This window comes from Protopterus annectens, chromosome 14.part0 (assembly GCF_019279795.1).
Source record: "Protopterus annectens isolate FY-2018-M chromosome 14.part0, PAN1.0, whole genome shotgun sequence".
Taxonomy (NCBI): Eukaryota; Metazoa; Chordata; order Ceratodontiformes; family Protopteridae; genus Protopterus; species Protopterus annectens.
In genome coordinates, this window is record NC_056748.1 from 551,323,702 (window position 1) to 551,395,790 (window position 72,089).

Sequence of the window (72,089 nt, forward strand, 5' to 3'; positions counted from 1 at the left end):
TTACCTTCATTGTCTTTGGTGATGTATGTCCCCAAGTTGACCTTGTATGTCTTTATGAGATAATGTAGCTTTCTACTAGTGCTGATCACAGCTGTCTTCCCTTTTGGAGATGTAGCTCTGTCTTGCATTAGTATCCCTCATCTGTTATACAGTTTGTTTATGGCTGGGGTCCACCAGACAGGCCACTTTCCCTTTGTGGAGAGGGTCTTGTTTTTATTTGTGATTGCATGGTCCATGCTTTCTGACATCTAGCTAAGGGGAGGTCATTGTGGTTCTGCAGTTATCCTTCATCAGCATTAGAAATGACCACAACAGCCCCTGTGGTGGACCTCAGCAGACACATCCAGCAACTGTAAAGTCCACAACAGTACCTCACCAGGAGTATGAAAGAGCTGGAACACATGTAATGTGTCGCCTGATTAAACAGAGTGCAGCTCCACACACTGCCATGCTGTCCACCCAGGCATAAGCTGTGCCTGATGTAGAAAGCCATGTCCAAGCTGGAATCAATGCACATGCTGCACCTTGTACAATCTGAATGGCAGGGAGCTATGCACATGAGGGACCTGAACCCCAGCACTGACATACATAGGACAAGCTGTACTGCATTATCCATAACACAGAAGCCACCCCCACGCATGAGTAAACTACCAGTACAGGTTATCCATAGAGTCACTCGTTGATTCCCCTCAACAGGGATACTAATGAGTGGATGGGAGATGGTAGGTTTACCCTGGGTATCCATGTTATGTCACAGGTAGACAGAGGCACAGTATACTAAACAAGACATATGTCATGGCAAAATACACTTACAATGTGTTGACGGACAAACACACTCTCCGACTAGCATTAGAAATGGCCTAGGGCACATCGGTAGTGTTTGCCAATGTACACCCATGTTGCGGAATACACTACTGATGTTGGATGAGGCTGTTGTAAGTAGTTCACATATGAACATAATGCAACATTGTCAGATAGGTTCATAGGTACATAGGTTTAAACTAGGCTATCTTCCTTAAGGCAGGTATAAGCCTAGCCCAGAGTTTGTTGGCGTACACCACCCCTTATATGGAAACAGTACTGTGCCCATTATTTTGTCATGCCTCTCTCCAGCAGTGACACAATGATGATCCCCGGGGTAAACCTATGATCTCCCATCCACAGGTCAAGATACCACTTGAACAGAGCCAGCAAGGTGCTCTGCCTCACATGGACGGGATTGTATTCCACAGCATAGGGAGTCTCCGAGTGATAAATCCATCCCTCCAACATGTCCAACGTACATCCATGCTAAGGTGTACGTCACTTGCACTAATGGTTCAGGTGGATCTGCCAATTTTGAGGTGGAGCATGTCCATTAATACCTGTTTGGACATGGCCTTGCATGTCAGGCACATGTCACCTCTAAGCAGTTTGTGTGTGACTGAATAGAGCGGGAGTGTCTTCAATCTGGCAGCATATGACAGATGTTGGAGTTCCTTTATCCTTTTGGTGGGGGACATTTAGGGTCTCTCCAATTGCTGCAGATGTCGGGTGAGATACATCCAGAATAGGGCATTGTACTCGATCACCGGTCTGATAAGTGAAGAGTACAGAGGAACAATGACCCACTAGATCTGGATGTGAATCCCTCCCTGATCAGGTGGGCAATGTAGAAGGTCTTTCTAGCCACTTTGGCAACGTGAGTGTCAGAAGAACGGCGACTGTCAACCTGTGTCCCCAGGTCCATGATAACCTCCTCTGTGCTTAGAGGATTGCCACCTATATGGTAGCTTGGGGTTACCTTGCTTTTCCTGAAGGGTATGTCTACACATGTTGTGCAATTTGACTTCAGACCATGGCTCTGGCACCAGCTATCAATTGCCGTGAGTCCCTTCTGAAGGATATCCGTGTCTGATGCACTGTCCACTATGGCGCCCAGTGTGCAGTCATTAGCAAACTTTGTCAGCCAAAGTCCTCCCATGTTGGCCTGTACGTCTGAGAAATACATGACAAACAATAGGGGGCCGAGGACTGAGCCCTGTGTGACACCACTTGTGACCAGCCTGGAGTCTAACATAGTGCCAGCAACTCTAACCCTGTGTGTCCCGTCCTTAAGCCAGTTTGCAACCCATCTTGTGACATATGGGTTTACATTTCAGTTGGTAGGGTTTTCTACAATACCTGAGTGGGGTATTGTGTTGAAAGTGTTTTCAAGGCCAAGGTAGGCTGTATGGACTGCCTTTCCCTCAACAATGGCCTAAGTGACCGTTTTGAAGATGTCAACCAAGTACAAAAGGCATGATCTGCCCTTGACCAAGCCAAACTGGGACGGGTACGATGTCTGCATGTCCCCTATATCTTTGTTTATGAGCTCAATTATGATCCTCTCCATAGCTTTGCAGACTAGACTTGTTAAGCTTATGGGGCAGTAATTACCAGGGTCCGTAGAGGCACCGCCTTTTTGCAGATGTGCACAACTGGACCCTAACCAGGCTGTTGTGCACACTATGGAAATGTAAAGCAGTGATAGGACTAAAGCCCAGGATACTGACCACCACAGTGAAAGTACTGAACCACTACACTATACAGTACTACAGTGTTAGGTCAGTATGAACGGATGTTGACAATTGTGTGCAAAGTATCCCATGCAAAACCTGCAGGCACAGTATACTCCCTGTTGTGTTCACACAAAAAGCATTTGGACAGTAACTACACAACATGGCACAGAACACACAACCATAAACTGGAGGTATTTGTTGAAGGTCACACTCATCCACAAATGTGATGGGCTGCAGAGTTCAACATATGGAAAGCCCACACTGGGCATGCTCACACACTTCGATAAATGAGACATCTTTCACACAACATGCCATGGGAAGGCTGAACTGGGCACGCTCACACACTTAGTCCAAATGGTACTCCTAGCAACAGTGAAAACACACCAGAGGATCATGTCAGCACCCTATAAGTACATCAGGAGAAAAGGAATCTCCCAGTAATGTGAATAGCGCGCTCTGCTAATGCGTCCATCTTTAGTGTCATAACATAGTTAGGTAGGGTTTTGAATCTGGCAAGTGTGTGTGAAGGGGGTAAGTGTGCGTGTATGAAAGGAACATCCCTTTTGGCAACTGGGAAAACACACCACAGGATGCTCATTCCACTTTCTAAATTCTGATGATGTCAGCACCCTATAAGTATATCAGGGGAAAGGAAACCTCCCAGTAATGTGAATAGCGCGCTCTGCTCATGTGTCTATCTCTAGTGTCATAACATAGTTAGGTAGGGGGTTGAATCCAGCAAGTGACAAGTGTGTGTGAAGGGGGGTAAGTGTGTATAACTGAAATATCCCTTTTGGCAACTGGGAAAACACACTCCAGGATGCACATACCCCTTTCTAAACAATATCACAATTATTTATGGCTTTTGATTACAGACATGCCACATGTGTTTTGCCCACACAGAATGCCCATGTGTGCAGGTTGTCCCTCACAATAATACATGACATTGATTAAACCAGTTATGGCAATGCACACATGATGTATGTGTGTGCCAAATACACATATGTACCTGTGACCTTCAATAGTTACCATGTGTGATGCCTGCCACATGTGAATACATGGTATTTGCACAGGGTAACATCATGACTGCGGTCTTCTGTGCAGTTGCTGCATGTGGGATGTGTATATACAGTGTGAGATGTAGATGCTATCAGCCTAGTAGTGAGGGATAAACACCTGGTCTGGGGCATATAGTCTACCTGCTGTTGATGAACAGGTGCTGCATGTTATCACCTGTTGTGGGAGTGGTAAGACATTATTCCATAGCAATGCAGTGACCACATGCTAAGAACCATTCAGCTAGGGTGTTGTAGCTACAGTAATTCATTAGCATTCAGTAATATGTCAGAATCCCTGGTGAGGGTCTGATGCCAACCAAGGTCAGGGTTCTACTAGCCTGTGTCACTTGCTCAGTGATCCCTTCCATGTTCCCTATCATGTATCCCAGTGAGGGACATCCCACATCAGCTGTGGTGGCATGGACAATGACTGAGTCATATGTGTCCATGCATCTGACTGACCTGTATACTTGTGTTATGTGGTGGACCACAGTGCCCCATGAGCATATCACTGTGACCTACTCCTTGTCCAGCCTGGTGAGCATGTCCTCACTGTACTGGATAATAAAAGTACCTAACACAACTGCAGCAGTAGTGTTGTATAGCTGTACAGACTGTGCTTGTTTGGCACATAGGATTTGTGTGCTATGTGTTATGCGTGCTGTGTGCAGGCCTAACGTATGCCTGTGTGCCAGCTGCAGAGATGTCTGCCAGTCATGCAGGATGCTATCCTTAGGCTCCACAAATGGCCCGGAGTGTTTCCATGCTTGTATTGCTGTCAGTGTAGGTCCACATCAGATCGGTATTGCTGTCACTGTAGTATTTCATGCCACCCGACAGGTTATGCCAGTACTGGGTTCAGAGTGCTTAGTCCACAGTTTGGCCATGTGTTTCCATCTCATACATGTGTTGTACATCCATGGGTAGGGGATAGGGTTGACTGTGTACATGTGGCAGCTGTGACATTACTACATGACACACATATTCCACAACTGTACCATAGAGGTGACTGACAACTGACCTTTGCACATGCTACCATAGTATTGAGATTGCATTGGTGATTAATAGCACATAGGGCCAATGGTGAACAAGATACATAGGTCCATAGGTTCATACAGGGATGTCTGCCCAGGGCATGTATCCACCTAGCCAGAATGTGTGTGGCTTTCAACATGCATTGTAAATCTGTCTTGCTATGCCCTTTTCCAAGGTTAGTATACTGTGCCTCTGTCTCACAGTGACACATAAGTGATACCCAGGGTAACCCTACAATGTCACATCCAGTCATTAATATCACTCGTGAAGATAGTCACTGAGTCACTCTGCCTAACCTCTATTGGGATAATATTCCAGAATGAAGGGAGCCTCTGAGTTATGAATGTGCCCCTCCAGCATGTCCTATGTATATCACTCCTGAGGTTCAGGTCTTTCCAGCGTGTATCCTGATGGGATCTGGACATTCTGAGGTGCAGCATGGCCATTAAGTGAGGGTTTGACATGGCTTTACATGTCAGGCACAGATTGCCTATGAAGAGGCAGTATGCCACTGAGTAGAGCTGCTGTTTCTTTAACCAGTCAATATGTGGCATCTGTTTGAGCCCTTTGATCCTCTTGTCGAGGTACATATGTGGTCTTTCCAGTTGCTGCAGGTGTCTGGTAAGGTGCATGCTGACAGGTTCATCATAGTCAATTATGGGCATGATGAGGGATGAGTAAAGGGGCACAATGTCCTCCCCTGATCTACATGTGGATTCCATCATGATGATGTGGCCCATATAAAATGTTTTCCTAACCACTTTGTCCATGTTGTTGTCAAATGGTAGAATGCTATCAACCTGTGTACCCCAAGGTCCATAATTCCTTCGTCTGCACTTAATGGATTAACACATATGTGGTACGTTGTGGTCACTTTGTGTTTGACAAAGGGGATGACTATATGCTTTTTGTCATTCACCTTGAGGCCATGGCTGTGGCACAAGTCGTGTGTTTGCAAGAGGCCCTTTTGGAGGATGCGTGTGTTAGCTGGAGAGTTGATAATGGCGTCTGGTTTGCAGTCATCTGTGACTTGCTCAGCCACAGTACTTCCATGTTGGCCTGTACCTATGATAAATATATAATGAACATGACAGCTCCCAGGGCTGAGCCTTGTGGGACACCAGTTGTACCTGGTTGGAGGCTGACATGGCTCCAGCAATTCTAACCATGTGTGTTCTGCCCTTGAGCCACTGTGCAATATCCATAGTGACATAGGGGTTAATATGTACACTGGTGAGCTTCCCTAGAATGCACAAGTGGGGTATTGTATCAAAGGCTTATGCAAGGTCCAGGTAGGCTGTCTAGACCTCCTTCCCCTTGACAGTGGCCTTGGTGACTGTTTCAAAGAAATCAAACAGGTTTGAGAGGCAGGATCTGCCATTAACAAAGCCAAACTGTGTATGGTGACATGTCTGTAGGTCCCCAATATCTATATATGTGAGGTTCATGATGATCCTTGCCATAGCTTTGCAGACCAAGCTAGTCAGACATATGGGGCGAATAGTGTCCAGGATCCATTAAGGCACCACCTGAATGTAGAGGGACCACTGTTGCTGTACGCCACTCTTTGGCCACATATCGTGTAGTAAGGCTGGGATTGAACAGTAGTGTTATGTCTGGGTGTAGCTCTTCTTGTGGTTCATGTAGGACACAGCCTGGGACACTGTCTGGTCCCATTGATGCAGTGTTTATTGCTTTGGGAAGAGCATCTCTTACCTGAGCATCTGTGATGTCAGGGGGGGCAGCACTCTGCTGCAAGACATATTTGCCCTTTTGGTGTGGTGGGGGGGAGAAGGCAGCAGTGAACCTGTCCACTAGGATGATGGCAATGTCTGTGTGTTTTGTATTTCGTGTGACATCTTGGATTACCTCTGATCATATCTGGGTAGTACCACCCAGGTTCCTAACATAACTACAGAAAGCTTTGTGATTATCCTCAGTGGCTTGTGGAATCTTCTCTCAAAGATGGCCTTAGACAATCGTATGGGTGCCTGTAGTTGTCTTCCAATACTCATCAGAGATGCCTTCACATTTTGGGAGTTTGTTGTATCATGTAGTGGCTTCATCCTTCTATTGTATAGTTTGTTTATGGCTGGTGTCCGGCACACAAGACGTCTGCCTTTGGAGGATTGGGTCATGCTTTCATATGTGGTGTCATGATCCATGCATTCCTGAATGTGTCCATAGAATGCCTTTATACAGGTATCTGCAGTCTGGTCCATATTTTTAACAGGCCTGGGGCCCTTGAAGGTTTCCACATCATTTATGAGGGGTGTGAACATGCTTGACATGAGCTGTTGACTGACGTCCCACCCTCCAGACTGAGCAAGGTGAAGGTCACATTTAGCTACCTGTCGGGTGATAGAATGTGCCACATAACACAGGCACACAGGTCACTCCACAGCAAGTACAACTATGAGGCAGTCATTGTCCATGCTGGTGCAAACAACCTGAGACGTACCTCCCTGGACCACATGGAAAGAGACACAGAGGAACTCTTACAGCACCCTCTCAAATGCAGGACTCCTACACAGCCTTCATGCTCACACAGGAGAGTATAGATTTCTCTGCAAACACCATCATACTGGGTGACGTCAGCTACCCAAACATAGACTGTGAACATTACACAAGCCACAATACCCAAGCTCTAGGGTTCCCATAGATCAGACATTCTTTAGCTATGGAACAGGTAATCAACCTTCCCACAAGAGGGGCAGATATACTAGCCCTGATCATCACAAACATGAGTACAAAATGCTCACCACTGGAAGTATATCCCTCATTGTTGCAATCGAACCATATACTAATCACACTGGAGTACTGGATCCCCCACATATGCAAACCTTGAACACATCGATGTGTGTGTGGGAAATGCCCCTATTAGCAACTGTGACAGTACAGTACAGGATGCAGATCCCCCTTTTGAAACACTGATGATGTCAGGACTCTATAACTATATTACCTGAATTAAAGTCCTCCGATAATTTGTATAGCGCGCTCTGCTAATGCGTCTTTCTCCAGTGTCATAACATAGTTAGGTAGGGGTTTGAATCCTGCAACGGGAATGTATGTGTGTTAGTATGAGTGGGGTTTATGTGTGTGCATTATGCTGGGAGGGATAAGTGCCTTTTGCCAACTGGGAGAACACACTACAGGGTGCACATCCCTCCTCCTACACACAGTTGATGTCAGCACCCTCTAAGTACAGCATTAAAAAGGATTTCTCCCACTAATGCAAATAGCACACTCTGCTAATGTGTCTGCTTCTACTGACATAACACAGTTAGGTATGGGTTTGCATCTTGCAAATGGAAAGTATGTGTTTTACTGTGGGTGTGGTTAGTGTGTGTGCACAATGATGGGGGTGGGATGTGGCTTTTGCCAAATGGGGCTATGCACTGCAGGGTGCACATTACCCTTAACAAGCAGTGATGTTGACAGCACCCTATACAAACAAAACTACAAAAAAGAAGGTGGTGGTACCAATAACACATGTAAGGTAACACTTCTTCAAGTAATGTCTACAAAACGATGTAGGATAAATGAACAATACTTTTACTCTATACAAACAACATGACAACAGACAACTGCCAGTACTCAGTATAGTGTTACATGCTACTGTAACATGCACATGTACCAGAATATACCTAGATAGTGTTTTGAAGCCTGGATGTGGCAAGTGTGTGGATGTGGGATGTGTCTGTGTGTGCATTTCCATATGGGGAACATGTTTGATGTGGCAATCAGGGTACCACAGTACCTGATGCACATTACACCTTTGAACTGATGAGCTTGCCTGCACCCATAGTGCCTGCATTAGGCAAGGGTCATAAGGCAAACCCACATCCATTTGTATCACAAAGGATGAGGAAGTAAGAGTGATGCTACTCAACACCAGAAGTCTAGACCTCAGGATACACGCACTCAAAACCCTACTTAGCATTATGGACATCGATATCTGTGCAGTAACATAAACCTGTTTTAGGTTTCCCAGGAGCACACCAGCACTACCAAGTTATAGCTGTTACCATTCTTGTCGGCCCCAACACTTGAACAAAGGAGGGGGAGTATCAATATTCAACGCAGATTCCCACACCCCCACATTGGTGGCAAAGTACCACATAGGTGTTAGGCCATTGAGTACAGAAGACGTAATTGGGGACCTGGGGAACAAACATGATAGCAGTCTGTCATTTGTCAACCACATGGCCAACGTGGATTGAAAGACATGTTATATAGCCCAGCTAATCATGAGGGATTCACATGTATGGCAGGGGAGGTCATTGTGCCTCTTTACTCATCCATCATCAGGCCTATAATTGCGTACAATGCACCTTTTGGGATGTACCTAACCAGACACCTACAGCAACTGGTACAGGACAACAGTACCCCATCAAGAGGATGAAATGGCTCAAACAGATATCATATGCTGCCCAGTTAAAGGAAATCCAGCTGGACTCAGTGGCATACTGCCTGTTCAGAGGCAATCTGTGCATGCCATATACAGCCATGTCCTACCCAGCAGTAATGAACATGCTGCACCTCAGGATACCAGAGTCCCATACAGCCACATGCTCAGGAGACCTGAACCTCAGCACTGACATAAATAGGACATGCTGGAGGGGCATATTCCTAACCAAGAGGCTCCCTTCACTCTGTAATGAACTCACACTACAGGTTAGGCAGAGTCCCTCATTGACTCTCTTCCATAGGAATCTGGATGAGTGGATGGAGATCATAGTTGTACCCCAGGTATCACTTCTATGTCACTGTTAGACAGAGGCACAGTATACTAACATCGGACAAGGGCATAGTAGCATAACTTGTGATTGGGTGGCGAAAGACAAACACATTCTACTAGGCTTATCAATGCCCTAGGGCAAATAGCCTAGTATGAACCTATTAACCTATGTGTACTGCTATAGTACTTCTGCCATATGTTGCATGTGTGTGTGTTGTGGGGGATGCACAGGTAATGGCCAGATATTTATGAACAGGTGACACGTCTGGAACACTCTGGGTGTTCATCCCTACATACTGGATGTGTGTTGCCATCCAACCCTGTGATGTGGACACACATTACTCAGCCTGGATATACATATCCCAACAACACCACAAGCACAGTACACTACCTTGCTATGTATGCATGTAATTACACAGTTATTCACTAGTTATGACTGTGATGCTATCCATGCAGCCCAATGGGCCAGTGGAAGCCACAACACACACTGCTGGCCCCTTTGCATATGCTTACCACAGACACCCCACATACTGCATGTACTGTGCACACACATATCTATACCAGAACATATGCACGCCACTTATTTATCCTGTCCAGTGGACTACAGATACAGGCACATTGTATAACAATAGCAGGAGGCTACTGCAGCACAGGGCAGATTCACATGAAGGCAAGGCATCTGTGGTCATCAGTGTTAAGATGCTTCACATTCACCAAATGCACAGATATTGGCAACATTGTTGCAGACAGTTTAGGTGCAGGTACCCCCCCCCATTCTCCTACACATGCGTTATTACTTATCACAGATGACTGCAACCTCCCTATCCTCTCACATGTCCAGGTGAGGGCCACCCTCAACATTGCAGAACACATAGCATCACTGTTACGAAATGGTATCCCTGGATGTGTGCTACGTTCACCCCTGGAGGACATAGCACCACATGACAGTCTGATATTAATCCCTGGCCATACTACAGGATATGTACCTGAACAGTGCCATACAAACACAGTGGTCCCACACCAATGAGGAGTAACCTCTACTGACCCTGGTAACTACTGCATCATATGCACAACTGGCCTTGTGTTCTAAGCTATGGAAGTTTTAAGTATGGGCAACATGTACAGCAATATTACATATGTATATATTTCAGGACTATGTACACACAACCTATCTCATGGACATACCTATAGATAGTGAACTATGATACTTTTGGAGGTGTCACAGTAAACACAGTATTAACCTGCTACTTTGCATTACCTGTGTTTGTGGCAGCTGTTGCTGTGTCAGTGGTGCTGCTTGCTGCTTGCTGTTTGCTGCTGCTGCTGCTGGTTTTGCTGCTGGCTGTCTGTATATTTCTTTATTTCTCTCTCTGTCTTTCTCTCTCTCTTTCTCATTAGGTTTGTGCAATGACTGTATTGCATGTGTGTAGTGTGGGTACTGCATGCATTTGTAGGTATCTGTATAGGTCCATGTGATGGCCTCTGCACCAATTGTAAGGCAGCATTGGCTAATTGCATACAGCCAGTTGTGTACTGATTGCATGTCTCACTGTGATTTCAGGACAGTGCTATAAAAGGGTATGTGAGATAGGCGTTGCCCTTTCAGATTGTAAAAGCGTGGACCATGCTGGTATGCTGTTGGAAAATGTTCTGTGAGTGTGAAGGTTAGTACATCTCCCATGCTTCATGCTGTGTTGTGAATTCAGGTTGCTGCATTTCTCCCACCTGTTCCCTGTAGTGAGTGTGTATGCATACTGACGCCTACGACTATATTTCATATGTATTGCTATATATACATATGTGTACATATACATACTTTCATATATGTACATTAGCTGACAATATTGGGTACAAGCTAACAATTTGCAGGACTGTTTCTGTTAACACTACACTAGTATGGGAATCCAGTAATTGGGACAGTGAAAGTCTGCCTGACATGCTTTGGGTAGTACACATACTATATTGCCTTTATCTTCATTCCTACTATTACATGTTCCACTTATTTAGCACTATATTCCTGTATGAGAGTCATGTCTTGCTGGTGGGTCATACAGACTAGTGTTACAATGGTCTTGTGGTAGGGCCTACTAGTATGCTTGTATTTTGCTTTCAGATTGAGTACGGGTCTATCAATCAAAGTCCTGGAGGCACCTTTCAGCAGTAAAGGGGTTAGTAGGTCTCACAGGAGTCAGGCTGTGTTGCAGATTCTGGCTGCTGCATTTATCTTCACTGTTTCCTGTAGTGAGTGTGTATGGATACTGACACCTACGACTATATTTCATATGTATTAGTATATATTTATATGTATGTATGTGTACATATACATACCTTTATATATGTACATTACCTTACATTATTATGTACTAGCTAACAATTAGCAGGGCTGTTTCTGTTAACACTGAACTAGTGTGGGAATCCAGTAATTCAGCCATTAAAACTCTACCTGAAATGCTTTGGGTAGTACACCTCCTATATTGCCTTTATATTGATCCCTACTATTACACGTTATATTTATTTTAGCACTACACTCTTGTATGGCAGTTATGGCTTAGTGGTAGGTCATACAGACTAATGTTACCAAGGTCCTGGGTTCGAGACTGGCAGTGGGAATTTATTTTTCTTTCCAGGTTTTCAAAATGAGTACAGGACCTGTCAATCAAAGTGCCATAAAGGCACTTTTAAGCACTTAAAACCAGGTCTGCGCTCGTTTGCGCGGAGCTCACGCATGCGCACTGGCGGTGAGCTCCGCGCACACCCCGCGCTATTTTCTTTGAAAGAAAAGAAAAAGGGGTGACAGGAAAGTGGTGAAAAAGAGGTCACAAAGAGGGTAAGACAGAAGGGAAACAAGCTTGGGATTTGCAGGAAGGATGTCGGTAAGGCCCATAGATGCCCATGTCTTTAGCAGCAACAGCTGTGTATTTCTATGTATTTTGGTGGGACATTTGAAACCTTCCACCCCTGAGAGAGGTGTCAGGACAACATTAATATTTGTTGTAAAGCCAATTGTAATTAACAGTTTCAATGTCCAGTGGACATGTGTGCGACATGGACAACTATGTATGGGGCGTAATTTTTTTGTGGGTACAGAGTGCCTTTTTTTTTTTTTCAGGTGAGAGTGGTATGTCAGGTGAAGGTAGTCGGTATAGCTGGGGAGGTAGGCTGGGTAGGTTAACAGACAAGACAGACAAGACCCATACAGGGGCGGTGTATGACACAAGTGGGGGGGTTACACAATTGACGGGGACGGAGGTTGGGATATCCAGGGCGCATGACCCCACAGATGGCAACAGTGGAACTGATATCCTCACCCATAGGCAGTTGCCACTGTTCCTTCACAGCCCAGGACAGGGCTGTGCTGGGGGCTATGCAGGCGGGACAACGGCCATGCCTGTAAGCTGTGCCACCCGAGCCTCAAGCTGGCGTAGGGGCCCAAGAACAGAGTCTTGGATCTCCCTTCGTACCACAGACCGGACACCTTGGAGGGTGAGTGGACGTACTCCTCCGGCCACGCTTGCAAAGGGGGGACGGGCCCCATCCCCTGCAGCGCTTCCACCCGAAGGTGGCACAGGGCCACTGGAGGAGTGTCCAGCCTGGGCACTAGTGCCAGGTGCAGTCGCCAGCTGAGGTGGGAGAGGTGGGTCCGCTGGGACCTGCCTTCCCAAGCGTTCTAGGTTTGTGGGTATGTTATGTTAGTTTGGGTTAGTGGCATATTATTCCATTCCAATTAGTTGTAACAGCATGCATTGGTATTCCCATTAAACAAACAGCCAGATATTAACACCATTGAACAACGGGCATATCAATATCACATGCATTATTTGAACGGAAATACACAATCAAACAACATGCAGGGTTGATTAATGGCAACAGGCCATCAGGTTTGCAGGTATGAACAGGGCACATGCACAAACAGACATGCATATATTTGTGAACAGGACAAATGTCCATGGTTAATGAAATGTTCACATACCAGTATTTCGTGAGTGTTTTAATTTGCAATTATAGGGTGGGGTGGAGAAAGAAAATGATGACACATTCATAAGTTATACATTGATATACATTTGTAATAGGTACACAATTAACTTGAGGCTGATGTTTCAAAATGATTTTTATTTGACTGTCATGCTAGACCTGTTACAGTTACATCACTATCCTAGTTATTTTGCATTTGATCAGATACATCATCCTGCTACACTTCGATGACAGGACAGGGGACAACTATGGCTGTTTAGTTTGTCAGACAATCATTCATTCTATCTGCAAATTGTTTACTGTCATCACCATATACAGATTTTGGCTTAAACATTCAAGATTCAGACACACTGAAATCAGTTTGGGATGTTAATTTGTAATTCACACATGCATTAATTCTGTGGAGACACACTCAGGCTTATATATTCGGGGGTTATTACTACTTTATTTATTGATACATGACCCTTTCTGTCACTCTCACACATCCTGCAATTTCACAGTTCAGGTTGGTACTTCTAGGCTTTGTTCACATATTAGACCTGTGGTGATTCAAACACTTTCCAGCAGCTTCACTTCTGTCATGATTCAGCATTTCAACACGGGATATATCTCACATGTGATTACCTCAGATTCTGAAGCTGTACTCTTGAGACTACTGCAGGTCATACTATATTTAATTAATGGTGGGACATCTGAATTACAGCACTATTTATTTCTATCAATTATATTTCCAGTTACACTTGCATACTGCTGAACTTGTTGCAGCCATACCTGCAGACTTTCACTTCTTGCTTGCACATTATATTTCTTTTGATCAATACAGTGCAGTGTTCTGATACGTGCTACACTATAATATTTATTTACAAGTACTATGTGGGGTTACTAACCTGCATGGTGGCGCAGCCGCACCAGCCTGTGGTCATGCGCCCTTCGGTTCGCAGAGCGGACACCTGCAGCTGTAATACAAAACAAGTAATATTGGAATATACATCTCCATGGTATCAGCTAGTTGAATTCCTTACATACATAAGTAAAATGTGACTTACTCAGTAGTGGGGCATTGGGTGTATCCCGGGCCTCCTGGATCCATTGGGTCAACTGGTCTTGCTTACGCCGCTTCAGGTCCGCATGGTGGTGACGGACCTGCTCACCAGTGCGTGGAATGCCAGTAGCACTGGTCAGATCATGAGCCAACTGGTCCCATGCCTCCACCCTGTATGCTCCCCATGAGACCTGGCCCTGCATGAGTTGGGCCTCATGATGGTGAACTAGGAGCCAGACCATGTATCTGGACTCCTCAACGCCCCACCGCTGTGCTTGAAAGCAATGTCCCTCCCCTACTCCACTCATTCTGCCTGCAGGTCTGTTCTACAATTGGTTCTGCTGTGTATTTCCACCTATGGGGCTTATATATGCCGATTTTCCCACACATTTCTATGATTGGCCATTTTGGAATTGTATCTACTTCACAGAAACTGCTTTATCATGCTCCATTCTGGATTATATCCTATATGTATGCTATTTCTGCATTTCTAAGTACTGCTGTCATGGCTTAGTGGTTTAGTACCGTGACTCTAGTGCATGGTATCCTGGGTTCGAATCTGACCACTGATTTTTAATTTTCAAGACTGTCTAGAAATGAATTGAGGACCTGTCAATCAAACATGCCAAAAGGACTTTTAAGCACTTAAAACCAGGTCTGCGCTCGTTTGCGGAGCTAACATCGCACTGGTAGTTAGCTTGTGGGGCGGCGCAAATGGTGTCTTCGGATAAACCTTAATTGGCTGGTGACACACATGTTAAGCTGAGCACAGCTAGTTGCACACAGTTTGAGCCTGTTAAACCAGTGCTTAGCTACGGGCAAGCAATTTGCAGCTTTTTAAACACTACTCAGCTACAAGCACTCTGTCTCACTGCAGCTTAGCTATCAGTACATTTCTAAATATTTATATTATTGTGTTACTTCAAAATATATGCTCCATTTCATTCCATTTTACATAAGGGTAGACTTTTACATTTGTACAATACTGTCAGGGGCCTTTTTTGTGCTTATTTACAAAAAAAAAAAAAGGTTGTTGTGTGGGCTCGAACCCTGCCTGCCTACTCTTAAGCCGGCAACTCTACCGCTAAGCTATTTCTTCTTGGCTTACTTTGCATATTTAGTTCTCATATCCTTCTCCACTGCCTGCTAACTGCAATTGCGCTAGTAGCACACTCGTGCACACGAGCGCACACAGTAGCACACATTTACAGGTTTTAAAAAAAATTAAACAGTTTTTATTTTCATTTTATAGCATCTGTTCACTTTGTACACTGATGGTCTGTGGGGGAATGTGTTGTGTAGTGTGTTTATTTACATTTCCATGGCCTCTCTCGTGGCTGTTTACTTTCAGCCATTCTACACTTCCAGGGGCGTGTCCGCATGCAGGGCTTAGCCTACGGACAAGCCCCCTACTCTCTTACACGGACCGTGTAAGAGTTACAGTGTGATTCAGCATGCCTCATGCACCTCATGCATATGCATGACATGCTGACATCACACCGTTTAACTGCAGCCTCCGTGTAAGAGTTATAACTCTTACACGGAGGCTTCCTGAATCTGGCCCAGTGTGTGAGAATTCTACAGTGGACTATAAGAGTGCAATGGACACAGCTGGAAGGGCACATGGATCAGAAGAATGGTTGTATTGAACATGGTGTTGTCAACTACTATGATGGTTACACCTGTCTAGTCTCACCATTGGATGCTTCTTTGTTCCCCTCCACCGTCATAGTCACCATGGACATATCTTCCTGAATGTGTGGGGGAATGCAGTATTTAGGACAGACAGTACAAGATACATGGACTCATCAGTAGGCAAACTCATAGCAAAATACTGAAAATGAGCGTAGTCCTCTTACAATTGCAGGCCTTTCAGGATCACCTTTTCTAAGGTGCTGTAGCTACTCACACAGACAATATGTTAGTTGTCTGGTATATCAACTAAGAGGATGGAATCAGCTTTTACCCTTCACACCCCCATGAAGAAATCATGAGAATCTGGAATTGAGTGATGCTGTCACAGCATTTTCTCATAGCAATGCACATCCCATGCTGAGCAACTTCTTGTTGGACAGGCTCAGCAGATATATTCTAATGCCGCATGTCAGTCCCTCAACTTGTTTGTAAGACAGATGATATTTCAGCTCTGGGGGGAAGCCCTGTTGCAATCTATATGCATCTCCATTGAATACCAAATGCACCAACTTCCATGCTTTTGTCCCTCCGCAGTGCTGGCTGTAGTCTTGTGCAGAGGTCATAGGTTGGACATATGGCACAACAGGAAGGTACCTAAGCTCTTGTAGACTGGCCAGATGCACGGTTTCCTTGGCAGAGTACACCTCATTAGTGAATAATGCTGTGACAGTGATCTATCTGAACATGTACTGTTACAGTAATTTCTTACACAACTGTGCTTTCCTTTTCCTGAGACCTTCTGGCAACTCCTTCAAGTTACCTTTGCTACTTTCCCCCCTTTTGTTCCCATTTTGCATGTTTCCCCTTTCACCTCCCACCCCTACAGTTTACATATTGTATGCCTTGTCTTGTATCCTAATCAGAAATCCCTCATTCCTAGGCAACGAAACTGGCCGTCCTTTTCTCTGTATGCTTCTTTTGCAGACTGCTGTCCATACCGTTGTGTATTCCCTTCCTGTCTATTTCTCAAAAATGTGTTTACTTCTTTAATTTGCCCCAGAGCTCATCTTTGATCCTCTGATCCAAAAGAGCTTAATCTATTACCCTACAAATTCCACACTGCCCTGTACGCCCTGTATGTCCTCGTACTCTTATCCTCTCCCAGTCTAAATCACACCGCATCATGATGACTGCTGGCTGGCTCTGCCTTTATGTGGTCATTCCTGACCCCCTTTACCTTAGCTAAGACCATATTCAAAATTCATCCTTTCTGACAGAATCCCACATCCGTTGGCTAAAATCCTTAGAATCCAAGATGTCAGTCAAATCCTACTCCCTCTCTAGCCTGAAATATGGACTCTCCCATTTTGCTCCTAGTAGATTCGGATCTCCATGATTAATAACCTCTTCATTCACCCCACCATTCTCTCATCCTTCTCTGATATGCTTTTGCAGTGATATAATGCTTGCATCCCTCTCTTCCACCTATTATCCAGTCATACGTACATACATACCTCTACAACCCCTTTTCTCATTTTTTGCACATGCGGTCGAGGTGTCACATCAACAGTGACAATTATGTATAAGTAATGTTCACACACCTGCATCCACATTTTCAGAGTGCTTCCCATAGGTTTTGATCCCAAGACCTCCTTTATATGATTAGTGCATAGTGCGCCTCCTCCTACACAACAAGCTCACATTTGATATAGATTGCTGCATTGCCTCCATTAATCCCTTCTCCATGATAAATGACTAGTCTGTAATAAGGCATACTCATGTTCCCACATGATCTTGTCAGTGATCAGTATTTCAGTGACAGTAGTTATGCCCACTCTCCTTTCCTACGTTCCTACTTATAATTTCACATCTTCTTACCTGGGATCATTTCATTGTACACTAATACCATATTGCCAGGCTGCAACTCTCTCTTATATGTTCATCTGCTATGTTCTTTGTCCATTTTCCTTATATCTGTTGCCTGAACATCAAACCCTTCTTCCATTTTTGTGAAATCCACTTCCTTCCATATTAGTTTAAAAGTGTGATCACCGAGGTCCACCTTTTCTGTCCTGCTGTGATCACAACTGTTCATTCCTGGCAAAAGTGCAGTCACATACCTGCATATAACTAGTCTTTCTCTGCCAGATTTCTCCACTCATTTTTGTACAGGTCTCAAGCCCTAGTCTTATGTCCACTGCAGCAGCCAGTCATATTCCACAGCCAGTACTTCTTCACTGTACTAGCTGCACGGTACAGGTGACATTTCTGAGAATGCTAACTGTAACTGGCTATCCTGTCATCACTCTGTCATCTCTTTGCTTCTACTTGCTTCCACCTTTAATGTCACCTGTGGCAAGACATTGGTGCATACATGCACCACAACACACATTTTATCTTTCCCCTTGAAGACTGTCTTGGTCACTTCCTCCTGTGGTTTACTATGTATAAACCTTGATATAGGTTTACAGGTTTCTTTGTAACCTGGTATCTCCTGTCAGCCTTGCCAAGACAATTTATCATATTGGTTACGAAATCTCCAGTCAGCAGAATTATTTTCTCTGCACCCACAGTGACTCTTGCATTCTTCACTTTTTGCCTTATGCTACCACTCAACCTGACACAATACTTTCGTTTTCACCATCCCAAGCCTTCCTCTCTGTTTGTGCTTGCTGTTTCTTTTTCTGTCATGGGGCTGATTCCTTTCCAACACCTCATGCACTCTTCCAAAGACATGTTGGAAGGACAGATTCATTATGAAGTAGTCCCCCTATCTATGGGACAAGTTGCCTTCATATGCTAAACAAAGTGACACCCTCACATCCTTCAAGAAGAAGCTGAATAATTGGAAATATTATCTGCAAATTCATCCCTGAGCTGATATGGAAATAGAAGGTACAGCTTGAAGGTGGGTATTGATAAGGCACAGATGGTATCTTCATTTACATAATGATCCTATAATACTTACACAACAGGCTGTGTTCTAAATGAATAACACTTAGGCACAGCTAAGCAAATTAACAAATTAGCAGTATTTGCACTTAAACAGTACATATATAGCATTAGGTTTTAGGAGTCAGTTTCCTGGTGTTATTGAGACTGGTAGAAGAGTAGATCAGGTAAAACCAAGTCAAATCCAAACAGTAGCTTTAGCAACTATGCACATCTCAGAAGAACACAGCTAACAGAGCTGATCCTTATTGCATATTGTCCTTGTTCTGTTCTTGCATGAACCCTAACCCCATTCACTACCAACATTTAGATGAAAAGCAATGCTCCTACATTTATTTACTAGTATTTTGTATAGAGCAGAATCAGAAAAGCTGCTGCAGTCTAAATAAATGACAAATATGATCTTCCCTTCGGGGAAGACCCTAGGAAGCATAAAAAATAAGATAAAAATAAAAACTGCTTTACTTCTCACTCCATTCATTATATTTTGAATCTAGTGAACTTACGCATTCAGGATACCCTATGATCACCCAGACTGTCTTGTCCAGATTTAGTAGTCTTCAAATTAGTCTCATTTCCTTGGTAGTGGCAGATTATTTTGGCCAAGTGGGCCAGTCATAACTGCAATCTGCACATCTTTAAAGTCCCGCACCCCCAGTGACAGCTGATGTAACAAAGAATGAAATGCAGCATCTGCCAAAGTAATAAAAACACATTTTGTAGATCATCTAATTTTAAAGACAAGTCTTATAGGTTCATAGCTGCATAGGTGCTTACTAGGCTAACAACCACAAGGGCTTTTTAAGCCTAGCCATACATCACAAATCTCTGACAAGTTCTGATACCCTTGATAAGTGTAAGGATGAGCCTGGGAGATAAACCATTTACAGGTTACCCGTTTGCATCAGAGACATAGGTGCCAAACCAGGGATGAATTTCTGGTTTCCCATCCAATTGTCCAAGTTGCACTTGAATTGGATTAGGGAGGAACTCTGCTTCACATGAATGGGGAGCCTGTTCCATAGATGTAGTAGTCTCTGGGATATATACATATCGTTCCAGCAGGTCCTATTTATATCACAGAAATGAACAACATATATACTGCTTATCACTACAGAGCTGTTTTACACCTTAGTGATATGAATGTTTACCGAACAGAGTACTGTGTTTTGCAACATTCAGATACGAGATATGAAACACTGAGAAAAGGTAAAATCATTTCTTACTCTATATATATATATATATATATATATATATATATATATATATATATATAAAATATATGTGCAGACACACACACACACACACACACACACACACACACACACACACACATATATATATATATATATATATATATATATATATATATATATATATATATAGACCATATATCTCCGTAAATAAGACCTAACCAGAGAATAAGGCTTAGCATGGTTTTCCAGGGTGGTCATGATATAAGCCCTACCCCAAAAATAAGCCCCAGTTAAGACTGCAAACAACACATGATGGACGTGTTGAATTATAAAATAATACTGTTATTGACACCTGTTGACTGAGGTTATTGTGCCCTGCTCACCATTTTTGGACCATTTGGACACCCAACTTCTTCTCTTTGCAGAAAGTTATAAGATTCTTTCCTCGGGAGTCCTCCACAGTTCTTACTGTAATCCTAATCCTCACTCACACTTGGCGTTGGAGATCCTTGAGCCATAAACACTGGCAAGTGTACTTTGATTGGTCAAAGTACAGACAATGCATGTAAAACTTGTGCACTTGAAAACGAATGGGTGCGGTTGTGTCTTCTTAACTGTCGCCATTTTTGTTGCCACTCCTGTCTCATAAGTCTTCAATTACCCCCCCCCCCCAAGACAAGATGAGTGCAAAAAGAAAGAGCTATTCTGTCGAGCACAAGAAAGGAATAATGGAGGACTCCTGGGGAAAGAATCTGATGGCTTTCTGCAAAGAGAAGAAGTTGGATCTCTGAATGGTCTGAAAATGGTGAGCAGAGTACGATAACCTCAGTCAACAGGTGGATGAGGGAAATACTAAGAAGTGCAAGTGTCGATCAGGTCGGCAACCATTATTTCCTGAGCTGGAAGAAATCATCTGTGAATGGATTGCTAACAGGAGAGCAAAGGCTTTGATTGTGCACAGGACTGATAGTCAAGCATTTGCCCTTGCAGTGGCACTACAGTTAGAAATATCCCCTGAAGAATTCAAAGCATCACAACATTGGCTGGATGGCTTCCTTCAGCGATATGAACTGTCACTAAGAAGATCAACAACACTGTTCAAGCTGGAAGATACTGAAGTTATTAAACGTGCACTTGCATTCAAGTTCTTTGTTGATGGCATTGACTTTTCTAAATACCAACTCTTCAACATGATTGCTATGGATGAAACTGCAGTGTTTATGGGCCGAGGATTTCAAACAGCAATTGATCAGATGGATGCCTCATCAATCTACAGTCCCTCCACTGGTTACAAAAGTGCACGTGTTACCTGCATATTGGCAATTCATCTAGATGGAAAGAAAACCCCACCTCTAATCATTAGTAAGGGCAAGAAAGATAAGACTGAACGTGTTGCAGGCATTTACATTCTTGTAACCGAAAAAGCCTGTGCACACAAGCAGTTATAAGAAAGTGGGTTGATGTAATGCTGCCACTTGTTTTGCGAGGTGATGAAAGAGGTCTGCTAGTCTGGGATTCAGCCAGCACTCACTGTGCTAAATACATGAAGAACTTCATTGCACAGAGAAGAATAGATCAAATAATGATTCCCGCAGGAATAACTGCCTGTCTCCACACTCTTGATATTGCAATAAACAAGTCATTCAAGGACCATTTAAACATGGAACTCAATGACCACATTGAAAATAGAATGGAGAGAAATCAGCATGGAAACTTTGTGAAGCCTAGCCTGCAAGAGGTCGTGACTTGGGTGAAAAATTCATGGGATAAAATCACTGACGGCTGTGTTGCCAATGCACTATGAGCAGGCTACGTGGACAAGCAGTGCTCCTTTAAGGAGAGCGCTATTGCTAGGCATGACAGATTAAGGCCAATGGTTCTACAGGAAATGGAGTCACAAGAAATTCAGGCCAGAATTCAGGGGTTGGAGACTTATGGCAATGCTCCAGAAGAAGATGACATGACTGTATTTGAATAACTTTTCCGTTATCGGGGAGAAATAATAGATTGCTTCTGCTTTCAGCTGCCAGTAGCTCTTGTCAGTTTTTTGACTTTATTGTATTAAGGTAACGTTTCATTATCAAGTGGTAATTACAAAGTAAGGCCACTGGTTCCCAGACTTCATTGTTATGACTTTCCATTATTCTTCTCTTATGGTTTGGGTAAGGAATAAAGAAAGCAGCACCACTCAAAAAGTGGCGGTTATTCACCTGTTTTATGCCCCTCCTCCAATACACATGTATTGAGATCTTACTGCACTTTCTGTTAAGCATGAACTATTGCACTGTGAAAGCCAAGGTGTAGATATTCTGAAGTTGAAATGTTTGTTGCACTGTTTATGTAGAATTCTCACACAACTGTTAACGCATTACCTAGAACTGTTGCCTAATAATGGAAAAGTACCAAATAAATGTCAATTTGTGTACATGAATAAATGTCGATTTGTGTACAGGAATAAATGTCGATTTGTGTACAGGAATAAATGTCGATTTTTGCACATGAATAAATGTAGATTGTTGTACGGGGGGGGGGTAAGTAAGTCATCCCCTGATAATAAGCCATAATGCGTAATTTGGCGGGGAAAAAGTATAAGATCAGGTCTTATTTTTGGATAAATACAATATATATATATATATATATATATATATATATATATATATATATATATATATATACAGTGGATATAAAAAGTGTTCCAGGTTTTTGTGATATAAAAAAATTAGACCACAATAAATCATTTCAAAAATTTTCCCAGCTTTAATGTGACTATAACCTATACAATTCAATTAAAAAACAAGCAAATCTGTTAGGAGAAAAATATAAAAAATAAAAAAAAGTACAATAAGCTGGTTGCATAAGTGTGCACACCCTTAAACTAATACTATGTTGAAGCACCTTTTGATTTAAATACAGCATTCACTCTTCTTGGGTAGGAGTCTATCAGCATGGCACATCTTGACTTGGCAATATTTGTCCACTCTTCCTTAAAAAAAAAACTCCAAATCTGTCAGATTGCGAGGACATCTCTTATGCACAGCCCTCTTCAGGTCACCCCATAGTTTTCTATTGGATTTAGGTCTGGGCTCTGGCTGGGCCATTCCAAAACTTTAATTTTCCTGGTGAAGCCATTCTTTTGTTGATTTGGATGTATGCTTGTGGTCATCATCATGTTGAAAGGTGAAATTCCTCTTCATCTTCAGCTTTCTAGCAGATGCCTGAAGGTTTTGTGGCAAAAGTGATTAGTATTTGGAACTGTTTATAATTCCCGCCACGTTGACTAAAGCCCCAGTTCTAGCTGAAGAAAAGCAACCCCAAAGCATGATACTGCCACCCCCATGCTTCATTGTGGGGATGGTGTTCTTTTGGTAAGGCAAAGTGTTGTTTTTGAGCAAAACATACCTTTTGGAATTGTGGCCAAAAAGTTCAACCTTGTTCTCATTAGACCATAACACATTTTCCCATATGCTTTTGGGAGACTTGATGTATTGTTTTGCAAATTTAAGCCGGGCCTGGATGTTTTCATGTGTAAGAAAAGGATTCTGTCTTGCAACCCTACCCCATAATCCAACATATGGAGAATACTAAAGATTGTTGTCACATGTGATACACAACCAGTACTTGCCAAAAATTCCTGCAGCTCCTTTAGTGTTGCTGTAGATCTCTTGGCATCCTCCCTGACCAGTTTTCATCTTGTCTTTTCATCAATTACTGTTGTCCCATATTTTCACTACTTTTTGATGACTGTCTTCACTGTGTTCCATGGTATATCCAATGCTGTGGAAATTGTTTTTTACCCTTCTCCTGACTGATACCTTTCAACAATGAGATTCCTTTGATGCTTTGTATGCTCTCTGCGAACCATGGCTTTTGCTGTAGCAGGCAACTGATTAAATATAAGGAAAATCCTACTAGGACAACTGAACATTGCTTGTGGTTAATCAGAATCTCTTTAATTGATGGCTGGTGTGTACCCAAGAAGACTGAATGCTGTAATTAAATCAAAAGATGCTTCAACAAAGTATTAGTTTAAAGGTATGCACACTTATGCAACCAGATTATTGTATGTTTTTTATTTTTTATATTTTTTCCCCTAACAGATTTGTTTGTTTTTCAATTGAATTGTACAGGTTATAAGTCACATTAAAGGTGGGAAAAGTTTTGAAATTATTTATTGTGGTCTCATTTTTTATATCACAAAAACACGGCATTTTAACAGGGGTGTGTACACTTTTTATATCTACTATATATATATATATATATATATGTGTGTGTGTGTGTGTGTGTGTGTGTGTGTGTGTGTGTGCATATAAACAGGAAAACCTGAACTACTCAGGCTTATCATAATATCCTATCCCTTGTAAATTACTTGAAGAGGTGAGCTCTGTCTCTTCTACAAGGCAATGTCTGATGCAAGTGTACTTGGAAATCAGTGTCCGACCTCAATAAAGGTAACTAACACCAGAACAGTGAACATCATTCTAAGATAAATAGCAAAAGAAAATAAATTAAGCAACATTTTCCTAAATGATGGAATAATATTTCTTTTAAAGGTAATATAAGTTAATCAATAACTTTAAAAAATAATCCTGATATATTTATATCTATATACATGTGTGGGAAGTAAAATATATGACTTTAGGGTTATGACAGTCAAGCATTCTTGAAAGCCAGCACATCATTTGTTTGGCAACTAATCGTTTGGACCTATGAACCTATGTTCACTTCCATTTTATTGTCACCCCTAGAATTCTGCCATCTATAATTGGATTAGTGCCTGTCTTTCTTCCTCAGTGTATTAAGTTTTTATATTGCTCATGCACTTTCTTCTATATTTGAAATTGGGTATACAGGGCTAAACACCAAGCTCCAAACAATGCATTAAAGTACTTACCATTCTTAAAACAGCCAGTGTGTTTACATGTGCTATGTACATTGCCACTGATTTAAAGCAGGATATTTAGCATTGAGCACAGGTCATATTTATGCAGTTAGTATTCTGAAGTTATTATCATCTAAAGAATTTGCATAACCTAGTTTGTGTTTAGCTACTGTATTACTGTAACTGCTATCGATGTAAAAGTGGTCTTTTCCTCCTAGACCATTATATAATGTTTTGAATTTTCTGCCTTGACCTTTTCTGAAAATGAGTCTAGACAAAATGGACAACCCCGTTACTAAAAATAAAGAAAAAAGTGCATTGCATTCATGTGAGACAGAGAAATGTGATTGTTAAGTATTGGTAGATTGCTTAACCAGTAACATTATTAGAAATTAATGGTCTTAGTAAAGTGCCATTAATAGTCTGAGGGACTACAACTAGTGTTTCTATTGGACAAAACATGGTAGCTAGTGTATCTGAGCATGTCTGTGATTAAGCTAATACACATATAATTAAGCAATAACCGGTGTGAGTGTGGGTAAATCCTCATATACCCACACCCATGTGTCAGTTACTGCTGTTACACAATGACATTATTTAAGAATAAAAATACGTACTTTTCTTAAATAATGCCTGTATAAAAGCAAAGTGATGTTCCTCTGGATTGTTTTCACATTCTTCCACGTTTGTTGATGTATAGCACATGCATATGGGACTTAGGTTCCCATTCTTGCACAGTAGATCAGTGCTATGAAAAACAAGCACTGGAGAAAGGAAGAGCTCCTTTGTTTTGTTTTTTTTGTCTTTTAATTTAATAAGATCTAGACAGTTTAGAGGTATGGAAGAGACAGAGCAGAAATACAAGGAAAATCAGGTACATTTCTTTGGTTTTGCAGAATGTACCTGGTTTTCCTTGAATATGTTCTGCCCTTTGTACATACCGCTCAACCTCTTAGCTCAGGAAATGTGGACAAAGCCATAACTAATGGGGGGGGAGGGGGGGCAAAGGCCCAAAAGGGGAACTGACAGTAAATGTTGCTCTTATAAACTTAGAAAGCTGTGAGAACAAGATTTGGGTAATCATGCATTGTCTGAAGGATGTGAAGTCTTAAACTGAAATGTGTGCCATTATTTAGAGACTTCATTCCTCAATGATTTGTCAGAAAACTGCAAATTTTATGATGAACAATCCAAAAATATGAGGCAAAACTCTGGATAGTTGAGATGTATGCCTATGTACCATATACTAATGGAAGAAACTTCTTTTGGTATATCCTTGATTTACAATGGGCACCCTAGTTGGGCTGACCATTCAGCGTGCACATTTTTGAATACTAATGAGGTATGATTGTATAACTGGCATTAATGTAACAGTTAAGACCAGTTGTTTTTAGACATGGAAATTATGAAATACAAATACATTAAACACATTAACAATCATATAAAAGAAGTACAACAGGTATTAGACTTAAAAATATGTTTATTGATAATAAATAAATTAAATTATGGTAACACTGCTATCAAAAAATTCATATTGTATAAACTTCTGTAATCAGAATTGCGGTGGTGGTGCTGCGGTAGCATTGTCACCTCACAGTAAGATGCTGTCCTATTCGATTCTCAGCTAGAGCGTCTTCTGTGTGGAGACATGCGTGAATGGGCGTACCTTCGTTGAAGGTTGTACATCAGAGCTGGCAACTCGGCACGTAAAAATCTACTGTCAATCATTAGCGGACCGGAGTTCCGCGGTGGCGGCCCCTAACTGGGAAAGGCCGAAAGACACAACAACATAAACTTCTGTAATCAGTAGGCCAATAATGTCTTCATTTTTATTCACTTTCTCCTTTCCTGTAATACAGACAAAAAATATTTTCAAAAAATACAGTTCTGAGTACAAGACATTTTCATATCTATGTAACCATATAAATAGGACAGCTATGATCCTGGTGTCTGTAGTAATAGGTGAAAAGTTTTAGAGCAGCAGCATTAATTTCTTCCCTAAAATGTTTGCTATAGATGAAACAAAAACAGCCCTTGTGTTGTAGTATCTGGTCTGAAGAAGCAGTCAGTATCACTGCAGTAGAAACACAGTAATATCTAAACTGTACAGCATTGTTTTTCAGTTATTAAGGAAATATGTATAGCTAAGAACTGTCTTAATGTTGAGCCATACAGTAATGTATGCTCTTCCCTTTTTCTTTAAAACAGTAATGCTTTCTGTTTCAGTAACAACATGCAGAATACTTATCTATTATCTTCTTCACCAACAATAGCTGCAATACTTCTCTATTATGTTTTTCTTTAGAAATTAGTAGCAAAACAAATGTATGAAATTGAATTTTGCTGTTCTATTTTACAGGCAAAGAAAGTGCTTATTTTGCAATTAACTTTGCCTCTGAGTAGTCACTGAAGCATTTTAGTACAATTTGTAGACTTATCATTTTCATCAGAATATTGCCTGTGATCAGTAGGTCAGGATTTGAAAATGCCAGACCTGTGTTGCGTGAGATCATGGCCAACACATTTTATGTGTAGCTTGCAATCTGAGAAAGGTTAATTGCATTAAGTGCAATGCAGGTAGAACACTTGTCTTGCAGAGGATTGTTATACATAGTCAGCATGGTGAAAAGGAGCCCTCCCCCCCCAGAGACTCTGCAAAAAATAGGTTCATTGTCTGTCACCATTGCCAGGTTAGGTGTTGGTGGCTCAAGTGCTGGGATTTCTAAACACATTTCATTCTGTAATATTTGCATATGTACCAGACTGAGCCATGCGTTTCTGTAATGACAAAACAGCAGCACCCTTTCCGCAGCTCTCTGCTTAGGTGTTATGCAAATGCAATTAGGATTTGACATAATATTGTGGTAGTGAGTACAAACTACAGTGTTTATGTAAATATTGACATTTTCATGTAAAGTCATAAAAAAAGACAGAAAAAGAACAGGAGTTCACTAAAGGTCAAGGAACCTCATACTTGAAAATATGGAAGCTGGTACTGTGAGTACTACATAAGCTAAAAAGGCACTGGCTCGGTACAGTATTGATTTAGTATATAAAAGACATATTACATGACTGATCTGGGTAAACAAATTATGCTAGCCAACTGCTATGCACATAATAAGTACTTTGGCACCGTATGTAGGCTTAGCTGAAGGATAGGCCTCAGATCAGGTGACATACTGGAGTAGCTACACTTTAGGTGCTTGTGCTCATGAATTAAAATACCAAGGATCAGTCTTCTGACAAAACATGTCTCTGTTGTACAAAGTGATTTATAATATTATGTGTTGTGCAGATGTAGGATTTATGCATCTGAGCTACTGGAAAAGCCTGTCCTAGCTGACTTCTGAATCTGAGTCAGTAATTTACAGGCAAACACCTGGCCCAAGGTTAAACTCACAATGTTCACAAAGTTTTAATAGTGTTATTAGTGCATGTGTGTGGGTAGGGGGGTGTAAAGGATGGGGAGCTGTGATACATGCACGCGTGTGTGCATACATTCTATGTGTTTACAGGAATCATGCATTTAAATGTATGCACATCTATCTAGGGCAGGAGTCACTGAAGGCTGACTGAGTTGAATAACCTCATTTTCCCTCAGATGGAATAGTTTCATATGGAAAATAAAGCATTACAGGATACGATCTAATAATTAACTGTACTAGAAGGGAAATATTAACATGCCTCATCAGGTACACTATGTAACAAAAGACAAAGACACAGACTATGCAGATGATTTTGAAGTACAGCAACTAAACATGTGAGATACCTTGCTATTGATCTCTTGGCTGTTTGTCCTGCGTTTGTTGACCTGAGATTCAGCGATGTCAGCCCTTTCTTCGGCTTCATCAAGCTCATGCTGAACTTTCCGGAATCTGGCTAGGTTGGCATTGGCTTGTTCCTCCTGCACAAGAGAAAGTAAAATTCACTAAGATGTTATGGGAATGATGAATTTCCATATCCCTACCATTTGCTCTACTTATTTAACAAAATTCAATTTGATTAATAAAGAAATGTTTATTTTTCATACATAAAATGGAGGAGTAAATGCCAAAAGTATAATGAATGGTAGTGACATAAAATCATATTATCAGTGTAGCCATGCTAGCACATTACTTTAAAGAGCTTTGTACAGTCTGTATTAGCCCCTATCAGTCTTATCTGCACCAAAGGAAACTATATACGAATTGTCCTCAGATATGTGACTGATTTCACTCTTGTACTATGTCCAAGAACATGTGCAAGTATAGAAAAACCAGAAACAACTCCTACAACACACCATTAATTAACATATTTTCTGCTTATAGATCCCCTTTACTACCACCAGCATTGTTGTTCTATCTGACCACCTCCTGGTACATTGCACCCTTTTTCATCTTACCCAAAATCTTTTGAGCTTGATAAACAGCCTTCTTTTATACAGTGAAATGAAGGTCTTCCCGAAGTCAAGATATATTATATCAGATGGAATTCTCTTTAGCCCAGTTACAACCTAGTCATAAATTGTATTAGACTGAACTAATAAGGTAGTTTAATGCTAAAAATATGTTTTCTATTTTATTGTATTCATTTGTTACCTTGCTAAACTCAGTAAAAACAAATTTGTTTGGATTTCTGTTGACTCACTAAAGATAGTTTTGATGAATGTAAAAAGTCGAAAAATGTTTACTGAAAAATGCTTGCAGAAACTATTTTCAGTGAACAACCAAGGAAAGGTTTTTTTTTTTTTGCAGGAATCAAGCCCCCTCTGCACCCCCATGTTGAGAGACACCCCTACATCCCCTAAACTTATCTATCCCATCTCCAAGATTGCACAACAGTAGAAAAAGAGACACACACCACTGTCAATGAATGTAGTTTTGATGAAGTTAGTTAAATCATTTCACATTTGACAAAACTACCTTCACTGACCTGACACAATCTCATGTGTTGTTCAAGGGCAATACAAGAGTTACATCAGGTTAAATGTCTTTCCCAAAAATCACACAACAGGCAAATGTAATCTGAAAGAATCAAATGTAAAACAACAGCATGAAGCTTGTTAGTAATGCATTGCTTTAATCTTCTTCTCTGGAAAACCATCTTAAAATCCTGGTGTTGGATTTCCTTTAGGAATGCTATTAGTCTGTCCCTCAGAGTTCTGACCATCACCTTCCTTACCATGTAAGTCAGGTCTACTGGTATGTTATTACTGTCATTGGTTCTACTTTTTCCCTTGTGTACAAATATGACTGTAGCTTTTGTCAGCCATTTGGGACCTCAGCACCAGATAATAGCTTGTCCAATACCCTCATCAGGATTTCTCTCAGTACTATGGCCAACATCCTAACCACTCCAATGATGGAACTGTCCTTAGGATTCAGTTATTTTGGTGTTGATTATGTGGCTAGGAAAGTAGAAAGGCTGTGCCTACTGCAGGGGAGGGGGTGAAACTGTGCCAAACTCATAAAATACTCTGCTGCATTTTATTTTGAATGCACTTTCAGACAAGAATTCCATTTTCATTGTACTTGTTTTATATATTACGAGATTCAATGAATATTGCTTTGACAAATTGTTAGTAACAACATACTTAATGAACTGTATTCAGAGCAGCAAATGTCTGTGTGGCCCTGGCTGTTAAAATTCTTGCGACAGATATCACAAGATAAATCCAATTATTTATCACAATTATTAATTGCAAACATTTCATTGTACTTGTTTTATATATTACGAGATTCAATGAATATTGCTTTGACAAACTGTTAGTAACAACATACTTAATGAACTGTATTCAGAGCAGCAAATGTCTGTCTGGCCCTGGCTGTTAAAATTCATGCGACAGATATCACAAGATAAATCCAATTATTTATAACAATTATTAATTGCAAACATTTTGGGCGGCCATGGTGGTACAGCAGTTAGCATTGCTGCCTCACAGCAAGAGGCTCTCCGGATCGATCCTCGGCTAGGGTGCCTTCTGTGTGGAGTCTGCATGTCCTCCCTGTGGTTGCATGGGTTTCCTCCGGGTGCTTGGGTTTCCTCCCAAAGACATACCATATGTGGATTGGACACTCTAAATTGGTTCTAGGTGTGTGTGTGTGTGTGTGTGTGTGTGTGTGTGTGTGTGTGTGTGTGTGTGTGTGTGTGTGTGTGTGCCTTCTGTGGAAGGTCGGGTGCTGGACTGGCAACTCGACACCGTAAAAACTCTACTGTCAATCATTAGAAGACAGGTGATCCACTGTGGTGACCCCTAACCGGAAAAAAAAAACAATAGAAAAATTAATTACAAACTTTGTCATGTTTACCATGTTATCTTGTGCCTCATACTACCCTATTGTTTTTGATTCCAAACTCTAAATAAGATGGCTCATAGACATTACTTTTGGTACCTTGTACTCCAGATAGACTAATTTCCTCCACTTCTAGAAATTCTGATTTATTCTGGCATAGGTGAAGCTGATTGGATCACTAATTGACTAGCTACCCCATGGTATCTATGGAAGGTCTTTTGCAGCTGTATTTCATTTACCTCCTTTTACATCTCTTACGTCATTATCACAATACCCCATTTTCATTTCTATGAGTTTCTTCATGTCTTCTTGCCTCTTATGTTTTCACTCTACTGTTTTTGTCACACTCTTAGATTACCAAGCAATGATCTAATACCTTCTTTCTTGCCTACTATGGCATTACCCTCCAGAGGCAAGTTCTCAGACTGGGATGGCATTTCTATTTTCTGAAACTACTTGCAGTATAGAAAATCAGTGCAACAGAATTCTCCATGTTTACTGATAATGTGTAGGATACTGAGTTTCTAACTGCACAAAACATTCAGCATTTTGATTTACCACTGATCAAAATACACTTCATACTGTGTGTTAATCCAGTGAGTGAAACATAATCACTATAATACAATTTTAATACTGACTCATGTTCTGTAATGGCCTTAATACAGTTTCATAAATGATTATTCATATTTCAGAAATGTAATATAGAAAGTACATTTACAAAAATATACTTATAGCTTCCTCAGACTGCCTCTTTTAGGCCTTGGCTTTGAGCTGTTATTTATCCACCAGATCCTGTAACCTTAGAATATTATTCTTGTCTTCCTCAGTCTGTATGTAGAGCAGAGAATGTTTACATAACGAGTATGTGTCCTGCAGTACTTATAAAGTTGTACAAATATTCAAATGTGGTCATTCTGAGAGTAGTTTTATACCTGGTATATGAGCTTCTTGACTCTTCTTTCATACTTCCGGACACCCTTAATAGCTTTAGCACTTTGTTTCTGTTCTGCCTCCAGTTCATTTTCAAGTTCACGAACCTGCAAGGGCAAAAAAAATCAGAATTTTAAATGGGTAGCAAAACTGTAATGTTGATTAGCCAAAAATCCAACACACTGCACTTTTGCAAAAAAAAAATAATTGTATGTGCATTAAAACATTTTTATTTGAAAACTTGATCACCACTGGTTTCCTTTCTTAAGTGTCTAAGGGCTGAGAATAAGGTTTCTTGACAATATCCTTGAAAAGAAAGTAACATAATATACCCAATAAAGGAAGGGATTTGGAAGTGAGTGACATGGCTTGGGGGAGACAGAGAACAAGATTTGCATTATCTTCTAAGTGTTTAACAAAAAAAAAAAAAAAAAAAAAAAAATATATATATATATATATATATATATATATATATATATATATATTTAGAGAGAGAGAGAGAGAGAATATGCAGGCATTTTGTGTGTGTGAAAATGCTAATAAAAACAGGGAGTGCTGCAAACATAACATGCAATTGGTGGGATTAAAGGCCATTTCTATTTATTGAAAGAATGAGACATATTATTGGTTTGTTGATGAAGGGGATGGCTGCTTAATGTAAGTAAGTCTATGTACCTGCAAAACCATATACTGCTGATCTGTGCTAAGTATCATGATTTTTTTTGTTAATTATACCATATACCTCAATTCTGACTAAAACAGACATAACACTGGCATGACCCTAATAATGTAAGCCATGCACGTGTTTTTGTTATACAGTGATGAAACAACGGCAGTACATTCTTTCTTTATTTTGTCAACCTGAAGACAGGGTAGTATATTAAATACATTATGTAGAAGTTTTCTTCATATAATTCTGTTTTATCATGTAACAGCAGGCACATTTCTAGGCATTATAAGTAAATATTGCTATATTAATGTAAAAAAAACTGTAGAAATTATGCTGTCTGATGGTGGTTATACAACTCAGATTTTACCATGGATCATTTCACACTGTTTAAGAATGACACTGAGTGAATCATCAAAGAGACTGAGGAAGCAGAAAACCCCTGCTGATTACATGTGGTTGTCACTGCGTTATGTCAAAGGAAATGTTAATGAACTTTTTATTTGTCTTATTTCAGCAAATCCAAATTGCTATAAAGCCTATAAAACATGGGGGAGGTTGATGCATCGTCCAGACCCCCCAAAATCAGGTGGCTTTGTTCCATAACCTGTTATCTTAATATAAACAACTAAAATGTTGTAGCAGCTTTGAGTAGGCTGAGTCATTTATTTATTTATTATTTATTTATTTTACATTTGTTGACCGGGTTAGTCCAGCTGAATGGGTGGCTCGTTTTCAGTGGAGACCCGGGGAGAAAAGCTCCACAGTGAGTTTATAAATTTTACGTACAGACAGTTAAGAAATCATCAGTGGCAACTATACAAACTGTAGCAAGATAACATTTACAATAAATCATACAGAAAAAATACTCAGGTACAATGTAATAATGATATAATGCGTCATAATTCTTGTTAGGTTATATACAAGTGCAAAAAGAATAGGATGAGGATGAGGATGAGGTGTTTAAAAGTGGGACAGAGGGGTAGAGGTTTACTGGGATAGACAGGGGAGGAGAGGAAGATGAGGGAGAAGGACAATAGAAGGGAAGGATATAGAGGGAGAAATAGGGAATAAGGAACTGCAGAGGGCTGATAGAGGGGAAGGTATAAGAAATAGGGGGTAGGGTTGTTTAAGGGGAGTTGACTACAGTGACATGACCATTTGTTTGTTAGGTATCTTTGAGTGGCTAGCTTGAAATGCTTGGTATGGTCAAGGGACCTAATTTCTTGGAGGAGTTGATTCCAATTTGCAGCAGGGTTATAGTTATAGAGTAAACTTCCTATTTTCGTTTTGAGTTTATAAATCTGTAGGAAGCCTTGGTCAGAGCTATGTAGTGTCCTGGTTGGTGAATATTTAGATATAATAGATAGAAGGCTAGGGCAGAAAGATGGTTGACAGAGGATAAAGTGGTTGATGTAGTAGGAGTAAATGAGGTAATTCGAGCCAGTCCAATTGTTTAAGGGATAAGCAATGGTGTGACTTGTAGGTTTGGTTTGCAGCGAATCTGACCATCTTATTATAGGTAGTTTCCAGTTTAGTAATGAGTATGGTGTTCAGGTTAGTGAATAACTGACAGCTATAAAGAAGGGTGGGAAGAAGAAATGCATGGGAGACAGTTATTCTGGCTGTGTTGGTTAAATGTCTCTTGTTGCGATAAAGGAGTCCAAGTTTCTGGTGAGTCTTTTTGATAGAATTGGTGACTTGGAGATCAAATCTAAGCTGATCGTCTGTTATTACTCCCAGCAGTTTAGTGCTGGGTTCAGTAGTGATGATAGTATTATTACTTGATAGGATGGAAAATGTAATTTTGAGATTTATGAGGTTTTTGGGGAGGAAGAGTAGGAGCTTAGTTTTCTTAAGGTTAAGAATTAATTTATCACAAAGCCATGTCTCTATGGTATTGAACGATGGTTGGGTAGTAGAGTGGAGGTCAGATGGATTGTCAGCAATGGTGATGACAGTCAAATTGTCTGCATATTGTACAATTGTGGAGTGAGGACAAGAGATGTAAAGTAGGTTAGTGAAAATATTAAAGAGCAGTGGCCCAAGTATGGATCCTTGGGGGACTCCCATTGAGATGTTAAGGAGGGGATAGTGCAGAGTGCCATTTAACAGCTTGCTGGTGGTTAGAGAGATAGCTAGAAAACCAGGATATAGTGGGTGAGAGAATTTAAATGGGATAGTTTGTCCAGGAGGAGGGGATGGGAGACAGTGTTAAAGGCTTTGGAGAGGACGAGGAATAGCCCTGAAACTAGTTTATTGTTGTCACGGGCCAGAGATACAGTATTGATGAAGGATATTAGTGCAGTTGTGGTACTGTGTTTGGGATGGAATCCATTTTTTGTGTGTGTAAGAAGGCTCTCTTGAAGAAGGTACTGCATTATCTACTTGTGAATGCATTTCTCTAGTATTTTAGAGAGGGGAGACAGTATAGCAAGTGGTCTGAAGTTTGATATATCAGAAGAATTACCACCTTTGTGTATAGGTAATGTGAAGAATGTTTTCCATATTGCTGGGACATATGATTTAGAGATGGATCAGTTAATCAGGATGGAAACAGGATAGGCTAGAGTTTCAGCAGCAATCTGTAGGAAATAGGAAGGAAGATTATCTGCTGAGGGTGAGCAAGGTTTGAGTTTAGAAAGTAAGGATTTAATATAGTTAGTTGAAACAAACTTAAGGGAAAAGGAGTTAGAGGGATGGGGAGGAGAGGTAGAGGTTTTGGAGTTATTAGCATTTTTTGTAGTGGGAAGAGCATTTATTATAGCAGATATTGAGTCAATAAAATGTTAAATGTAGTGGCAGTTTCTTCTGCTGTTTTATTTGGGCATGGTTTGGAGGGGAAGGCTTTGTCGGATGTAGTATATGGTTGACTGAGTTCCAGAATTTTTGGGGGTCCGATTGTAGGGTAGTGGGAGGGTTAGCATAGAGGTTAGACCTGTCTTTGTTGATAACTTTCTTTATTTGATTCCTAAGTTCTTTATAGGTCTGAAGGAGAGAAGGGGTTTTAGTTTTAGTCCATTGTTTCCATATCCTATCACAGTTTTTCATCAGGGTACGAGTAGATTTGGTCAGCCAAGGAGAGGAGTTAGTTTGGATTCTTATTGTGTGGAGAGGATCAAAAAAGTCAAGGATGTTAAGAAAGGTGGAGTTTAAGGAGTGGACAGCCTCATCTAAGGGAAGAGTGGTGAGATGGGACCAGTTTATTCTAGATAGTTGGCCAATGAAAGAGTCAGAACTGAAAGATGAGGTATTATGGGATGTGATGAACTTGAAAGGTCTGGTGAAATGGGGAGTATATCTGGTAACTGTGACAGGGCAGTGATCACTAAAGGTATCTGGTAGAGTGTGAGGGTTATGGTAGGTTTGGGGGTGAGACACCAAAATCCAGTCCAGAAGAGACTGTGGAAGTTGTGATTTATTAATATAGGTAGGGATAGTAATTAGTTGCTCAAATCCATGTAAGTTGATACAAGATGTAGTACTGGGAGTTTGTATTGAGAGCCAATCTATGTTTACATCCCCTAGTATGATGGTTTCATCGTGTATGGTCTGGGAGAGGTGGGATAGAATGTTCTCAAGTATGCTAAGATTGTCTCCAGGGGGGATATAAATTGCTACAGCAGTTATGGTGGTAAAGTTGTTAAGTTTAACACTGGCAAGTAGGAGTTCAGCTATAGCGAAAGAGAGAAGGGGGAGGATAGTACTAGTTATAAAGAGGTGATCAGGATATAAAATGGCTATACCCCCTCCTCTTTTCTTTTGTCTGTCAAGTCTAAGGATGTTATAGCCAGGTGGGGTAATTTCATTATCTTGGTTTTAGCCATGTTTCGATTAGGGTGACTATAGAGTATAGTTAGATAACCAGTATTTGAGGTCTTGAACTTTATTTCCTACACTCCTAAGGCTGATAAAGCAGAAGGATATTTGCTTTTTAGAGGGAGTAAAGTTGGTTGAGTTTTGTACAAGAGGATTATAGTTCAGGGTGGGGTGGGAGGGACTTTGGTTAGGATGGGTGTCCCCTGATAGAAGTAGTGGTTTGAAGTAGAATAATTGTTTAAGTAGGGAAATATTTTTTTCTGCTTAGTGGAGGTTGGGAGAGGGGAGATAATTTTATTTTAGGAAGGAGAGTAGTATTGGTTGGGAAGGAGGGATAGGAGTGCTGAGGAGCCTGGTGTTTAGTCTTTGGATTTAGAGTCCAGTTTGTTGGGTGGAAATAGGGTGGGGGTAGATGTGAGTGACATGAAGTGAGGAGGTAGAAGAAGCAGAGTATAGGTATCAGGAGTAATTTTTGTGGTTTGAAAGTCATGATCTTTAGGCAGAGTATGAGTAGACAGTGGGAGGGAGGGGTGGGAGATAAGCAGTGGAGTATGGGAGGGTGTTATAGAGGAAGAGGCGTGTCAGTAAGGAAATAGGAGGGACTTGGGAGGAGTTAGAAGAGGTGTGGCTAAGGTGGATAAGTATAAAGGAAATTATATGGAGGTGTGAGGTGAACAAAGTGAGCCCGAGCGGGATCCTACCGAGTAGCTGCTGAGTTTTAAAAACTATCAGTCAGCCCTATGCTAAAATAGTTCAGGATTTCTGCAAGAAAATAACAAATTTCTATTAATTTGCAGGGAGTTAGCTAGATAGTATTATATAGGGCTAGAGAGAGTGTTAAGGTGTATTTATGAGAGGGATGCAGGGGTCAGTATAGGGCCTCAGGTTCCTGTGGTACTGTGCTCTCACTGGTTACAAATACCAATATTCTAGGGAGGAATAAGGTAAATGTGTACAGAAAGGAGTTCACATTAATATTTGCACATTTACAGAGGGGGTGATGTCATACCTTCTCTCCAGTCTCCCGGGTTATTCTTTTCAGGTACAGGTATAGCTGATTCCTGTTTTAGGTGAAAATTGACAGAGCCTTGGTCAGGGATTCAAAGTTAGAATGCAGAAATAGGGGAGAGAGCTAGGGGAAACAAAAACATACAGAATATTTAGTGGGGTGGGTTAGGTAGAAAAATCAGATATTATTAGTTCAGACTCAAAAAAAAAAATCTCATAAATAGGAAGTCGCATCAGGAACAAAACATACTCATGCTTCTACTTAAAATATCAGATGCTAGGCTTAGCTGGACTGATGTTAGTAATTTAAACAGCTGGTATAAGTGGAAAAAGACCAAAGGTGTTAGGCAGAATAATCATGGAGACTATGCTCACTACTGCGAGCTCCAGACAAGAGTGCAAAAACAACATTTAAACAGCCTAACTCTGTACTTTCATGTTGTAGGTACAGGATGACCATTGAAACAGGTTCAGATAAGAGCTAATTCAATTACCAGCATGTGTAGCTCAGCTTTCTAAATCCACATGCAGGCTCTTAATAAGGCACTTCTACAGAAGCAGTTTCAAGGACAGAGCAGTTAATTCATAAATCAACCCTGTAGCTCCAGTTTTTTAGGCACGGAAGCAATTTACACATATGCTGCCTCTTAAACAGGGCACTAATACAACAGAAATAAAACCTAAATACACTAAACACTAATGCATCAAAAATATGACCTAAAAACACTGTAACAATGTTATTGTCACCAGGGAAACAAGAATATTACAAATGCGGACTCAGAAAAGAGCGTTACAGTATTGAACAAACCAATAGCTATGAGAGCTAACTATGAAGCAGAACAGGATATACACCGAGTTCAGTTTATGCCACAAAACAATATAAAAACTCTGCTTTGTCAGTTTGCAGGGACCCATGGTAATACATCTAGCAGAAGTAATCAAAGGATACAAACAGTTCAACTTTCAATCTAGTATACCATTCAGTTGTATCAAATAGCACATCCAGCAACAGTAATTAACCATGAAATACAACGTGAGCAGTTATAAACATCATATTACAGAGTTTAAAAGCCTTATAACATTTGTAAACACAATTAAACAATAGTTTAATGAATACCTGGTGAGCACAGTAGCCACAAGGACGCTGTTGGCTTAAAGTGTGTGGAGGGGATAGATAGGTACAGTTCAAAGATGGAGCCACTAGTAGCGGAAACCAATAATACCTAGGGCCGGATGTGATAGGTGTGGGGGGGGGGGTCTACACCTGCTGAGTAGCTGCTGAGTTTTAAAAAACTATTTAGAAACTGTTTCTCCTCCTCTGTCTCCCCTGTAGCCAAACATCAGCAGCCAGTAATTTTATGTGCTGAAGTTAGTCAGATATTATTTTGTTGTCTTATCCTCAATGGGCTGAATGGTTTCCTCATGTGTGAGACAAATTTGATCTAGAAAAGGTAATATATCAAACCACATTTTTTAGTAGTCTAGGTCAAACTTGCCATCCAAATTGCAGTAGAATCATTTTAAACTGGGTCATATTGAGGAGTCATACCTACTAACTTCTTTGAGAGTATTTTACCCAGTGACTCAGTACATAAGCTGGGTAATGTTGTAAGATGAATGTGTGTATCAATATTTCTGTTGCTTTCTGGCTCTTCATCTCAGTTATTCTGGCCACCTCCTACATTCCAGTCAAATTACAGAGGTCAGTGACAGCAGGATTTGCCATCTTACCTGCAAACTGGATCAAGTGATATGAAGTCACAGTGTTCATAGCAATAGAAATTACGTTGGCATTTGTGATTCAGTTCAAATTATTGCACTGTGGTTTAGCCTACTACTAGAGCAAAAGTTTGTGTTATCCTTTTGAAAAGAAATGTGAATATTTTTTTTTGTTACCATACAAAATTTCTAGAATAAACATTAATAAAATAATTTTAAACATAAAACAAAAAAAAATGTAGACTTCATGCCCATGTTTCAGTGTATCCTTTTAAAAGAATAATTGTTAATAAACAAAAATGCATGATAAAAGGACTCATGTAGACAGAGTCTCAGTGTATCATTTTAAATGCCTTAAACTATATATTTTTTCTACGCATCATTTGGAAGTGTGAAATATATTACATACCCATGCTTTCAGTTTCTGGATCTGTTTCTTTCCACCCTTCATTGCTAACTGCTCTGCTTCATCCAGACGATGTTGCAGGTCCTTGACTGTCTGGTTCTTCTTCATCCTCTCCAGGTGGGCACTGGTGTCCTGCTTCTTCTTCAGCTCCTCAGCCATCATGGCCGCCTGCAGGTGACATTGTAAGACATGTGAGAAGTGCATCAGTGTTTTGCTGTTGCACTGCTACAATATTGTAATTTCAGTACTATTTCATAAAACAGAGACATTGCTCATTAAAATAATCAAAGTGGAAAATTTCCGAGTCAAATAATGCAGTACCCCAACCCTCCTATCTTCCATTTAGTGTTAATTCCTCAAAGCTTCAACCAGATGAAACAAAGTGAAGCTTCAAACTAATGGAATCTGTACATAAAGCAATTTTTGCAGGGGGCAGGCCTTCCCTGCATCCACACATGGGGTCTTTACCCCCACTTTCCTCTTACTTGCACTAACTCCATTGTTCCACAACCACACAGAAAAGAGAAAATCCCACAGAAGTGAAATCATGCTGGTGCACAAGTAGCCACCACATGATTTCTTATAGATAACAGTGGCTGGAGAGTTCAATAGTGGGGAGCTGAACTCAATGAGTTTGAACCTTATCTGCTGTACCCGTCACAGAGTGTACGGTGTTTGACTATACTGTATGGTAACTTTGAGACAAGATGCTTACCATTGGTGTGACCTCCAAGCTTCCCATATGCAGAGATTTCTTCCTCCATGCCTAGTGATTTTATATATATTATTACCCCAGGGTATTATCACACTGAGGTAAATCAATTATTGGCCACTGAAGTGAACAAATTCAATATCAACATCCCAAAAATTAAATTAAACAACATACAAACCAGTTATCCTTAAATCTGTAATAGTTTTGTTTGTCTTTTCTTCAGCATTTCTAGATTCCTGGACAGCTTCATCCACTTCACTTTGGAGATGAGGAACATCACTTTCTAGTTTTTTTCTTTGTTGCAAGGAGACTGGTATTCTGTTAACAAAACAACATTATTTTGGAGATTATGTTGGAATAGACATCACAAAATAAAAATCAGTACAGAGGCTGTAGCAGACAATACCTAGGCCTACCTGAGAGTGCAGAAGCTGTGACCTTTCAGTAGAGTCCAGAAGCTCTTGTTCAGCCACTTTGCGAGCCCTTTCTGTCTGTTCCAAGGCAGCTCATATTTCCCCTATCTCAGCCTGCAAGAGGTTACTTCTACGTTCTACCATGGCAAGCTGTTCCTTAAAGTCCTCTGCACTTCTAATTACATCATCTAAATGCAGCTGTGCATCCTTAAAAGAGAAAATAACAATTTCATGTTGATATATGGGGATGTATAACTACATATACTGTAAAGCACTGATTTTAACATCTGTTTTTACTGCATATTTCAGACATTATGCTAGTCAATATGTAATGACTGAAATTATATTTTTATCTAGCTTAGTTATTACAGAAGTAGCAATCAATATGATAATGTATTTTTTAAAAGGATCTACTTTTGGTCAGGTTCATTTCATAATAATAAACACAAAAAAAGGTTACTGAGATAAAATATAAAGCAGAACTGTTAAAGTACATGGATTCTGGCAGGATGAGTAGAGGGAAAGCTTTGAATGGTTATGAGGCAGAGTAAAATCTGTGGTATTGAACACTTCTAGTCATTACAGAACAGCAAGAACTGTGAAGTACTAATTATCAGGCTGTGATACAGGAAGTACACAGAATCATGCAATACTCCATAAATAGAAACTCCAAATTAAAATCTTCTGAGTAAAGCAAACTTAGACAGACAGACAAGCACTCAATAAGTGCTTGTTTTCGTAAGCTATTATACTAATCAGTGAGACATAAACAATTCATTATACATGTATCTGTCATTCAGTGCCTCTCTTTTTGTTGAGACCCTAGGAATTGATCCTATTATAGTGATCAAGTGGACCATCATGGAGGTATTTTGTGGAGATCTACTGAGGAAAATGTTTTTGCTTTTATATTCTGACGTGAGGTTGAGTAACATGAAGTAAAGCTAAAAGGCAAACTGTTAGTTAACCAAGGTCCTCTTTTTACTCTGAGGTGATGTGGCCCAATTTTTAATATATTTAAAGATCAGATTTGTGGTACAAAGCCTTTACGTTGGTGCTCTTTGAAAAACATGCTATAATTGTGTGTTTATGATGAACATTTAGGTTTTTTTGCTTTGTCTGTGAGAGTTATTATCTGCATGGGCACTTGACAGTTTATTTGATATTTGCTGGTCTCAAAAAATAACATTCAGTCAACCAGTAGGGACCCTCACACAGACCACATCACCCAACATAATGCTACCATGTAGCAATGTCAGTATTTCAACAGTAAGCACTGGCATAGTGACACACCCAGCGCACATGGCACAGGTCCTCAAAAGGCACAGACTACCACTGTTTATTAATCTTCCTGACCATTGTATGTGCCTCTATTATGCAAATTGATGTATCTTTGCAACCATCTCAGTCACCCAGGTATGACATCAAAGAATATGTGCTTGCATCCACCAGGTGGACATGGGTCTACAATGGGTCACTTCACAAAATGAGAATGTAGTTGCCTCATACTGTACATAGATGCCCTTCTATGTGGGTATGTATGTAAACCTTTTCACTCCAACCTCCCAACACACACACACACACACACACACACACACACACACAAAAAACATTACATGAACTAACACAGGCCTGACTTATTATGCCCTGGCATGCAATGATAAAGCTGACAATCTTAAGTGCTACACAGACCATGGAAAACACATCTGATAGACAGATTCCACGATGAGTCCACTTATGCATGTACTTTAAGGACACTATGGATCCATAGCTTAACAAAAACATGACTTCCTGCAAGTGTAAGCTCCCAACAGACAACTGCAAAGGTTTCCACAAAATCTGTGGTACATATGGTTGGTGAGAATGTGAGTGTATTGACACAATCTGTAAACAGTCACAGCATGGATAGCTATTTGATAAATATCCTTGGTGTGTACATCTTTGCACGGTGCATTCCCTAACCCCTGGCCCTAACACAAACCACAGCAATACACTCACAGCAACTTCCATAATAATTCCAACATAATGGTAAGTATTTATTACATGAGTAATATACATGTGACATGTTCCACCCACCTCCCACATAAAATAAGCAGAATTGTAACAACTTCTGTTGCAAGTATCACTTAGTACAGCACTTCTCAACACTGTTATATCAGTAGGCATTAGGTCTAGCACTCAGTCCTTGGCCTACAGGTATGAATGCAATGTCAAAACTTATGTGTAATGTACCTGCAACATAGTCAACCCTCTATTCACACTGCTATGTCAGAAGATCTGCAGTCAGGGTAACACACCCCATCACAGTAGCAGCTTTACTGTCCCTTGTGCAAGCACCATCAACAAGTAGAACTGTGGCACACACTCAAGTATATAATAAAGCTTTGAATAAATCCAGCAGTACAAATTGACTAAAATATCATTCCCCACTAACTTACCGTTCAGAAACACCTATAGCTTGTAGAATTACTTTAAACAGCTGACAGCAATGCTAGCTTTGTTGCTCTGTAGCAACCTTTGCAGTGAGACAAAGCCCCCTGGCAGGCTCAGGTGTTTAGATTGTATAAGTGGTACTATAAGGAAAGTAAAATCTTATTTTTCCTGTTTCATTGAAACCACTCAGAGTGACTGACCCAGGACATCTATGTGGGTCCCAGTGTAAAGTGGATGTCTAGCAAAATACTGCCAGGGATGTATCTGATGACATTGGCTAAAGCCTTAGTCGAGGTGCAAGAATGTTTTTATGATACTTTAATAAAAGTCCCGGTGCACAAATTGTTAGATAGAGTTCTTTTTCACACCTAATACATTATAAATTGTTCATTACACAGATTAGCAATTGCAGTGATTTGGAATGTTAATCTTCCATAACACTATCAGCCAATAAAATGAATTTTAATCCAGCCATCTACCTAATAAAAGTCATTGTGATGTACAGATATTCTGTCATCTCATAATGTTTAAGTAAATAAAGTAATCTTTGATGATAGGATTGCTAGTCTGTAGATAACCTCGTTTAGTAAAATATTGGATGTTATATCACACTAGTTTCTTCTTTTTCACAAGTCAGCATTTTGTTTTTAATAAAACATTTTAGAAACACAATCTATGATATTTCATGTTTGAGCGTGTGCCTCATTATGGCATTCTTCAATTGGTGTATGTGCATTTCTGATGGACGTCATCAGCCAGGGTTCCAGTGCATAACCTGTGTCCCTGATTAAATGACCCTGTGTGCACATACATACAGTAATGTTGATACCAGTCAATGCCTTTACCTACCCATGTAATGGCTGTGTACTTATAGAATCAGATAGTCAGCCCTGAACTAAAACTGTTATTAACTGCCAGATTTACAAGGTAAGTGTTGACCTTGGAATATAAAAAAAAATGTGTAATGATATAAATGAATGGCATATCCTTGCATATTGTTATTTGGTAATGTAAGTAAGTAAAAGGTAGTTGATTTTTAAAGAAATTACTTTAACATGTGACAGCAGTGACTTATGCAAATACATGTGTCCTTATAATAGGCCGCAGGCATCAAACTTGCACACATTCATACTTCTCAAAAGTACCAATTGACTCAGAAATTTCCTCATTTTGGCCTCCTACTTTTGTACTGGCAAATCCTGAAAGAGGGAAGTTAGAAATTTATGAAACACATTTCAGTTCAGACTTCATATTCCTCATCCCAGTCTTAAAAAATAGTGATGCCAAAACTGTTATTCTATCAACTGTCTATGTCTGTAAGACCAAAATATTTAAAAAGTCTCCATATTGTTCAGCCTTTTCTCCCACTTTTATTTATGGCTTGGACAAGATTTGTTGCTGTAAGAGTATGGGAGGCATGTACACATTACAAAAACCTGTAAGAAAGCAGTACAGTTAGCAAAACAAACATCTCAAGCACAGATATAGTAAGCACTAAGTCAGGCATGCACCTTGTGCAACAGACAAAAAAGATTTGTGTATCCCTGAATGTAAAAGATAAAAAACAAGGCTATGGCACAGTTATCATCATTTGCACAGGGTGTTGGGGGGGGGGGGTTAGGAGGCCTAGGCTGACACCAAAGGTAAAGAGTGCAAGTGAGTAATTAAGAGAAACAGGCATACATTTTGAAGTAAGTATAAGATGTCCACTGAGACACAATGAGCTTTAAGCCTCAAGACTGACCTATTTAACTGTTATGAGTGTGTTTCTGTATGGACCCTCCAGGTGAAATTGGTGTGTGAGTGTCTGCAAGAACACAGTCAGACACCGTGATAGCTCTACATCCTGGTATGTCAGACAGGTGTGAGCTATGCATGGTAGAGGTGACAGTTCATCATCATCATCCCCAGCCCTGAGAACTGGCATTGCCAGGAGTTGCAATGGCATGTCCACACCCATGATCAGATGCACTGCTGCTACCTGAAGGTGAATGATGTCAGCTGGATGAGCTTGCCTTATGAGTACACCCAGGACCACAACCCCATGGCCTGCCATGTCTGGGTGTGTGCACCTCAACCAATGATGGAACAGTGGAAGTAATGCCACTACAGCAGTGTGATCGAGCACAACCTGTCTACTAACATCAGATAATGTAGCTGACCTATGCTTACATGGATGCAGTCCCCCTCCCAGCAGACATTCCATCACAGACACTGCCCGTTCTGATAGAAGGAGGAAGTTACTACATGACAGAGCAAAATCCCAAAAAGGGAAGGCATCTCTGATCAGTATTAGCAAAAAACTACGGGCACTCATAAAATCGTCTAAGGCCAGCTTCGAGAGAAAAATTGCACAGGACACTAAGGATAATCACAAGGCTTTCTTTAGTTATGTTAGGAACCTGGGTGGGAATTCCCAGATATGCTCAGAATTAGTCCAAAATGACAAAAAATACACCGAACCCACAGACATTGCCAACATCCTAGCTGACAGGTTCAGCGCAAACTGCTCCCCCCTTCCCCACCAAAAGGGCAAATATCTATCCCAGCAGAGTGCTGCCCCCCTGACATCTCAGATGCTCAGGTAAGAGCCACCCTCTCCAAAGCAAAAAACACAGCGTCAATGAGACCAGACAGTGTCCCGGGCTGCGTCCTACATGAACTCCAAGAAGAGCTAAACCCAAACATAAAACTACTGTTCAATCTCAGCTTTACTACAGGATATGTACCCAAAGAGTGGCGTACAGCAACAATAGTCCCTCTCCACAAAGGTGGTGCCTCAATGGATCCTGGAAACTATCACCCCATAAGCCTGACTAGCTTGGTCTGCAAAGCTATGGAAAGGATCATCATGGACCTCATAAATAAAGATATTGGGTACCTACAGACCCTGGATCCTACCCAGTTCGGCTTTGTTAAGGGCAGATCCTACCTCTTAAACCTGGTCGATTTCTTTGAAACAGTCACCAAGGCCATTGACAAGGGGAAGGTGGTCCACACAGCCTACCTGGACCTCGCAAAAGCCTTCGATACAATACCCCACTCAGGCATTATAGATAAGCTCACCAGTTTAAATATAAACCCCAATGTCACTAGATGGGTTGCAAACTGGCTCAAGGACAGAACCCACATGGTTAGAATTGCTGGAGCCATGTCAGACTCCAAACCAGTTACAAGTGGCGTCCCACAAGACTCAGTCCTGGGACCTCTCTTGTTCGGTATATATTTCTCGGAGGTACAGGCCAACACGGAAGGACTGTGGCTGACCAAGTTCGCAGATGACTGCAAACTGGGCGCCATAATCAACTCTCCAGCCGACACAAGCATCTTCCAAAAGGGCCTCATGGAAACAGACAACTGGTGCCAGAGCCATGGCCTCAAGCTAAATGCCAAAAAGTGTATAGTCATCCCCTTTGGCAAAAACAAAGTGCCCACAAATTACCACATAGGTGGTAATCCATTAAGTACAGAAGAAGTAATTAGGGACCTAGGGATCCAAGTTGATAGCAATCTCTCATTTGACAACCACGTGGCCAATGTGGTTAGAAGAACATTTTATATAGCCCACCTAATCATGAAGGGATTCACATCTAGATCAGGGGAGGTCATCGTGCCTCTTTACTCATCCCTCATCAGGCCCATAATTGAGTACAATGCCCCTTTTGGGATGTACCTTACCAGACACCTGCAGCAATTGGAAAGACCCCAAAAGTACCTCGCCAAGAGGATCAAAGGGCTCAAACAGATGCCATATGCTGCCCGGTTAAAGAAACTCCAGCTCTACTCAGTGGCATACCGCCTGCTCAGAGGCGATCTGTGCCTGACGTATAAAGCCATGTCCAACCCGGAATTAATGGACATGCTGCACCTCAGAAAATCCAAATCCCATTGAGCTACGTGCTTGAGAGACTTGAACCTCAGCACTGAGATAAATAGGACATGCTGGAGGGACAGATTCATAACCCAGAGACTCCCATCACTCTGGAATAAAATCCCAGTCCAGGTTAGGCAGAGTCCCTCATTGACTCTCTTCAAGAGGAATCTTGATGAGTGGATGGGAGATCGTAGGTTTACCCCGGGTATCACTTCTGTGTCACTGTTAGACAGAGGCACAATATACTAACCTCGAAAAAGGGCATAGCAAAATTAATTTAAAATGGGTGGCGAAAGCCAAACACACTCTGGCTAGGCTTATAAATGCCCTAGGGCAGATAGCCTAGTATGAACCTATGATGTGTCATTCATCTGGTCCATTGAATCGGCAACATGGTGGAGGCAGTCATGCATGACAGCCTGTGCCACATCTACAACCCTAAGCATGTCCTCGGAGGTCCTATTGGAAATTGTCTGCACCTCCATGATGGTCCTTAACATACATTGAGTGGCATGGAAAGTCATACCTGGATCAAGTGGAAGATGGACAGCAGGTCTCCTTCGAGCAACCTGAACAACCCTCCTGCATGGCACCTCACCCACACTTTGACTATGGCCAGAATCAACAGGCACTGAAGCCACAGTGACCACACTACCCTGATCAAATATCTCACCCTCCACCTGTCCAGTATATGAAGGCTCACTGGAATGGGTTTGCATAGGGCTACAGGCTGTGTCAGATGGAAATAACAGGGAATGGCTGAATGTCAACCTCAGTGTCATATTCACCCTCTGCACCCCCGAATGTGCCTGTGTTTGTCCACTATATCATCAGAGTCTGCCAATACTCTGACATCTGATGGTAAGAGTCCTACACTTCCACTGTCAGGATCACCTGTGATAATAAGCAACAAACACAGAACAGTAGTTAATAGCTACACTACTACACTTCAATATATGCTAACAAACTAACCTGGTTGCCACTAAAACACTCAGTACAGCAGTACACACAGAGTTCTGAAACCCACCTCACACATATGAATAACTGAATATTTCAGCGATAATGCTCATCAGTACTGAAATAAAAATGTTTGGGTTACCAGGTGCAGATGAAGCAGCAGATGCTATGGAGGATGGTCCTGGAATAAGTTAAGAAAAATTTAAGGACACCATCATCACAATAACAGTGACAGAAGGGAAAACAGATTTTTGCCTTTATATGTCCGTTAACAATACATTTATCTGGAACTTGGATGATACCTTCACCCCAGTCATATGTGTAATGAACCAGAATGTATTGTTAACTGTATCAGTTGAAAACTAGTTCCTCACCCACAAAAAATATTTTGCCTTCAATATTTTACTATACAACAAATATTAAAAAATTGACATGCAAGGTAAGCCTACTTAGAAGCTCCTCCTGGGACATATTTGGCCTCCCAGAAACAGAAGCACCAACATCAGTCACATGGGGCTGCTGTTCACTTTCCACTGAGCTCTTTGGATCCCTGACAGTGGAAAGAAACTCTTCATTTGGTGTCAGTGGTGGCTCTGCAGCAGGCCCTCCAGTAGCCAGCTGTCCACAGGCCACTACAGCTGCTCTCCTCTGGGCCACTGAAATTAAGTCAGTGGCTCTATGCCGCACCTGATCCTATAGCCTGCTGTGTCCACCTACAGAATTCACGTCAGTCACAATCTGGTTCCAAACTGGCATTTTTCCAGACATATTCTCACGTCCTCTCCAAAGTAGAAAGGCTGCTGTAAGGCTTGCCTGAAGACATCATTCTCAGAGTCAGTGAAGGGGAATTTGCAGGGATTGGGCCACTCAGGTGCCATAGTCCTAGGTGACATAAAACACAAAAGAAGGATACTACACAGAAATAACAAAAATGAAAGGACTGCTTAAATATAATACACATATTATTAGTTTTTCAATATTACACACTAGGGAAATAAGCTTTTCAGTTTTTCAGATATAAAACAAAGGTTTGTATGGTTCTAACATATCACAGTCACACACAAACCAATGTTTGATTCAAAACAAATGCATAACAATAGTAAAGCAAACTTTTGTAAAAATCTTTATTTTTGGTTGTGCCAACACAGAAATGGAACATGGCTCCCCTCCCTCCAAACAAGAGGCAAAGGAGATTTCAGTAAAAAACAAAGGAATACAACATCAATAAAAGCTGACAAAAAAAACACATTTACCATAGAACAGTCATTTCTGTGCAATTGCCAGTCACCTCTACCTGTGGCCAGCACTCCCCTAGAGATGTCTATGAGTCATCCTAGAAGGCTTACAACCCAGTGCCATTGGACATTTAAAATTTCACTGAAATAGCAATAGAATAGTGTAAATAGAAACAGCTGTAACATTAGCACTTGTTATGAAAGTTAACAAGGCTATGCATCTGATGACGTAAAATACCCTGACAATAATCCCTATGCCATCAGTAAACTTCAAAGAAGTGCATAAAGATAAAATTAGCATTTGCTAATGCATATATATATCCATAAAAAAGTTTTTTGTCCTACTGACATGTAAGCATATAAAGGATATAATATAAAAATGCAATCTTACCCTATCAAGATCAGTAGTCATCTGTGCAGATAAATCCAAAGTAATACCAGTCTTCTTCTGGGTTCTCCACATAAACAAGTCTCCTTACCTTCAGATTCCCTAGCTACATGGTTACCTTTTAATAGTGTAGATTCAGTAGTCAGTAGTTCCATGTAGGCAATGTAAACATAGTGCATGCACTCTGTCAGTGTTTGTTGATAATGGATTGCAGCTGTGACTGATTACTGGTAGGGAAAGGGAAAACACAACAGCAATGCCAAGAACAAAATACAAAAGAGTCTTGTTTTTACTACATTTAAACTACCCCAGGCATCCTACATTGTTCTACGTAGTACCCTGGCTTCCCATCCTGAAAGAACTATCTAAAGGGATCCTGCGGTGCTTTTGGAAACTACTCTGCTTCCCCCCCAAGAACCAAAATACAAAAAAGTCTTGATTTTACTATATTTAAGTCTTGATTTTACTATATTTAAACTACCCCAGGCTACATAGTGCCCTGGCTTCCCATCCTGAAAGAACTAACTAAAGGGATCCTGCGGTGCTTTTGGAAACTACTCTGCTTCCCCCCAAGAACCAAAATACAAAAAAGTCTTGATTTTACTATATTTAAGTCTTGATTTTACTATATTTAAACTACCCCAGGCTACATAGTGCCCTGGCTTCCCATCCTGAAAGAACTAACTAAAGGGATCCTGCGGTGCTTTCGAAAACTACTCTGCTTCCCCCCAAGAACCAAAATGCAAAAGCGTGTATGTACCATATTGTGTAATTATCTTATGCCACTTACTTGTTGTTTTTGACCCAGTGTGCACTAGCCAGCAGCCCAACATGGACCTAGGCTCTCTTTAGCTCCACAAGCTCCATCCCATCCTACTCCTCTGAGTGCTGTGCAAAAAACCCTGTAATTATTCAGTTTGGTCAACAGGTGACAGCATCCACCCACTAATAAACTTCTCCCATCTCATTATTAGGCATAGAACTTTTCAGTTAACCTTCAACTGCTCTATTCTCCCTCCATACCCCTGTGAATTCTCTGTTTCTTCCTACCCACATACACAGTGCCCTGTGCCTATCCTCTGTGCCTCCTTGGCTTTGAGTTTCTACTCCTGCCCTCACTGATTGTTTTTTGTAGCCCAAGTCTTCTTCCTTATTCTTGTCTCTTTCATCATACTTCCATTGTCACTCTCCCCTCCCCCTATTCACCATTCACCCCTCTGTCTTCCTTGCCTTGTCCCTCCCCCTTCTTCTTACCCACTTCCCGCTACTAAATCTATATAGTGATGCCCGTAGAACAGGCACCATTTTTAAAACATCCACTGGCCCCTTCCAGTTCATGTCGTGCCATCGGCTGCTGGTTCCATTCAAGGGTGAGTGCTTTTACTGAAATTATCTATTGTATATTGCTTATGCCCTAAGTATGTTTGCTGTTCAGCTATAACTATGAGAAAATGCTATATACAGTTGACTGTTGTCGAGCGTTCTTAAATTCAGCCTCCAAGTCATATTATATCAGCAGCTTTTCCTGCAGTTTCACCAGCCTGCTACTTATTAAGTCCCGTAGACGTACCCAGATAGATCATATGCTCTGTATTGCTGATCTATTGAAGCATTCTCAGGCTGGGTATTCCCGTCTAACAGGCATAGCAGCTAGTTTCGCTAACTGCTGATTTATTTAAGAGTGTTCACAGGCTTGGTATCTCATTAAACAGTAATAGTTGCTTTTCCACTTGTTCAGTTGTATCCGCAGAGCCACCATGTTATAAAAAAGCTAACTGCTCCACTCATATGTGTGCATTGAACCCATTCAACTGCAAGTAAACATATTCATTTACGATTCTCTACCAAATGCTGTGATCGGACTTTTTAAATTGTTATCCCATACTCCTGCCACATTTGAAGTGTCACAACTCCTTTTTATAAGAAACACTAACCAGTTACTGATATGTTTTAAGCACCTTACTAACTGAACTGTTCATGCTGTTGTATTTTTATGCCTAAACATAGAGTGCTACAATATTGAGAGACAGGAGAGGATTCAACAAGCATTTTGTTTGTTCTCTTTTTTGTCTGTTTCTGGGCGACTGTGTTTATATTAACAGCAACTGCTGCCCCACTCTGGGTTTAAATCCTAAAGTGCTGGTTAATCTGTAAACTTCTAATGTACATGTTTTAATTGAACTGTGAATGCTGCCCTACTCTGTGTTTAAATGCAATTAGTTGGTAGATGTTTACTATGCATTTTTGCTTGTTTTCTTGCTTACTGTGATACACTGTCTATAGCTCAGATTTAATGTGCTGCTGTACTTATTACCTATTTGTTCCTAATTAATTAATTTTATTATCCCTATCCTCCCCCATAGTCTTCCCTTACTCCATAGTTCCTACAAACACACACCTTCATTTCACACCATCCCAGGCTACCCTTTACTACACAAACTAAACTACCTAACTGAAATCTTTCCCTCTCAGAGGCTATTATCTCTCTTTATTTCAATAGTACCAATAATCACTTATTGTTCCTTTTACAGCTTGCTTTTACTATGTTTAAACTACCCCAGTCATCCTACATTGTTCTACATAGTACCCTGGCTTCCCATCCTGAAAGAACTTTCTAAAGGGATCCTGCGGTGCTTTCGGAAACTACTCTGCTTCCCCCCAAGAGCCAAAATACAAAAGAGTGTGTGTACCATATTGTGTAATTATCTTATGCCACTTACTTGTTGTTTTTGACCCAGTGTGCGCTAGCCAGCAGCCCAGCACAGACCTAGGCTTTCTTTAGCTCCACAAGCTCCATCCCATCCTACCCTTATGAGTGCTGTGCCAAAACCCTGTAATTACTCAGTTTGGTCAACAGGTGACAGTATCTACCCACTAATAAACTTCCCCCATCCCGTTATTAGGCATAGAACTTTTCAGTTAACCTTTAACTGCCCTATTCTATCTCCATACCCCTGTGAATTCTCTGTATCTTCCTACCCACGTACACAGTGCCCTTTGCCTATCCCCTGTGCCTCCTTACCTTTGAGGTTTCTACTCCTGCCCTCACTGATTGTTTTTCCCCACTACATCTAGATTTATACCCTAACAGCTACATCCACTCCACCTAATCCAATAAACTAAAACCTTTTCCTATCCCTTACTCCCTAGCCCTACCACGATCACCTCATAATATCTAGCCAAACTCATTAACTGCCATCCCAGACTTCCCTCATATCAATACTCTCCCCCACTCAAACTTTATATTACCACCATGCTTACAAAACCAATCTCACTTGTAACCCACATACTACTACTTCTTAGTTTAGCCTATCTAACCTACCTCACCAGACCCCTTATTACTAATCACTTCCCCCTTTTTCATACAACTAGTTCAATCCCTAGGCAACACACATGCTCTTCTACCTTCAAAAGCCCTTATCTATACTTCTTCAACTACACCTTACTCTTCCCCTATAAACTCATTCCCACCAACAAGTATACCACTCCAACCCTAGTTAGCATTACCTATATAAAATATGTAACCCTCAAACTAGACACTAAACAGCCTAAATACCTCTATTTCCATATTCACCAACTTATCACCACCCTTCTCTCCGGTGATATACACCCCAACTCTGGTCCCTCTCCCCTTCACACTTCAACCCTCCCCTCTAACCCCCCTCCATCAGGAAAGTATAGGTAACAAAATCCCCAGCCTTCATGCCTGGCTTCTCCATAACCAACCTGACACATTGTCAATCTCCGAAACATGGTTAAAACCCTCCCTAAACTATTCTGAAATAACTCCCTCCAACTACAGTATCATTAGAAAAGACAGAACCCACAAAAAAGGTGGTGGAGCTGCTCTCCTCTATTCTTCCTCCCTTTCAGTTACTCCATATACTAAGCCCATCCCCCAATTTGCCAATGACGAATTAATTCTGGGCCTACTCCAGTTAAACAGGCATAAATCCATATGCATAGCCTCCCTCTATATCCTTCCTGGTGACAATACCCCTATCCTCGAGGATATTCTCTCTTGGTTCTCCACCAACATAACCAATGAGACTATAATCTTAGGAGGCGTGAATATTAACTGGTCCTCTATTCAATCCCCCACTAACTCCATAAACATAAACCTCTACAACTTTCATCAGCTTATCAACTCCACAACCAGACCATCAAAGGACTACTCCTCTGGAAGCACCCTTGACTGGATTCTGGTATCCCACCCACATCTTATCTCCAGTAATGGTACCCTCCCTGACTCCCTTAGTGATCACTTTCCCATTTTCACTCATCATCAAACTCCCTCCCTACAACTGTCTCATACCACCATCTCTATACGCTCCTTAAAACACTTCAACCCCAACACCTTCTCTGACTTACTGAAACAATTCAACTGGAATCCTCTAAAAATTCTTCCTCTAGAGGAAGCTGTCACCTACTTTAATACAACATTTCTAAACCTTTTAGACACCTTTGCCCGCTTGAAAACTAAAAGAATTAAAAGCAACGCTATCCCCTTGCTAACTAAAGATACCTTAGCTGTCATGCGCCTCCATGATAAAGCCTTGAAACACCACCATAAAAATAAAACCATAGTCACCCTAAATGAATACAAAATGCTCCGCAACAGAGTTAAAAAGCTCATCACTGCATACTGTATCACACTCCAAAATAACCTTAAGACATAGTATCTCCACCCTCTTTAACCCAGGCAGAAAGGAAAATCCTTGCCCTGATCATAATGCTTCTGATATCGACTTAGCCTTCCAATTTAACAACTTCTTCATCGACTCCATAACCAAATTGGCATCATCTTTCAAAAATAACCCTACTTACTCAGCTACACCTTTTGCTATCTCCTCCTCAGGTACTTCCACCTCCCAGCTTCCTCTCTTCTCTCTGATACCCATCCCAGTATCAACTATAAAAAAAACTTCTTCAGAAATTAAAACCATGCTCCAATGCCCCTGACAATATCCCTTCCTTCTTTCTAAAGACAGCTGCAGAAGTCATTGCCTTCCCCATCTGTATTCTTATAAACTGGTCAATCTAAGAAGGCTATGTACCCCAACTCTGGAAAAAAGCCTATATTATTCCCCTCCACAAAGGAGGAAACAATAATAACATCCCTAATTTTTGATCTATCGCCATCTTATCTCCCATCTCCAAACTACTTGAAAAGTGTATCCACCTACAACTATTACCCCACCTCATCAATAATCACCTACTAACTCCCACACAACATGGATTCAGGCCTGGTCACAGCACTGCTACTGCACTACTCTCCTTCCTTGAAATGGTGACTAAAGCCCACGACTCCGGCTGTATTGTATCCACCCTCCTTCTAGACCTTTCTAAGGCTTTCAATACCATCTCTAACACCCTTCTTCTAACCAAACTCTCTAATCTAACTCTATCACCCCTTCTGTCAACTGATTTACCAGTTACCTTTCCAATAGGCAACAAGCAGTCAAATGGAAAAAAGCCATTTCCCCATTCCCCAGCACTCCCAGTGGTGTACCCCAGGGCTCCATATTAGGTCCCCTATTGTTCAATATTTTCATAAATGACTTCCAGCATGCTATCCCTAATGTAAAAATTGTCCAATATGCAGATGATTCAACAATTATCTGTTCTGCTAACTCGACTCCCACCCCCATAAAATTAACCCAAGATGCCTTCTCATCCACTGAACAATGGATGTTAGATAACCACCTGGCACTCAATGCATCAAAAACCAAACTCATGATATTCACCCCTTCCAAAACCACAACTATCAACATAAATGCATTCTCCATAACCAGTCAGAATAACACTTCTCTTGAGATAGTATCCAATGCAAAACTGTTAGGAGTTCTCATTGACAATCAGCTCAAACTTGATGCCCATATACAAACAAATATTAAAAAAACACACCAGAAACTTGGTATGTTCTACCGCCACATTCACTATCTCACTCCATCTACTAGATTCCTTCTCTCTACCACATATCTCATCCATTCTCTCCTTTATGGTGCCCCACTCCTAACCAACCTACAATCTTCTATTAAAACAAAACTCTTTTCCTGCTGCAACAAAATTGCCAAATTCACCACTGGACACATGTCCTCCATTCACCATTGTATTGCCCTCCACAAACTAAATTAGCTAGAGTTGCCCAACTACCTTATCTACTCTCAATTAATTCATGTTCAAAAAATCATTTTCAGTCCATCTCTCTGCCCCTCCCTTTCATCAACCTTTACAATGCACCTACCTAGCAGACTCCTAAGAACCAATGCTCAGAATCTGACTGAACGTCACAAACCTGCCCATCCAGCAGGCAAACATTTACTCTCTTTTGCTTTAGCACATCTCTGGAACTGCCTCCCACCTCATATTTGCCTCACCAGCAGCCCCTCCACCTTTAAAACTCTGCTCAATTCACACCTAACATCTCTCTGGGAATGCTTATGTTCCCATATTGCACAATGTCCCCAGCAGCTACCTTCCTCCCTACCCCTTCTCCCTCTCTCCTTTATCCTAACTCAAATATCTACCTCCCCTTTTCCTTTTCTGTTCCCTACTTCCCCTAACTCATCTCTCCCTTTCTTCATTTAACCTACATATCCCCCCACTGATCATATTTCCCCTGTGGGAACATCCATATTGTAAATAGCTCCTTAGTTTAATTGACTTGTAAATACTTACTTAATATTGTTTATAAACTTAACATCTATGTCAGCAATGATAGGGACTATATATTTGTAAACTTTTACTAATTGTGATATAATTTCTGTTTTTTTTTTTATCTTCTAAATTGTATTAACATATACTTTTGTTTCATGTACTCTTCTTGTACTTTAACAACCTGTTATTGTATATATTGTATTGATGGAGCTTTTCTCCCCAGGACTCCATTGAAAATGGGCTCCTTCGGCCCAATGGACCATCCTGGCAAACAAACTTCAAATAAATAAATAAATAAATAAATAAAATTCAGACTCCCTTAACTCAAGTGGGAGTGTCAGCTGGGTTAGATTTGCAAAGTATATAAGCAATTGTATCAAGGTTTTAAACATACTGTAAGTAGGCAGCACACATTTTACAGTTTCTGTTCAGTAACATCCACCCCATCCTGCATTTGTTGAAAAGTGTATATTATTGCTATTTCGTATTCTCACACATTTTAAGGAGAATGATACAAAATGCTTTACAGCCAGCATGTGTGAGATTACTGCTCAGATAAAACAATGAACATACTCAGTTAGAGCTGTATTTCTGCAAGCAATAGTCACACATGTTTGTGTGATCACTCATTGCACTACATCTGAAATGAATGTATGTCCAAACAAGTCAGAAGTGTACTAAGGCCACATGTCTTCATAATACTGTGAATGATTTTGCACTTGCTTGTATACACAATGGTTATCATCTGCTGCAAAACTTTTTCTGTGGTAAAGAGGGATAGCATAGCCTTATTGTATTTTGAAGTTTTATTGGTGTGAGAGCTCATATTCAGACTTGTGCAAAATCTTTTACGTGTATCAACATTTATTTTGTAATGTTGTCTATTTCATACATCTTTTTTATATTTATTTAATGCCAATGTTTGCATGATGCATATCTTTGTGCAAACAGGGGAAACAGAGAAATATAATAAATGTCATATAATGTACTTCTATGATAACCAATACATCAACTACACCTTTGAATGATGTGTGTGTAGCACATCTGCTAAATACATTGATCCACACAACATATGCTATCTGTAGATCATGTTTCAAGTCCCACATTTGTCTTTTAAGGATGAAAGTTAAGCAACACTGTCCACAAGGCCAAAACAACTTTTGCTGCTCTTCTCACATTTGCACAACGCTTGCAATCATGCAAATCTGGACTAATGGCCCACACATGAAGGAAACAGAACACCTACAGTCAGAATGCAGACATTCTTGATTTCAAAAAGGATACATTGTTGCATTGTTTGCTTTCCTTTGCACAAACCCACTAAGTGGTGTTGCATAGTGGTTAGCAACCCTCCCAACACCTGCAGGTACAGAACACCTGCAGAGAAGAAGCAGAGAGTAGACAATTTCAAAAGGAATACATTATATTAATTTTTTGAGGCACCTCACAGACAAGCTAAGCAGAGGCACATGGTGGTTAACACACAGAAGGTAATAATGACTGGGGAAATATCCAAATCTTTTGTAACTATTCTTGTGGCAGCAGGTATAAGTGTAAGGCTGCAATACAGATGGGCCTGGGTTCTAATGCAGGAAATTCGAAATATTTATACTGTTTTTCCCTTTAACTTTATATTAACTGTGAAATAAAAAGCAAGTTAAATATAATTATAAATAACAATAATACGTATGTATATCAGTGGAACATGTATAAATGATATGTATGACTGAAGATATACAGACTACTGTGTTTCTGTAATTATAATTGTGCTATCTGGCCTTGGATGGCCTTCAGACTTCAATACAACTCATACAGAGTGTCACACACATACGTAGTTAACCCCTCAATCTGTCATGTATATTTATATATATTTCCTTAATATGTCTGAGAAGCACTTCTTCTGTGGCAAAAATGATAAAACACTGCCGTTGAAAAAAAAATTTTTTTTTCTGTTATGCATAGGTTTGAATCCCACATAGTAAAATTAATTTTATTAGTGTGTAAAGCCACACAATAAATGTGTCAGGTCATAACATTTATGCCCCCAGTACATGTTTTCAGAGTTAAATTAATGAACAGTTACAGCAGCAAACACCCTTCAAATTAATGGCAACTGTCAGCTTAACCTTCCAAATTCAAAAAATTGTTTCCTCTCTGTTTACCACTGTTTATCTCTGCTTAAAGTTACACAGACATAGTTGGCATCATTGTTTAGGTTTGCACACTACCAGTAAATGCAATAACATGCATTGGTGGGAAATCATTACTAGCTATTGCAGTTATCTCTAGTTAGACATGTCTGGTGGTAGATGTGATGGTGCCCAGTTTAGGGTGCAGTGGCAGGGTGTTGAGGAGTCTAAGATTTTTACTGAACTCCTTGTAAAGCACCACAACTGAAGGCTTCTGCAGGGGGACTATACAGGCTCCCAGTACAAGTCTGAAGCTTGGAATAGTCTGGCCAAGGCTGTCTCCAGTGCGATTGGCATTCCACACAATGGAGAACAGTGTAGGCATCATTTTAATGACGTAAAAAGGCATAAGAGGGATACACTCAACCAGTGGCTGGATGAGTTCAGGACTGGGAACATCACACAATTGTGTAAGTACACTAATAAAGAGAATTTATAGTAGATAGAAAGCTACATATTGGCCAGACTGGCATGCATAATATTCTTCCCTTGCTCCTTTCTCTTTCTTCTACAGCTAATAATGATGAGATATTTGCAAATAGCCAGTCCCATGCTGAGTATACAGAAAGTCTGAGGGGTATGTACGCAGCACAAGATAACTATTATTGTAGCTTTTCAATTATTTTTTTTGTATATAGTTGTAGCAAAGTAAGCATGCATATCCTAACTGCAATATCTAGATTTGCTTGGAGCTGTTGCACAATGATACCTCCTATACCAAGCCAACAGATATTGCCAATATACTGGCCGACAGATTCAGGACCAATCACAATATCAGTAGATTGCCAGGCACCCAGTATTACTGCTGCCCAGGTTAAACCAGCACTGTCCAAAGCCAAGAATACAGCTTCTATGGGACCCGGAAATATCCCTGGCTGTGTTCTACATGAACTACAGAGTGAACTGGCATCTCACCTGTATGCACTGTTCAATCACAGCCTCACCTCAGGCTTTGCCCCTACCGAATGGTGCACCACTACAGTCATCCCTCTCCACAAAGGAGGAGTGACTACAGACACTGGGAACTATTTCCCCATTAGCCTGACAAGTCTGATATGCAAAGCTATGGAACGCATCATTGTGGACCTAATAAACAAAGATATAGAGAAACTCCAAACCATGGATCCCACACAGTTTGGTTTGTGAAGGGTAGATCATGTCTGCTCAACCTGGTTGACTTCTTTGAGTCAGTCACCAGAGCTGTGGATGAAGGCAAGGTGGTTCATATAGCCTACTTTGATCTGGCCAAGGCCTTTGATACCATTCCCCACTCAGGTATCATAGAAAAAAATCACTAAGCTAGGCATTAACCCCTATATTACTAGGTGGGTTGCAAACTGGCTCACAGAACCCACAGTGTGAATGTAGCTGACTCCAAATCAGACTGTTGACCAGTCACAAGAGGAGTCTCACAGGGTTCTGTCCTGCATCCTTTCCTGTTTGGTATCTACTTCTCTGAAGTTCAGGCCAACATGAAGGGACTGTGGCTGACAAAGTTTGCAGACAATTGCAAATTGGGAATCATAATTAACTCCCCAAGTGATGTTGACATCCTACAGAAAGGCCTCACTGAGATCAATGACTGGTGTCAGAACCATGGCCTTAAGCTCAATGCCAAAAAACGTGTTGTCATCCCCTTTGGGAAAAACCCAGTTCCCATGAATTACCACATCGATGGTAGTCCACAGAACACAAAAGGTGAAGAGATCTGGGAACACAGGTTGACAGCAACCTCTCTTTTGACCACCACATTGCCACTCTGGTCAGAAAGTCCTTCTATGTGGCACATCTCATTACTAACGGTTTTGCATCCAGGAAGAAAGAGGTCATTGTCTCCGTCTACTCTTCCCTCATTAGGCCAATCATCGAGTACAATGCTCTATTTGGCATGTACCTCACTAGACTCCTACAACAACTGGAGAGGCTACAAAAATACCCCACAAAGAGGATCTTAGGCCTTAAACACTTGTCCTACATGGACAGACTCAAAAAACTCCAACTATTCTCTGTCTCATATCGCCTACTAAGAGGCGATCTCTGCTTGACTTCAAAACCATGTCTGGCCCAGCTCTGTTAGAAATGCTACATCTAAAGAAATCCCAATCTCTCCACACTACATGCTCCAGACACCTCAACCTCATTACCACAATCAACAGAACAAGCTGGAGGGACAGGTTCATAACCCAGAGACTGCCCATGCTATGGAATAGACTTGCCATACATGTCAAGCGGAGTGCCTCACTGGCCCTCTTCAAGAGAAATTTGATGAGTGGATGGTAAATAGAAAATTCACCCCGGGGATCACTCCAGTGGCTCTACTTGACAAAGGCACTGGGAACTAAGGTCAGATGGCACGATGCCAGGGTAATCCTATGGGCTAGATTTGTAAAGGCTCCAGGGCCATTAGCCTAGAACACACCTATGAACCTATGAAAAGCAAGCATGCATGTGTCAGTCTGTAACACAAACCAACTGCAGCAGTCAAGTTTAAGATTATACTCAGATGTTGTGGATTCAAATACCATAAGTAGAAAATATAAAAATAATACAAAAATCCTTTAAAACTAAAATTGCAAAAATGACTTTCTACACAAGAGGCATAAATGCCCTGCTGTTAACCTAATCTCCATAACTAGACCAAGCATCTGTGCATTAACTGCAGATTGCAAGGATTTGTTTGAGAAATCCATAACTATAGTTAGTAGTTTTTAAGAGATATAGTTACAATACTGTTATCATTGTGATAATGCATTGTATGTCACATATAATGGTACTAATGTTATCTCTTTCTTTTTTCTCATCCCAGCCCTTACCTCTCTTTCTCTTTTATTTTGCTATGTGTTGTCAAAATGTTTTCATGTCATCTATGTCTGACAAATCACAAAATGATTTACATCACAGGGAGGTAGACCAACCCCAGTGTTTCAACCTGCCCCTGCTCCACTGGCTCCTACATCAACATCCAGCACATCTGGGACCCAAACTGGCAGTTCTGCCTCTGCTACCCCTGCACTACCTGTGCTCTCAGGCAGCACTATCCTGGCAGCTGGTGCTGTGGTAGCCTGTGGAAGTACTGGTGGAGGTGGTGATTTTATGAGGAGATGCCACAATTGGTGCTCAGGATCATGTACAGCACCATTGGTGCACTCCTTTGTAGGTTCATAGGTTCATAGGTAAGTACCAGGCTATTGGCCCTAGGGCATAATTAAGCCTAGCCAAAATGTTTTGGCTTTCACCTCCCATGAGGTTTAATTACCTGCGCCTCTGTTGAGCAGGGCCACAGACGTGATTCCCGGGGTGAATTTCCTGTTTCCCATCCACTCATCAAGATTCTTCTTGAAGAGCACTAGTGAGGGGCTCTGCCTCACATATATGGGGACCTTATTCCAGAGCAAGGGGAGTCTCTGGGACATGAATCTGTCCCTCCAACAAGTCCTGTTTATTGTTGCTGTCAGGTTAATGTCCCTTGAGCATGTAACTCTGGAGGATTGGGTTTTCCTTAGGTGGAGCATTTCCAGCAATTCCGGGTTTTCCATAGCCTTTTATGTTAGGCATAGATCACCTCTGAGTAGTCGATACGCGACCGAGTATAGCTTGAGTTTTTTTAGCCTTGTGGCATAGGGCATGTGTTTAAGGCCCGTTATCCTCTTTGTGAGGTACTTTTGAGGCATCTCCAGTTGTTGCAGATGTCTTGTAAGGTACATCCTGAATGGGGCATAGTACTCAATTACAGGTCTAATGAGTTATGAGTAGAGGGGGACAATAACTTCCTTATTCCTAGATGCAAACTCCTTTGTGATAAGATGGGCCATGTAAAAGGATTTTCTAACCACTTTAGCGATGTGGTTGTCAAAGGAGAGGTTACTATCCACCTGTGTCCCTAGGTCTCTTATCATACTCTCTGTGATAAATGGGCTGCCACCTATGTTGTAATTCATTGGTATTTGTTTTTTTCCCAAAAGGTATGATAATGCACTTTTTGGCATTTAACTTGAGGCCGTGATTTTGGCACCACATATCTGTATCAGTGAGACCCCTCTGAAGGATGTCTATGTCAGTAGGAGTCTCAAATATGGTGCCCAGTTTGCAGTCATCTGCAAACTTTGTTAGCCATAATCCCTCCATGTTTGCTTGTACCTCGGAGAAATAGATGCCAAACAGGAGGGGTCCCAATACTGAGCCCTGCGGTACTCCATTAGTCACAGGTTTGGAGTCTGATCTATTGTTCCCTATTCTCACTAAATGGGTTCTATCTGTGAGCCAGTTGGCAACCCATCTTGTTACTTAGGTGTTTATGTTTAGGTTAGTGAGTTTGTCTATAATTCCTGAGTGGGGAATGGTATTGAAGGCCTTGGCAAGATCAAGGTATGCTGTGTGGACCACCTTCCCTTCATCTATTGCCTCAGTGACCTTTTCAAAAAAGTCAACCAGATTGAGGAGACATGACCGTCCCTTTACGAACCCAAACTGGGTAGGGTCTAGAGTTTGTAGGTACCCGATGTCTTTGATGTGCTCCATGGCCTTACAGACTAGACTCGTCAGGCTGATGGAGAGTAGTTCCCGAGGTCAGTGGTGGCACCTCCTTTGTGGAGTGGGATGACTGTTTCCATGTGCCACTTTGTGGGCATGTAGCCTGAGGTGAGGCTGTAGTTAAACATGGTATTAAGGTGCGGGATTCATTTGATTTGAAGTTCATGTATCACACAGCCTTGGATGCTGTCAGGTCCCATGGATGCTGTGTTTTTTGCTTTGGAGAGTGCTGTTTTCATATGGGTGTCTGTGATTTCAGGGGCAGCACAATCATCTGGTATGGATATGGGCCCTCTAGGTGGTGAGGGTGAGATAAAGTTTTCACTGAACCTATCTGCCAATCTATTGGCAATATCAGTTGGCTCCATAACTTTTGAACCCTTATGCTGCAGCTCAGAGCAGATCTGAGTGTTGCAGTTTAGTTTCCTGACATAGCTAAAAAATGCCTTGTTTGTTGTATTTGGTGTTGTTGTGATTTTTCTTTCAAAGTTCGCCTTAGAGGTTTTTATGAGGGTTCTTAGCTTTTTGCTAAGGTTGGTCAGGGATCCCTTCCATTCCTGGGTTTTTACTCTTTTTTGTAATAATTTCTTCCTTCTATTGTAGAGCTTATTTATGGCCAGGGTCCACCAGACTGGTTTCCTCTTTTTGGAGGAATGGGTCTTAGTCTTGTTTGGGATAGCACGGTCCATGCACTCGTGTAAGTGCTTGTAGAATGCTTTTGTGTAGGATACAGCAGATTCAATCATATTTACATTCTGCGTGGCAGTAACAAAATTTGCCGGCTCTGTCTTGAGTAGCATGAAGTTTGCTTTGGAGAAGTTTTTTACCATGGTTTCCCTAGGAGGGGGTGAGGGTGGTATGTGGATAACTAGGGTGATGAGTTTATGGTCTATCTGACTAATGAGGAATTTACCATAGGTGTGGAGCATTTATTCCCCCATGTTGGTGATAACCAGGTTCAGTATATTGTTACCTCTCATGAGGATGCTAATAAGCTGGTCCAGGGCATTTGACTTTATATATTCGAGGAAGTGCTGAGCAAAGGTATTAGTGCTTCCATAGTTTTCCCAGTTAATGTTTGGGTAATTGAAATCACCCAGTATAAGGGTGTTTAGTTGGACCTTCATGTTTTCCAGTATCTGGAGGAACAAGGAGTGGGTGTATTGGGTCAGGGATGGTGATCTGTAGCAAGCTGCAATCTGAATTGCAGTTTTGCCCATTATAAGTTGCACTTGGATGATCTCCGAGGCATCATACTTTGCACCCAGTCTGGAGGTGTGATTATCCTTGATGAATATGGATATGCCGCCTCCCTTTGTATTTCAGTCTGGGTTTTGTTGCTGAAATATGAGTTGTTGCTTGGTATCACTGGGATGCTCTCTTGAGCCTTGAACCAGGTCTCTGTTACTGCACAAATATCGATGCTCTCCACTTTGAGGAGTGTCTCGAAAGAGTGCATTTCGAGGTTTAAACTCCTAGCATTGAGCAGCATGACCCTCAGTTTTTTTGTCGCTGGTACTTGTTACGGCGGTGGATTTGTCTTTTGAGCCTTGTCTAAAAAAGGCACTATGGGGGTGGCAAGAGCCTTTGACAGTATCCTGAATCCCAGGGGTGACAGGTGCAAGCCATCTCTGGCGAAGCATCGAGGCTTGTCAAGCATGTCATCCCATTCAGACATATACTGGATCCCCTTTGAATGACACTAGAAACTTAGCCAATTGTTGAAAATTATCATTTTTTCCTTGTACTGAGGTATCATTTCTGGTGACGGTAAGATGCCGCTCAGGGCTAGGGTTGTACCTGCCTTGGTTACATGATCAACGAGCTCTTCTATGTCCTTTTTCATGTAGTCCAGGGAGGTACATCTCAGGTCATTCACACCAACATGGACAATGACAGAGTTGTATTTGTACTTGTCATGGAGTGACCTGAGTGTATGGGTAATGTGGCGGATTCTGGCACCTGACAAACAACTGACAGTGACCTTCTTTTTGTTCAGCCTGGTGAGAGGGACATCTGTGTGCCTGACTATGGAGTCACCTTTTACAATTGTGTTAGGTATGGTGTTTTGCCTTAAGGGCTGTGGTTGTCTGGCACACTGGTTTTGGAGGTTATGTGTTGATTTCAGTGTGTTAGTGGGTATAGGTTGCCTGCATGTCTGCTTTTAAGGTCTCTGCTGTTTCTGAAGATTTTTATTTAGAGCCTCCAAATATGTCTTTGTGTATCAATGTGTGGGGTTTGCAGTTGCATATTTGGTGGGTCTATGTGCAGTGAGTGGGGTGTTGCAGGTTGGTACCTTCTCCTCCTGACTGTCAAATCCAGTTGTGGCTGGAGAGAGCTTTGCCTCAAGTCTGGCTATGTAAGTGCATCTCTCGCAGATTTTGGTGTTGTGTGGTAGGAGGAGAGGGTTGTCTGTGTACATGAGGCAGTTGTGACATTGCCTCAGGATGCCCATATTCATCAGGTGAACAAGAGAATACCCTGGGAGCTGGCTCATGGATATGCCTGAGAGAGTTTTGGAACGTATTCTTATTTACCTGGTGGGGAGAGTAGTTTGGCTGTTCCCTACAAACAACTGTAGGGGATTGAGTACTATAGCTCGTTTGTGCTTTTATCTCTTTTTGAATAAAGTGCTAGTCCAAAAGCACTGATTTGAGTGCTAAATCTGGAAGAACTGGCAAGTGCTAAGGGAAAATCTGAAGAGCAGACTCAGTGGAGCCAGGAATAGTTTAACCCTAGCTAACCGCCGCTGTGCTATGTGCAAAACCGCGCAAATGCAGTTCTTATACCAGAAAGATTAGCCCAAAATGGCCAATACAACTACAGTTTCTGGGCAGAAACCACTCCTCCATGGACAGGTAGGCTGTTCAGAGCTCCCCACTCTCACTGGTGAACAAAAAAACTTCCTTTTTGCCCAAGTAAGGTCTGGCCAACACAGAAGCTTAAACACAGTCCAGGTATCAGCAAGTATCTGAAACTGGATTTTCTAGCTTAGTAAGCCAGGAAAGTAGCAAGATTTTTTTGTTTTTTTGTTTTTTTCTTCAGTAAAACAGTGGAAACAAATGAAAAACACTTTTAAAGAACTCCCACTTTGCCAGATGGAGAGGCTGTTCTTCTTCATGGTCCATAGGAGAAGATATCAATCACTCCAGCAGCCAATGGGTTAAGAGGATAGTGATGACAATCCTGTGGGTGAGGACAGTGGCAGCTGGTGACTTCAAATCAAAGGGGGGCTGCAGGAGACAGCTGAATGGGTGGGGTCAATGGGAATGGGTGTGGCCAACTAGAAAGGGGAGGAGCTATGCTCAAAATCACAAAAACTGTAACTTTAATTAAATACTCTGCCCTGGGTGCCAAACCATCATTATGAGAGTCCAATAAAGACAAAATGAAGTGTAGAAGAAAAAACATATTTCAATCCATTGGCTGCATGACAGCTTACTTAATATCTAGATGGAAACAAAAAGGTTGTGAGGCATGAAAAAATAAATTACTTTTAAATACATTACTGGAATGCTAGTCAAAATCAAGTATAAGAAAAACAAGCAGCACTCAACTCAAACGACTTCTCCTTGTACTCCAGTTCTAATTATAATTTATATTCAGCTTTATTAAAGTACCAAGTAACATGCTGAAAGTAGCAATCTCTGTGATACCCCCACTTATAAAATGTTTCTTATCTAAAAAAGACCTGCTGCCTGACAACAACTATCTACTTGTTTCATGGGGAAAACATGATCAAAGTAAAAAATGAAAAGCAAACAGGAAACAAGCTCAACATGCATTGCTTAAAGGATTACTGCACAGGATATGGACCACACATGATAGATTGGAATTCTGTTTAATTTGCAGATAAAGCCTGTAATGAGCTCTTAAAATAATGTAATCCTGTCCTTTATTACAAATACTGTCATATGCATTTCAATACCCACTGCTTATATGTTATCTAGTTATGTAAGTATTCTCTGCATGGCAACAACAGAAAGGCTTCAATGTTGGCAATTCTTTAACAGTAGGCTTATTAAAACTTACTTGCATCTTACAATCTCAGACAAGCCTACCAGATGGTGAATAAATCACTGCTACTTAAACACAGAGCAACAGGCACTTTCTGAATAATAATAAGCATACATCAACAGTATAAAAATATGACAGAAACCAGAACATTCTGCAAAATCAAGGACAGATGAAAAGCCATTGTAATACTTGTGTCTACCTTGGATGGGGGGATATTCTGCACATTTACACTGCATAACTGCTCCTTGCCTTGCTTGGACACAACCAGAGTCACTACATGGGTGAGTGGGGTGGAACAAGTATGTCACAATGTGAAATGTCTCTGGCTGACTGTGATGGCCCTGAGACATTTGTCATACCTCTCAACCTCAAAGCAAGAAATCTGGACAAAGCCATACATAGAAGTGGGACAAAGGCCCAAAAATAAGGACAATTTTTAAATATTGCTCTTATAAACGTAGAAAGATAATAGAATAGTAGGTCTTACATTAGTATGAATTTTCTGAAGGGTATGAAATCTGAAACTGAAATGTCTGTCATTATTTTCTAACTTCAAGTCTTTAATGATTGGCTACTAATTTGCCAAAAAAAACACAATTTTATGAAAAATAGACCAAAAATGTGATTCAAAAATATACCGCACAATACAGCTGGGAACCTATCAAAGAAGGGACACTTTTTAATATTAGTACTGCTAACTTGAGCAGCTGACAAAATAAAAGAATCTACATGCATTTCTGAAATAAAAGTAATGTATAACTGATTATTACAGTTATTTATTAATTGTAAACCCCCCATGTTTTCTTCCAAAATTGCCATTTTGTAGAGGGATTATTATGGGAAGAGCAACATTTTGACCCAAAATTGGGGAGAGTTGAGAGGTTCAGATATGCCTAATTATATAAAGCAATTTATTTGCATGTACCTCTCAACCTGTTAATGCAGGAAATCTGGACAAGGCCAAATATATGGGGAGAACATATAAACAGTACTAAAAATTGCTCAAATAACAGGTCTTGCTTTAGCATGCATTTTTCTGAAGGTTATGAAGTCTGAAACTCAGTGTCTGTCATTATTTAGTGACTTCATTCATAAATGATTTGACAGAAAACCACAAATTTTATGAGGAACAAATGAAAAATAAGAAGCAAAAATCTATTCATTCTGCAAAAATCTGGACAGTTGAGAGGTATAGTTCAGCCGGGGCTGTCTTTGAGTTTGCTGCCCTTCTCCCCCTCACAAAATCATGGTCGAATGGAGCTTCCCCCCTACAGCCATTCCAATAAACCATTACTTGGCTATTTCACCCCATTTACCATAAACACTCATGTGCATACTGCTTTACTTCTGCGATGATTTGGACTTCATTTAAAAGTTTTATTTTGCATTTTACAGCACAAACACTAATAGATATCATATCTGCTAAACAAAGCAATGCAGTCTCACAATGAGAACAGACTTAGCATTAAAACTTCTCTGCCCTTGAAAACTCACAATCACTGAAACAGCATTGAAACCCACATTCAAAGAAAATACATTTTGCCAGTGGCAGATTAACTTTAGGTTTGGGCTGTTTTCAAATCACAGGCCCCTTGCACATGAAACATACACATGCTCTTTTATACGCCTTCCTGACTGTATTAAATTATATTCCTTGAACAATACACTACAGTTTTAGAGGGTGTTTTAAATGTATTGTTTTGAAAATTTTCCAGTAAACAATTAAACAAAATGCATGCACCAGTAATGACAAAACTGCCCAGTTCAGAACATTTCCATCATAAAAGTCTACTCAAACTTCTACAGTCCACCAGTATCAGTACATATGCACAATTGCTGAAGAAGTAAAAGTCATCTAAATAATTCCATATTAAAGAGATCTGTAACTAATGAAGAGGTTGCTGCTAGCAAACAACTTTGTATTTCAGTGTTTCATCTACAAATAAAGTGCCTGTTACCCTTGAGGAATAAATTGCCTATCTTACACTAACAAAATGATAAGCTAGCAATATTGCAATAGGAAAAGGATGGCAAACTGATAACAGGTTCATAGTTACTAGGTATCTTTGCCAAAAAGAGTGCAGCATCCACCCCTTTTGCAAAACAGTACAGTATCAGCAATGCATCTATCTACTGTGGGAGTAGAACCCACAGCCTTCTGCATCAAAAGCAAGTATACTACCTGTTGTGCTATTAACAATGCAAGCAGACTCAGCATAAGCAGCACTAAATTTTTGCTCCCCTGCAGCTCTCAGCTCCTTGTAAAATCTACTCACTCAGTTGTATCTCTGAACTTTGCAGCACAAAGAAATCTGGAAAAAGCCAAAGTTTATTGCGGGGGGGGGGCAAAAGCCCAAAAACTAGGGACACATTTTAAACATTGCTTGTATAATGTTGGAAAGCTGCTAGAATAATATGCTGTGTTACCACCATACATTTCACTGCCAAGCCTTAAACCCAGGACCCTGTGCAAAACAGTCAGAGCAACATACCATTATGCCAAATCAGCTGTTTTGTGAAAGAGGAAGACAGAAACTTAAATGGCTACCATTTAGTGAATTCAGTTCTCACCATAGCACAGCTGTCAACCTCTTAGCACAAAACACCTGAACAAAGCCAATAATGGGCAAATACAGCCCCAAACATTCAGTGAATTCAGTTCTCACCATAGCTCTCAACCTTAGCAAAAAACACCCGGACAAAGCCAGTAATGGGGGAATATAGCCCCCAAACATATTCAGGGAATTCAGTTCTTACCATAGCTCTCAACCTTAGCACAAAATCTGGATGAAGCCAATAATGGGGGAATACAGTCCCAAAAATAGGGACAAATTTCAAATATCCATCTTATACACTTAGAAAATTGCTAGAATAAAAGCTTTTGTGTTACCATGCACTTTCTGAAGAATATGATTATTTTATCCTTATTCTCTATGAGTCTGATATTCAAATGCATGTCATTTTAACATTTGTTAACCAGGAAAGTCTGAGTTGGAACAAAAGCTAATTTTTAGCAGAGTCCCAGGGAGAAACACTCCAGACTGACACATGTCTTTGTAAGATGGGAGGACACTAAAGGAAACGAAAACAGGGAGGGCATACAGACTCCACACAGAAGGTAAAGCACCCCAGCCAAGAATCAAACCAGAGAACATGTAGCTGTCAGGCAACAATGCTACCACTGCACCAATGCACTACTGGCTTTGCATGGACACAAAAATACAGAAACCACAGATTTTATGAGGAACAGAACAAGTATGAGGGATAAATCTGCAACATTTTTACAAATGGTGGTGGGTAGGGAATTCAGGCTCTTGCCACCTGGGCCCAAGGTACAGGGTTCAAGCCTTATTCTCTACCCACCACCATGTAGCACCTGGGGCATTTCACACACACGCACACACACACACACACACACACACACACACACACACACACACACACACACACACACACACACACACACTACCTGGAACAGGTCCGTTCATTGCAGCACTAAATCCTTCCACAGCTTCGTCCGTTGGAGCATTAAATCCACTCGTTCATTGGAGCACTACAAGCACACGGGATGTCCTTCCCCGATGAGACAGCCTGCCGACATTGCAGTCCGAGTCCGATCCCTTTCCAGTGACAGTATATGCAGTTACAACTGCATAGACTTCTGGGATCTCTGCACTTGAATGCTTCTTAATCCGGACTGCTGCTGAGACAGTCTGTGCATGTTCCAGACTGTCTCAGCAGCAGTCTGGATATCGGAAATGCTGCTAGTGCGCATGCGCAAAGGTCCACTAGTTGCGATCTTTTTATTTTATTTTCTTTCTTTGTATTTTATTTTATTTTATTTCTTTTTTTACAGCTGGGTGGCTGCAGTCTGACAGTCCAATAGCACAAGCCGCCCCTGGGTGAGGACTAGATTCTCACTGTCTCCATGTTTGATGGGCATAGGCCTGCATTGTTTCCTCCCTAACCCCAATCATGGTGTCCCCAACCTTTTGTGTCCCTCACCATCTGTGTGTCATGTCTTGTTTGTCCTGTTTGTTTGCATATGTTTCCTCACCTACTCTACTTACCTGACTCCTACATCCCTTGCCCAACATTCCTCTTACTGAATTAAAAAAAAAAAAAAGAAATGGACAACTGTCCCACAAAAAAATCATCTGCCCATACATAGCTCTCCACTTTGCAGATGTGTCTTCTTGACACACTTGATTGAGTCCATTTGGCTATGCAACATGATTGCATTGTTGCCACCCCTGTTTGTTGAGGTGACAGTCCAAATCCAGGTAATATTATATACATATTTTCATTTCACAATGTTGAAGAAGTAGATAGCTATGGCTCTTTCCAACCCCCCCTCCTCTACATTAATGTATTGATTTCCCTTTGTTCTTCCCCCTGCTTGGCTCCATTTCATCACCTTCCTATCTAACCCCATTTTAATACCTTTAATCTGGTCAAAAAATAGAATCACACAAAACACATGTAAGTATGAAAAAACAGTGGAGCCTTTCACTTTTTGGCCTCTTTTTTTGTTTGGAGTTTGGCATCATGCACCAATGCCAAGAGACGGTGAATGGCTTTCTTTGGTGTGGTTACCCCAGTGCAATACTGCTTAAGCCCACTGCACTAAGGTAACACACAATGAATGCAGAATAAATAACTATTTCATTGTATTATCAACACATATTTAAAACTATTAAATACTCCAGCATTCAAACCTTGTATCATTTGGGCTACAAAATAAATGTGTCAGTGCATTTACATCTGGTGCTACAGAGTCAGCTGAGTATCAGGTGTATTCTATACAGTC

At 40.9% G+C, this 72,089-nt stretch overlaps 1 pseudogene; it reads right to left on the reverse strand.

Annotated features, from left to right (window-relative positions):
* Positions 1-24,958: 24,958 nt before the first annotated feature.
* On the reverse strand, positions 24,959-44,689 carry LOC122788699 (annotated as a pseudogene).
* Between the last annotated feature and the right edge of the window lie 27,400 nt (positions 44,690-72,089).